Consider the following 67093-nt stretch of genomic DNA (forward strand, 5'->3'; position numbering starts at 1 on the left):
GCTGTGGCTGTGGTGTAGGCTGGCAGCGGAAGCTCCAATTAGACCCCTAGCCTGGGAACTTCCATATGCCAGGTGGGGGCCCTAAAAAGCAAAACAAACAAACCAACAAACAAAAAACCCTGTGATTTAAACAAGAAGTAAGGTGTCCTCTTTCTCACATGGTAAGCTGTGTCTCAGCTGCCCCACAAAGCTAGGAGGGACCCAGGCTCTGTGCCCCCTGCCCAGCCCTTCCTCCTTAGTGTCCCGGCTTTGTCTTCAGGCTGGTTGCTTCTGGTGGTTCGATGACTGTCACATCACCACGCATCACATCAAGTAGGAAAGGGGCCAGCCATTTCTGCCCCTTTTATCAGGAAGCAAAAGCTGAAGCCCCTCAGCCGACATCAACAGACACCCCATCAGCCAAGCTGTTTTCACCCGGCCACTCCATCTGCAAGGGAGCCTGGGAAACAATCATTTTGCTTTTCCAGCCTCTGGAGTAGAAGGTGGCAAAGCTGTTAGACCGCAAGTGAACACGAGAGATTTTCTCTCTTTTGCGGGCTGCACCTGTGGCATAGGGAGGTTCCCAGGCTAGGGGTCGAATTGGAGCTGCAGCTGCCGGCCGACACTACAGCCACAGCCACCTTGGATCCAAGCTGCATCTGCAGTGACCTACAGTGCAGCTCACGGCAACCGGATCCTTAACCCACGGAGCGAGGCCAGAGATTGAACCCACGTCCTCATGGATGCTAGTTGGGTTCATAACCCATGGAGCCACACCAGGAACTCCCAACCCTCCCCGTTTCAAGCTCACCAGGCCCCAGTCCCATGCCTCAGAGAATGGGGGGACACTGACCTGGTGCCCTCATTTGTGTTAAGGTGTCGTTGCCTGGGGGACAGAGCTGGTCTCTCCCGTGGGCACTTGGCCTTCAGCGTCTCAGCCTGGTGGAGTCACCATGGAGATGTCAGGCTGGTGGGACATGTTTGGGACGAAACCTGCTTACCCATCAGCTGTCACACAAACACATCCCCCAAATTCTGACCCTGGTCAAGGCCCCTCCTCAGCACCCTGCCTTCTCTCCCCACCCATCTGTCCCTGGCTGGTGTCCTCGGCCCCCAGCTGGAACATGGATGGAGCCTGAGCGTGGGGACAGATGCTGGACCGTCTCCGTTGGGGCAGACGGGGCCCCTCGGTCCTCCCCAGTCTGGGTAACCTGACCCTGGCATTGTGTCCATCCTGGAACAGCTGACGGCTCTGTGGTCAGACAGCTGGTGGGGCCAGGCTGGCTGGGGTGGGAGTGTGGGCTGTTACATGAGACCCAGAGCCTGCATCTCTCTAGCCCAGGCCGGGGGAGCTGCAGTCCCACTGCTGTCACTGCCGAAAGCTGCGGCGCCATGCACGGGGGCCAGAGGCTGCTACTCCTCCTGCCACTGCTGGCTGTCTGCCTGGGTGTGGACCCTGGGGGGTGCAGGGCCTGGAGTGTCCAGGAGCCGGGGTGCAAGGCCTCAGGGGACGGAGGGTCTGGAGGGTTACTGGAGCCCGATTGCCACCCCCAGCTCCCTGCTTCTCCAAGTCACACCCTCCTGCGGCCTCCCTCTCCTTCGGCCCCAGAGCCCCTGCACCCCCCACTCACCGCGGACGGTTGCAGGGGCCCAGGGCCGGAACCAGGAGGAGCGGCTGCTCGGGGACCTGATGCACAACTACAACCCCCACCTGAGGCCCGCCGAGCACGACTCGGATGTCGTCAACGTCAGCCTGAAGCTCACCCTGACCAACCTCATCTCCCTGGTGAGCACGCGATGCAGGACAGGGGCCGGGTGGGGGGTGGCACCTCCTGCCCCTGGGACCTGCTGGGGGGAGAGGGGGCTGGCCCCAGCAGCCAGGAGCAGGGAGCGCCCACAGGGGAGAGCCCGGGAGCTGGAAAACTCCCGAGGGGGCCGCCCAAAAGCTGGGGTCTCGTCGGGACTAACCTCTGGGGAGGCTAAGGGATGGGGTTTAGCCCTCCGTTCTGCACCCCCAGAATGAGCGAGAGGAGGCCCTCACCACCAACGTCTGGATAGAAATGGTGAGACGCCACCCTGCCGCCCTCTTTCCCTCTATCAGCCCCCACCCTGGGGTCCCGAGGCCCTTGGAGCTGCTGTTTCCCTCCAGCCTCGTCCACCCCTCCCCTCCCTCACCCCACCCAACCCCAGGCTCCCGTTCCTGGGGGTGGGATGGTGCAGCAGGGGCCTGGCCACCCCCTTCCCCTGCAGCAGTGGTGTGACTACCGCCTGCGCTGGGACCCAAGCGACTACGAAGGCCTGTGGATCCTGAGGGTACCGTCTGCCATGGTGTGGCGGCCTGACGTCGTGCTGGAGAACAAGTGAGGACGGCGTGCAGGCAGGGTGGGGGGACAAAGGACACAAGGGCAGAGCCCAGCAGGACAAGGGGGCTCTGGGAAAAAGAGACAGGTGAACAGAGGGTGCAGCCTGGGGACCCCACGGGGACAGGTGATGAGGGTAGGGCCCAGGGCCAGCAGACCTGATTCCAGACCTGGCTCCAGCACCTCCCACCTGGGCCACCCGGGTGGGTGGCTCTTCCTCTACCATGGGGACAAGGACAGCTCCTACAGAAGTTGTGTCAGGAGTCAACAGGACAGGCTCGCTAGGGCTGCCAATGGCCTGGCAGCTTAGCTGGTGTGTCGCTCACTGTTAGGACATGAAGAGAGTAGGGGAACGCAGTAGTGATTAGGAGGTGGGGCCGAGGGACCCTAGTGGGGTGGGTGTGGCAGGGAGGTTCCTGTGGGGCCAGGAGGGGACTGGGCAGGGGCGGGGGAGGGCTGCTGCCCCCAGGCTCCATCCACTTGGGGCGGAGGGCTGGTCTGGGCACAGGTCTTGGCCAGGCAGGGATCATCAGGTATGAGCCCCCCGCCTCGTGGCCTGGTCTGTACGCAGCGTGGACGGCGTGTTCGAGGTGGCCCTCTACTGCAACGTGCTCGTGTCCCCCGATGGCTGCGTCTACTGGCTGCCGCCCGCCATCTTCCGCTCCTCCTGCCCCGTCTCTGTCACCTACTTCCCCTTCGACTGGCAGAACTGCTCCCTCATCTTCCAGTGAGGCCACTGACGGGGGTGGGGATTTGGGGAGCCGCTCCAAGAGGGGCCCTGGAGGGGGAGGGGACATGGGGCTTCCAGCCAGGGGCATGACTCCACTTCCCTGGGGCCTCTGTGCCTGACTCGGGCCCAGACACCCCAAGACACCCATGTCCCTGCCTGCTAAGGCCCAGGCTCCTCGCTCACCCTCCTTCACTGCCTTAGTTTCCCTGCCTGTGCCCCAAAGAGGGACTATGAGGGCGGGGGTGGGCGGGCAAGAAGGCCCACACACGTCCATGACACGCATGCTCACACAGGCTGCACCCTCCAGCCCCGCGGAGGAGGGGGGCGCTGCCTCAGTGTCTTCATCCACTAATGAGTTCCTGTGGTGCAGAGGAAACAAACCCTAGTAACCATGAGGTTGCAGGTTCGATCCCTGGCCTTGCTCGTGGGTTAAGGATCTGGTGTTGCCGTGAGCTGTGCTGTAGGTCAATGATGCGGCTGGGGATTTCGTGTTGCTGTGGATGTGGTGTAGGCCAGTGGCTATAGCTCCGATATGACCCCTAGCCTGGAAACCTCCGTATGCCACAGGTGTGACCCTTAAAAAAAAAAGGGAGAAAGAGGGACTGTGTGAGGGTTTCCCCATATTTTACAGGGACGGTCTTTTTCACAAGGACACCTGGCAGGGAGACCCTCCTGGGCAAACCAGAGAGGTGCAGGGTCTCACCAAGGTCCCTGGTCCCTGTTCTCCCCCAGAAACAGCGGGATCCTGGAACATTTGGCCACCAGGGGGCGCACTGGGCAGCAGCCTCCTGGCCCTTCAACTCCAAGAGCCCAACTCCCTGCCCTGTCACATCCCGCCAGGATTTTCTGACCTCAGAAATTCTTGGCTGCGCTTTTGGAGGCAAAACGGCCCACATTTGCCCTCAGGTGACCATCTGTGTGACACCGTGGGTGGGTCTACACCCGCTCAAATTTATCCTCTTTCCCTCCCCGTCTCCCAGGTCCCAGACCTACAGCACCAACGAGATCAATTTGCAGCTGAGCCAAGAGGACGGTCAGACCATCGAGTGGATCTTCATTGACCCCGAGGCTTTCACAGGTACCCTCCACCCAAGGCCCCTGCTGGAGCCGGCTGTGGGGCAGGGCCAGACCTGGCTCATGCCACCCTCCCATGAAACCCAAGGTGAAAACCACACCCAACCATAAAATACATCTATTCAAAGGCCCAGCAAAGTTCTGATTTCCCCCAGGATAATTCGCCCAGTTTCGGCAGGAGGGAGATCAGGCATCCACCCGCCCCTGTTTCCACCCTTGGCTCCCCTGGGCACACGCTGGCTGCCCCGTGGCTGGGTCGCACGGACTTGGGTTTCTGTCTGCCTGTCCGCACCCCCTGTGCCCACTCAGCCTGCTGCCCACAGAAAATGGGGAGTGGGCCATCCGGCACCGGCCGGCCAAGATGCTGCTGGACGAGGCGGCGCCGGCCGAGGAGGCAGGCCACCAGAAGGTCGTCTTCTACCTGCTCATCCAGCGCAAGCCCCTCTTCTACGTCATCAACATCATCGCGCCCTGTGTCCTCATCTCCTCCGTGGCTGTCCTCATCTACTTCCTTCCCGCCAAGGGTACCCAGCGCCTGTGGGAGGGGAGCCATGGTCCTGGCCAGCGGCCCAGGGGGGAGCTGGGAGGGCAGAATGGCACCGGACCTGGGACCGGGGACATGGACTCCTTGTGGGGAGGGGGGTGCCTCACGGTGGGGAGGTGGCGATCTGCTCTGAGGGCCTCTTGGTCATGGGCAGCGGGTGGCCAGAAGTGTACTGTTGCCATCAACGTGCTCCTGGCCCAGACCGTCTTCCTCTTCCTTGTGGCCAAGAAGGTGCCCGAGACCTCGCAGGCAGTGCCACTCATCAGCAAGTAAGGCTGGTCCTGGAGCCTGTGCCCACCTCCTCCCCTCCCCTCCCCTCTCAGGAAGGCAGGGCACCGCCCTTCTGCCACCCCTCCCATCCCCCTCCATGCCAGCCCCTCACCCCAAGGGATGGGGGCATCAGCCGCTCGGGTGCGGGTGGTGCCTGGGGATGGAGTGCTCCCTGAAGGGCGAGCCCCGCCTCCTGCCCCCTCCACCCCGGCAGGTACCTGACCTTCCTCCTGGTCGTGACCATCCTCATTGTCGTGAATGCTGTGGTCGTGCTCAACGTATCTCTGCGCTCCCCCCACACACACTCCATGGCCGGAGGGGTCCGCAAGGCAAGCTGCCCAACCCCCACGCCCGCACCCTCCTGCCCAGTCCACTCGCCTCCCCCTGCACGCCTGTGCCCTGCGTGTTCCTCCCCTACCGCACTCAGCAGCAAACCTGCCCCTCGTGCGTCTTGAAGCACGTGCCCAAATGGATGAATAACAATGAGTGCTTGGGGGTTAAGAACCCGACTGGTGTCCCTGAGGATGCAGGTTCCATCCCTGGCGTCACTCGGCAGTTAAGACTCCAGCATTGCCACAAGATGCAGCTTGGATCCTGTGTTGCTGTGGCTGTGGTGTAGGCCGGCAGCTGCAGCTCCAATTCGACACCTAGCCTGGGAACTTCCATATGCTGCAGGTGGAGTCCTAAACAAAAACATTTTTTAAATTAAAAAAAAAAGAATAATGCTTACTATGGGGCAGGTATATTACATGTACTAACTTTTTTTTGAGGGCCGAGCCTGAGGCACATGGAAGTTCCCAGACTAGGAGCTGCAGCTGCCGGCTTACGCCACAGCCACAGCAACGCTAGATCCAAGCCGCGTCTTTGACCTACACCACAGCCCACATCGACACAGGATCCTTAAGCCACTGAGCGAGGGCGGGGATTGAGTTCATATCCTCATGGATACTAGTCAGATTCTTAACCCACTAAGCCACAAAGGGAACTCCAATATACTAACTTATTTAATGTCCATAAAATCCCTCCAAAGAGGGTAGTAGTATCACCTACAGTTTACACAGGAGGAAACTGAGGCACAGAGAGGTGAGATAGCTTACCCAAGGTCGTACGCCCAGACAGTGGCGGAGGCAGGATTCTGCCCAGCAGTTTGCCTCCAGTGCTGGTGTGATCTGTGGCCCATCGGGTAGCAGTCAGCTGAGACCCTTGTCACAAATGCAGATTTCCGGGCCCACCCTGGCATCTGGCATCCTGGGCCAGAATAGCAGGGGTAGAGCCCAGGAACCTGTGTTTGTGACAAGTGCCTTGGTGATTCTGCTGTGCACAAAAGTCTGGGCCCTGGGCTCAGTGTCTGGCACAGAACAGGCAAGTGACCCACCTTGCCTGACATGCTGCCTCTGGCCCCCCAGCTCACGAGCCCTCTGTGCCCTTCTGCTCTGAAGCCCAGCCCAGCTGCCAAACGCCCAGGTCTGCTGGCTGCAAAGCTACATCACCCCCAGCATCTCCCCTCCAGGTGTTCCTGCGGCTCCTGCCCCAGCTGTTGCGGATGCACGTCCGCCCACTGGCCCCAGCGGCTGTGCAGGACCCCCGGCCCCGGCTATGGAATGGCTCCTCCTCAGGATGGTCCATCCCAGCTTGGGAGGAGGTGGCCCTGTGCCTGCCCCGCAGTGAGCTCCTCTTCCGGCAGCACCAGCGCAATGGGCTGGTGAGGGCAGCGCTGGAGAAGCTAGGTGAGGCGGGGGTGGGACCCTGGGACTCCAGACGGGAAGGGCCGTCTGTTGGCTAAGGTGCCAGGCACAGCAGATGAGTGCTGGGCAGGTGTCCTGGTTGGGGAGAGAGGGGCTGGGGTCCCTAAGGAGAGGCCACTTTCTCAGACTGTTTTCCTTCATTCTTCTCCCCAATCCTCCCGCCTCCAACAGAGAAGGGCCGGGAGTCCGGGCAGAGCCAGGAGCTGTGTGGCAGCCTGAAGCAGGCCGCCCCCGCCATCCAGGCCTGCGTGGAAGCCTGCAACCTCATTGCCCGCGCCCGGCACCAGCAGAGTCACTTTGACAGTGTAAGGCAGTCTGGGCTGGGTCGGGGGCTGAGTACCTGGTGAGGGACTTGGACCTGAGATGGGGGCAGGATGAGGGGACTGGCTGTGGTAGGGCATTGAGATGGGAAAGGTAGAACTGGGACTGGGACCAGAGGACCCCTGGGAAGAAGCCAGGTTGAGGCCTGGAAGTAGGTGAGAAGGACTCAAGGAAATGAATGGAGGCTGGATGGCCAAGGGTGGCACAAGGCTCCAGCTTGGTGTCACCACTGGTCATCTCACACCCTGCCTCTCACCCTCAGGGGAACGAGGAGTGGTTCCTGGTGGGCCGAGTGCTGGACCGTGTCTGCTTCCTTGTCATGCTCTCGCTCTTTGTCTGTGGCACTGCTGGCATCTTCCTCATGGCCCACTACAACCGGGTGCCCGCCCTGCCATTCCCCGGAGACCCCCGCCCCTACCTGCCCTCCCCTGACTGAGCCAACCAATTGCTGTTAGCCACGCAGTGTCTTGTCAGCTGTGTTCTGCTGCTGAGGTTATGAGGAGGCTCTCTGGGGAGCCCCCTTCACAGTCATATGAGCCAACAGGCCCTGAGAAAAGCTGGGGAAATAAAGCGGCAGAGCTGGAGCCCTGGAGTGGTTGGGGATGGGATGTGGGCAAAATGTGCTCGTGGGATCGGCATCCACGTGGCACTGGCTTGCTGGTCCTGTGATTCCCCTCACTTCGGCAAAGTGTCAACAACTCCCATCATTTCTGAAGCCCTAAGGACTCTGTTTTTTCCTATCCTGACTAGGCAAGGTCCTATCCTTCCAGGTCTGGCCCTCTTTTCCCTTCTATGAGTTCCCTGTAGGCTCCTGAAGGAGGGAAGTCAAGAGAGAAGTGAAGAGTAGCAGCCAATGCTCTCGTGAAAGAAAGGCAGCTGTCCACTCCAGCTGGCATCTGCCTGCTTTCTGGGTGCTGTGAGCACCCAGTACTCACCTGTACCAGTGGTCTTTCCATTCGGATGCATTTTTGGGGTCACTGATCACCAAACATTTTGTGAGTTCTAGCATCTTTTTCCATGGTTAAAGTAAGAGCTCCTCATAGCATCATGGAAAAGCAAGAGTCACTATTCCCCCGTGTTTGGCCTGGGCAAACTGGGACCCAGAGTGAGGGGCTTCCCAGACCAGTGGTGGCTAAATAAGGTTTGGAGTCCAGAATTCCCAACTCTGACCCAATCGTCAACACTCCGAGAAAGTTCGATGGCCTAGAAAACAGACACTTCCTTCTTCTCTTCTCACAGGCCAGGGCATGTATTTGCACTGGTCCCAAAGGAGGGGTCGAGCTAGGCAGGGAGGCAGGAAGGCAGGGAGGCGACCCTGACCAGTCTCCCTTTGCCCCTCTCAGGAAACATGGCCAGCTGGTCTTTCTGAGGGAGAAGACTCTGCTTTGAGAGTATAGCTGGGGCCTGAGTTCTGGTGGTGACGACTTGGGCAAGTCATTTGTGTTCCCTCAGCCTATTTCTTCATCTATAAATACGGGCACAGGTGTCAGTTCCTCTCTACCCTCATCACAAGATCAAAGGTGCAGTGAAAGTGACTAAAAAGTGTTAAAGTGTCACATAAAGACCTGATAATGGAGAGGGGAGAGGACCCCGGAAATAACCCCCTCCCCCACGTGGAGGGTTGCTGGCTTTGGGAATCAGTCACCACAAACTCATCTCATTTACTCCAGTGTGTGTGTGTGCGCGCCCGCTGTGCATCTGAAGCAGGGGCTTAGATCTGGCAGGCAACTGGAGGATGGTGGACCATCCCTGGTTCCTGTATGCCTCTTACTAGCTTAGTCACCTGGTATTGGTCCCTCAATCTCTGACTGCTTCAGAAAGCGGAGATTAGCTCTGTAGCTCCTGGCAGAAATAAGCAACGATTAACAACAGCTATCGCTTATGAGGGGCACCTGTCTACCGCCTACCACTGACGGTCCCGTTCAATCCACACGCCAACCTGAAGAGGCGGATACTTTCAGTACAGGATCGCCAGTACCGTGCAGCCGCCCTGGGGGTGGAGTCGGGATCTGTACCAAAGCCATGGGTCCAGAGCCTGCGCCGCCGCCGACTCGGCGCTGTATTTCTCCGAACCTGCCCGGAGAAGGGCTCAGGACGCGCTCCCCTGGGCAGGGCGGGCGGCGGCAACCCAACAGAAACACAGCTCAGGCCCGCAGGCCGCCGGGTCCCCCAAACCCAGCGCCGCGGCGCAGCGGCCGGGGGCCGGCGTCCTGGGATACGCGCTCCCACCTGGCCGGCGCAAAGACGTTCCGCCGCGTCCCGCGCAACCGGAAGTGGCCGGACCCGAGGCGGAGGGACCTGGCGGAGCGGAAGTCACTCCGTGAGGCAGTGGCGACGGCGGCGGCGAGAGGATGAACAACAAGTTCGACGCGTGAGTGCCGCGTGGCCGACCCCCGGGGCCCCTTCCCCCAACCGCTCCCCGCGCCCGCCCCCGCCGGGACCGCGGCAGGCGCAAACTGCGGCACCGGCTCCCCTCCCTCGCTGGGGCTGCGGGCTGGCCCGGCCTGCGCGGCCGGCGGGGAAAGGGGGTTTGGGGACGTGGGATGCCGGGGTGTCGGGGGGTCCCAGGGTCATACGGACCGAGGACGACGTGCGGGGCGGGGGGGGGGAGGAGGTGGCCGTGCCGCCCGGAAGGGGATTTTTGGACGCCCAGCGCGGCGGGTGCAGGTTGCCCGCGGCGTGGAGGGGCGGAGACCTCGGTGGTTTGGGTGTTTCCGCAGCCTGTCTCCCTTGGCTCTGAATCCAGCTTTCCGCACACACTCACGGTGGCCTAGCGAGGTCCCGTCTCCTGTCTGTGTTCTCACTTGCAAAGTGGGCACGGTAACAGAGCCCATGTGGGAGAGTTGCAAAGATGCGGTGAGGTAATGTGGCTGCCGCGCTCAGCGCAGTGGCTGCTCAGTTACGGAATTCTCCTCGTCTTGCTGAGACTCCTTCCTGCTTCCTTTCTCCTCCCCCTCCTTTCCCCGTCTTCCAACACACTCCAAACAAGGGCGCCTCAGTTTCTTGCCCAGCGAGTTCACTTGTTTTTACCCTTCCTTTGCAGCTCTGTGCATATCTCATACGATTTCTAGTTCCAGCATCAAATAATTTGGAGGCGCAGGAAGGAAATGCAGTTATTTTTGCATATTTTCCTCCAGCGATTGTTATCACGGGATAGATTATGTTCTTAGCTGTCTTTTAATCGGCTAGTAACTCTATCTTCTCTTCCCAAGACCTAGATTTCCAGTCCCAGACCCACCAGTCACCAGTTATTTGACGGCAGAAAAGTTACCCGGTTTCTGAGCCACTGTTACCCAAACCACATTAGTGGTTAGTGCCCTGTTGCCACACTGAATGTGATATGGATCAGATCACATCCAGCCGTGCTTAAGGTACTTTGTAAACTGACAGGGAGATATAAATGTAAACTGAAATTACTCTTAGTTGAGGTTGCCACTCACTGTTGCTGATGGGAAATTTTGAGTTTTTCCAGTACAGTGAGTGCTGGTGGATAATTCAGAGGTCCTGGATTCCAGCCCTCCTGGTAACTCTTCAGGCATGTTTCTTGGTTGCTGAGCGGACTCTTGCTGAAACAACATTCCTTTTTGATTTTTTTGGTTTTGGGGTTTATTTAAACAAACAAATGCTTGCTTGCTTGCTTGCTTGTTTAGGGCCATACCCCAGGCATAATGGAAGTTCCCAGGCTAGGGGTCAAATTGGAGCTGTAGCTGCCGGCCTCCACCACAGCCACAGCAATGTGGGACCCGAGCCATGTCCATGAGCTACATCACAGTTCACGGCAATGCCAGATTCTTAACTCACTGAGCAAGGCCAGGGATCGAACCTGTGTCCTCATGGATGCTAGTCAAATTCATTTCGGCTGAGCCACAACAGGCACTCCCCCACACTCTTTTTTGGATGGGACTTGAACCCAGCCAGAACTCAGAATGGGACTTGCATCCACAATCCCCAGCTTAGCGGGGGACTCAAACCCACTTTTATTGTCTTTTTAGGGCCACACCCATGGCATATGGAGGTTCCCAGGCTAGGGTTCAAATTGGAACTGTAGCTGCTGGCCTACACCACAGCCACAGCAACACCAGATCCGAGCCATGTCTGTGACCTACACCACAGTTCACAGGAAGGCCAGATCCATAACCCACTGAGTGAGGCCAGGAATTGAACCTGCATCCTCATGGATGCTAGTCAGATTCATTTCTGACGAGCAACAACAGGAACTCCTCAAACCCACTTTTAATTGAAACCACTCACCTGGTGTCAGGACATACTGAAGCTCAGGTCAAGAGGCAAAATGATAGACAAGGGTGATTTATTACCACCGGATGCTTGTGAGAGAGAAGCGGGCAGGCCAGGGAGTGCAGTCCCAAAGGAAAGAGGGCTCTGTTTTTATAATCAAAAGAAAAAGTGGGTCCTCATTTTTGGATAGATGTCAAGGATCACATCATTAAATCCTCCTCTGGCCCTCTGTGGTCTAACCAGAACTGTTCCCACCGTGGCTCAGCAGGTTACCAACCCAACTAGTATCCATGAGGATGCGGGTTGGATCCCTGGCCCTGCTCAGCAGGTTAAGGATCTGGTGTTGCTGTGAGCTGTGGTGTAGGTCACAGACGTAGCTCAGATCCCGAGTTGCTGTGGCTGTGACCTGCAGCTGCAGCTCCAATTTGATGCCTGGCCTGGGAACGTCCATATTCCACAGATGGGTCCCTAAAAAGCAAAAAAAAAAGAAGAAAAATGGCAATAACGGCTTCCACATGCGTTGCTACTTTTCGTATATTATTTCTGTGTCTGCTAACAACCCTCTAAAGCAGATTTTGTTAACCTCCTTTATAGATAAGGAAAACGAGACTCTCTGAGATTAAATAACTTGCCTGCAACAAGAAGGGCCATATGGTGGGATTCAAACTCAGGTTTGTTTAATGTTGGTTCAAGTACCTCTTGACGAAAACTAACTTTGATCGTTTTTAATTAGTTTTAGTTATTAGCTATTTGTATGCTGAGCCAGATTTTTAAAATATCTGTTTTCTAGCTCTGCAGGAAGCAAAACTGTCTTCCATTTAATTAGCACCTGAGAACAACACCCCTGCCCTTAGTTTTGTTTTTGTTGTTTTTGGTTTTTATGCGAAAGAGTGCAGTTTTTAGGCTACTGCCTTGTATTTGGCCTCTGCACCCTTCACCACATGGCTCCTAAGGATGTGTTCCAGTTTGCCAGAATCCTGATCCAGTGCCTGGATTGAGTACTGTAGTCTAATCCGGTGGGTTTAGATTAAAGATGAGCTCTAGGCTCCCTTTTTGTGAGACTTTCCAGCTTCGTAACCTAAATGCCCCCCCACCCCCAGTCCTGAGCTCCCACTGGCCTTGATCCTGTTCATATGCAGAACCCCAAGAAGCCTTCACTGTACTTCAGTCCCTAAGGTATTGAGCTGGGTTTTTAAATTTAGATGCCATATTTGATTTCGTACCTGTTCTTTCTCCATTAGCTTTGGCTCATCTTTTTCTTCCTTTTTAAACATTTTTTTGGCCTTGTTTGTCGCATGTGGGAGTTCCTGGGCCAGGCATTGAACCCCAGCCACAGTAGTGACAATGCTGAATCCTTAACCACTAGGCCACCGAGGAACTCCAAGCTTTGGCTCATTCTTAACTGTTGTCTGAACAACTTGTTTGATGCGCATCCTCTTCTGCCTTGTGCTGCTTTGATTTTAGAAGTCCATTCGGAGTTCCCATCGTGGCGCAGAGGTTAATGAATCCGACTAGGAACCATGAGGTTGCGGGTTCGGCCCCTGCCCTTGCTCAGTGGGTTAAGGATCTGGCGTTGCCGTGAGCTGTGGTGTGGGTTGCAGACGCGGCTCGGATCCCGAGTTGCTGTGGCTCTGGCGTAGGCCTGTGGCTACAGCTCCGATTCGACCCCTAGCCTGGGAACCTCCATATGCCGCGGGAGCGGCCCAAGAAATAGCAAAAAGACTAAATAAATAAATAAATAAATAATTAAAAAAAAAGAAGTCTATTCACTAAACATGTGTGATTTCTCCCACTGCCTGATGCTGGACGTGTAAAGATGGATTAGACCACGTTCCTACCTGCAGTGAATTGTCTAGTCAGAGTACGGGGGTATACCTGGTGAGCTCATTAGGTGCCACTCAGTCTGGACAGCCTTAGATACTAATTGCTGCCTGAGGCTGTGGAGCACTGATTTTTCCCTGTGGATTTTATCATTGCTCTCATCCAGCCTCAAGCTGGGAGGAATGGCCTCCGGAAGATAGGATGCAAATGACTTGCCCTAAGTATAGACTCGGTGTAGAGTGGTTGCTTAGCTCCCCTCTCAAGAAATAGCAGCATAAGATGAAGATCCATTGGGGTTTGCATTTACTATCTTAGGAATCGTAGGAGGGAGTTGGGAGATGGGGTCTAGAGAATCACAATAGCATTCTTTCTTGTCTGGCAAAATTGTTTTTCTTTCTTTTTTTTTCTGTTAATGGTGGTTTATCTCAAAAGCAATAAAAAGAAAGGAAGACACATGCTTTCCTTGTGACTGACAGAAGGCGAGATGCTAGGTGATGTGCCCTCCTCAGCCGGGGTGAAGAGGAGCGGACCCCAGCGGATATGGTGGGGGGTTGGGAGCTGAGAAGAGAGAAGTGGTTTGAGCCCCTGGGGTCCACCCTAAAGAAGAGAATTAGCTGTTTGGGGCCTAAGCAGTAGAAAAACTCATGAGATGTTTGCAATCAGGGGACCAAAAAAACTGGCCATGAGCATCGCTGGGACAAGTACAGGCATTTATGTGGGGATGCTCTGAAGAGGGGCTCCCAACTCAGAGAGATGGGGAAATATTTTCAGGACAGGGTGGCTTTTAGTCTGCGTCTTAGAGGACAGGTTAAGTGGGCAAGAGGAGCTGTCTGAGGAGAGACAGGTGACAGCATAGCAGGGTGAGGTCGGGACTGCAGGTGGTCAATAATCACTGGAGGTGTTCTCTGGTCTCTGATACACACCGTGTGCTTCTGAAGGTTGGGGACCTGCTTGCTGGACAGGCTCCTTCCGAGAAGGAGACCTGCCCAGCTCAAGTTTCATAAAGGGGAAGGGGTGTCGTGAGCACCATTAGGTAGGCCTCCCAGGAGGCAGGGAGGCTGCTCTCGGCCCTGGAGATGGCAGCATCACAAGCAGAACCCTCCTCCTTCCTCCCCACTCTGCCCATCTGCTCCCTGCCCTTCACCCCTACCGGCTTTCTCTGCCTTTGCGTGTTGTCTTTATTTTCTCAGGGCTTTTCTTATATGAGACTTAGATGAGTGCCTCAGCTCCTGAATCGGTGTGATCTTTCATGTCCTGGATGAACAATTGAGGGAGGAATCGACTCATAATTTTGAGCAAGACCCTGAGCCATTGGTTATTGGCCAGGCTGGGCTACCCTTTGGCCAGGAGCCCTTCATAGGCATGTCTTGGCCTGGGTAAGGATGGCAGTGGTCTCGGTGCGTGACCTCCAGAGTGTGTCCTACACCAAGGGCAGTGAAGTGGGCAGAGCAGACGTCCCAGCAGGCGCCCAGCTCATCCATTTGGACATTGGAGCACTTTTTTATGCAGTAGGCACTTGGGATTCGTGGGCAGACAGACAAAGGGCCGGGTACTTTGCACCAGACGCTTCTGCATCCCCGTGTGGCGATGCAGGCAAACCTGCTTTCACTGCCCTTCACAGATACTGCATTTTTTTTCAAAAATTGAAGGTTTATAGAAATCCCATGTTATTGGATGATCATTAGCATTTTTTATCGATAAAGGATTTTTTTAATTAAAATACGTCCTTTTTTTTTTTTTTTTTTTTTTTTTTTTTTTTTTGTCTTTTTGCCTCTTTTTGTCTGTTGTTGTTGTTGTTGCTGTTGTTGCTATTTCTTGGGCCGCTCCCGCGGCATATGGGGGTTCCCAGGCTAGGGGCTGAATCGGAGCTGTAGCCACCGGCCTACGCCAGAGCCACAGCAACGCGGGATCCGAGCCGCGTCTGCGACCTACACCACAGCTCACGGCAACGCCGGATCGTTAACCCACTGAGCAAGGGCAGGGACCGAACCCGCGACCTCATGGTTCCTAGTCGGATTCGTTAACCACTGCGCCACGACGGGAACTCCAAAATACGTCCTTTTTTTTAAAACATATTGTTTTATTGCGCTCTTATTAGACTGCAGTGTAGTGTAAACATACTGTGTGTACTGGGAAACCAAAAAAAATGCGACTTGATTTATTGTGATAATTTGCTTTATTGCAGTGACATGGAACCAAATCCACAATATCTCCGAGATATTCCCATATCTCAATTATAGTTTGACCGTTTCTAGCACATTTTCTTAGAATTGCCAAATTCGATTTGACTGGGTAGGGTCAAAATGGTGATTTCAGAGAAGATCCATGTAAGTTAATGATCCAGCTCTAAACTAAACAGCATTCATACTATCCTTGTGAATTCACCTTCCATTTATCTTTTGGTCTAAATCCAGTGAACTTGAGGTTCACTGAACGCCTTAGTATTTTGTTTTCGGGGGCGGCACGTTATGCTCAGAGACTGAGATTTTCTTTGCCAATAATTTAACACAGATTCACTGTGAGAATTACACAGTAGTTTCACAAGCCAAGTGTGCAGATGTGTACTATTAAACCGGTAAATAGCATAACATACTCCACACCAGCGATAGATTACTCATACTGTCATTTTAGCAAGAGGAGATGAATAAAGCCCAGATTTTGTTGAGGCAACCTTTGTGTGCATTGGTAATTGAATGAGACAGCTTGCCAACCAAGAGCTCAAGTCCAGCTGCCGGCTCCGAAATAAGTCCCTTGGTTGCTAGAGCACGAGCCTAGGAACCTAGAGCCCTGAGGTGATGGGCGGGCTGATCTCTGTGCGGCTGCCCAGACTGCTAAGGGAGTCACCTTTTCCTCAGCAGGAGTTAATGTCCCTTCTCTTCCCGAGCCTGCTGCAGGGTTTAACACCACTCCCTGCCAACCAGGGTAGCCTTGGCCACTGTGGGAGCAAGGCCTCAAGATCTTGAGAGAGCAGCATCCACAGAGAGTAGCTTTGCCCTGACGGGAAAGGTCCCCTCATCATAGTTCCTTAGGTCCTTCTTTATCTGTTTTTATTGATAAGCCCCAGCAGGGCCACTCAGCAAGTGAGCTACTAGCGCTTATCAACAACAGCAGATGAGATGACATTCTAACACACTTAATTCTTATGTCAAAGCAACTTCTGCAAAGAGTTTTTGTTCTTTGTCGTAAACAAGTGGATTAAAATATTTTCATTTCAGTTGCAAGCAGCTTTGAAATCATAGAAAACCGGCACACAGCACTGAGGATACTTTCTCTGCTCCTAAAACATGGCACCTAAAGTACATCTGACTACTTCGCGGGAGAGAAGACCTTCCTTCTTTCATTTCTTTTGCTTTTCATTCAGCATCTTCTTGTCCTATGTGCCGAAGATACCAGGATTAATAAGACACTGCCCTAAGAGCCCCTTCCATCTAGTAGGAAAAACAGATGTGGGAGGAATGGTGCCTTAGGCTGAGGGGTAGTGTTTGCACATAGCACAGATGTAGGACGGTAGGTCGCTTTGGAGGTAGGGGAAGGGAAAGAGGATGCCAGTTGGCAGGAGTCAGCTTCCGGAGGATCTTACATTCCATTGAACTTTACCCTGTATGGTGGGCATCAAAGGGAAAGGTACACTTGAGAGTTTTAAGCGTGGAAGTTAAATAATTAGATTTGCTTTGTTGTTGTCTTTTTAGGGCCACACCCACAGTACATGGAAGTTCCTGGGCTGGGGTCGAATTGGAGCTGTAGCTGCTGGCCTTCCGCCATAGCTGCAGCCACAGCAGTGCCGGTTCCAAGCTGTGTCTGTGACCTACCCTGAAGCCTACAGTAACACTGGATCCTTTACCCACTGAGCAGGACCAGGGATCAAACTCAAGTCCTCATGGATACTAGTCAGATTGGTTACTGCTGAACCACAGTGGGAACTCCTAGATTTGCATTTAGGTCAGGCTGGTGGTGGTGTAATTGAGATGCCGGGAGAAGAGGGCCTAAATTAAAGCAGTAGCAGTGGGGAAGAGTGGGAAAGACGGTTAGAAGAAGTGATGAAGAAAGGTATGTTTTTAAACTTTATTTGAAATGCCAAAGCACGTGTTTAGCCAGAAATTCTTATTGACTCTTTATTTTTGGCAAAGAAAAGCAGCCCCTTATGCTTACCTCTTGCTTCTTCATGCCACCTTTTAGAAAACTAGCATATGGTGTTTCCTTGAGTTCACAAGGTAGCTGATGGACATTTCATTTTTGTTTAATCCTCCTGCTTGCCTTTCTCTTGCTTTCTTCTCGTCTCTTGTGCCCTCCTTTCCTGTATCTTGAGTAACTTTGGGTTGGTTACATGGAAGTTCATTTGACCTGCTGGCTTTGTTAGATAAGCGAGAATCAGCTCAGTCATGGGATAACGTCGTTGTGCCTTCCCATTCAGATTGAAAGACGATGACAGTGGGGACCATGATCAGAATGAAGAAAACAGCACACAGAAAGATGGTGAGAAGGAAAAAACAGAACGAGACAAGAGTCAGAGCAGCAGCAAGAGGAAGGTGAGTTTTGTGCTGTACTGATATAGTTGCCTTTGGACTTGAGACTTAGTTACCTTATGAAATCTGTTTGTCTGGAAGAGGCCAGATTAACTTGATGGCACACCCTGTTTTGTAATATCTGATTTTGTTCTTAAAAAAAATTGTTCAGGAATTCCTGTTGTGGCTCAGCAGTAACATGCCTGACTAGTATCCATGAGGACTTGGGTTTGATCCCTGACCTCGATCAGTGGGTTAAGGATCCAGTGTTGCCACAAGCTGTGGTGTAGGTTGCAGATGTGGCTCCAGTATGGCGTTGCTGTGGCTGTGGTGGAGGCTGGCAGCTACAGCTCCAATTTGACCCCCAGCCTGGAAACCTCCATATACCGCAGGTGCAGTCCTAAAAAGCAAGGGGGAAAAGTTGTTGACTCACTGGAGCTCATTTTGGGACTTAGAACTTTTCAGGATCTTGGGTTGCTGCCTTGCTTTCCAACATTCTCCCAGCCTGAGGTAGGGAGATTCCCCCTAGAGTGAACAAGGATGTTAGTTGCTTCATAAGCTGCTGCTTGGTATTTCAAATCCTGCAGATCACTTAGAATTTTTGACCTTTTAGTCAGTAATAGTCTGAGCTGAAAGGGACTTGGAAAAGAGAAACTTTAGAGAATGAGAGGTCGATGGGTTTCTTTCTCAAAATATGAAAGCAATGATTAATTCATCCATCCCACAACATTGAGTACCTCCCAAATGTAAGTGTTTTAGATGCTAAGAGGACACAAAGGTGAATCAAGGAGATTTTTTATTTTTATTTTTTAATTTTATTTTATGTTTGCTTTTTAGGGCAGAACCTGTAGCATGTGAAAGTTCTCAGGCTAGTGGTAGAGTCTGAGCTACAGCTGCCGGCCTACACCACAGCCACAGCAACACGAGATCTGAGCCACATCTGCAGCCTGCACCATAGCTCATGGCAACACTGGATCCTTAACCCTCTGAGCTAGGCCAGGGGTCAAACACTCACCCTCGTGGATCCTAGTTGGGTTCGTTAACTGCTGAGCCACGAAGTGAACTCCCTCAAGGAGCTTACCTTTAATGGTGCCAGTAACACTAGTGGCTGTCACTTCCTTCGTGCTTACTATGTGCCAGGCACCGTGCTAAGCACTTTACATCTGTTAACTTGACCCTCAGCAGCCCCGTGAGGTGGTGGTTATTGTCCCCATTTTGCAGGTAAGCAGTTGAGGCACCAACTGGTTAAGCAGCTTGCCAAAGGTCACTAGCCGCTGAGTGAGAGAGTGTCCTGGAGGAGGTAGTACTTGGCTGGGAGTATGGTGAGATAAGATACAGACAGAAATACCTGTGATAGGAGGTAGAAAGTTAGGAAAGCTTAGCAACACAGAGAAAATGTTACAGAAATTTAGTGTCGGTTAACCACTAATTTAGCACGTAAGCCACATCTTGAGCACATTGAAGGTAATTGAGAGTGTATCCTTTTTAATCGTGGAGGTGGTAAGGGGTGACACTGTAAAGTGTTTTCCCGGTCTCAGAGCATGTGAAAAATGCCTGGATTAACACACCTTTTTGATTCACAGGCTGTTGTCCCTGGGCCAGCAGAGCACCCCCTGCAGTATAACTACACTTTCTGGTACTCCAGGAGAACCCCCGGTCGTCCCACTAGCTCACAGAGCTACGAACAGAATATCAAACAGATTGGCACCTTTGCCTCTGTGAGTACTTGGGGGTTTCATGTAGTGACCGTGGTAGTCCATTCATGCCTGTATTTACATGGTTGTGTTTATTTACGCTCCTGGTTTCCTTCGTTGGTTGACCTGAGTCTCTGAAGTCCCATAGATACACTCTTAAGATTTCTTATTACACATGCGTAGGTAACACATGTCAGTATCATTAAATATGTGAAGTGATCAGAAGGGGGCCAAAAGTAAATAGAAGTAGAATTTATTGCGTCCTTCCTACGCACAAAGCATCATGGGTGATAGCAAATGTTATAGCATGTGGTATCTGTTCTCATGAAACCCAACAGTAAGTTAAGAGTAAAATTAGGAAGTTTTTGTGTTTAATAACCTCCCATTAGAGTTTTGGATAGGTTGGTAGTTATGCATACAGTGGCATCTTCTTTCTGTGTTCAGAGAGAGAACAAAGCGTGTAAATGTTTTTTGTGGGGACAGTCAGCACCGAGAACCCACGCTCTGTCTTGTCCCCCTCACGGGTGGCTTGGTCTGGGTACCCTGAGCTGCTCTCCGCAGCGAAAGCCAGTCTCGCTCAGTGAAGATGGTTATGCGCTTCATAGGTGCTGTGTGGTCCATCTCTGGGCAGAATCAAATGCAAGATTGGTTATTTTTCTTGAAACAATTGAGGTATTTGCCCGTTTAAAATGCGGACGCTGGGAGAGGAAACCGTAAATTTTACAGTAGATTAGTAAAGAGGAAGGACACAGTAGCAGCTACTTCGTGTAACTTCTTTCATTCCTACCATAGCCCTATGCGGTCAGTGGTAGTATCCGTATTCTTCCAAGGAGGAAAATGAGACTTGGGTTAATTATCTGAAGGCTCAAGTCAGTTATAAGTAACTTGATTGAGTGGAGGGAACAGTATTGAAAGTCACAGGCTGTAAAAACCACCTTCCAGAGTTCCCGTCGCGGCACAGTGGTTAACGAATCCGACTAGGAACCATGAGGTTGCGGGTTCGGTCCCTGGCCTTGTTCAGTGGGTTAAGGATCCGGCGTTGCCGTGAGCTGTGGTGTAGGTTGCAGACGCAGCTCGGATCCCGAGTTGCTGTGGCTGTGGTGTAGGCTGGCAGCTACAGCTCCAATTCGACCCCTAGCCTGGGAACCTCCATATGTCTCGGAAGCGGCCCTAGAAAAGGCAAAAAGACAAAACAACAACAACAAAAAAAAAAACCCAAAGCCCATATTCTTTCAGTCGTCCATATACCAAGATGCATGCCAGGAGGCTCCAGTTTTTTTAAATGTTTAATTACTAGACAAACAAGATTTATTTATCCATTTATTATTAATCAGATATATATAGCTGGCTATCAGATAATCTGATTACTCTGCGAAATTGATACAATTTCGGCCAAAATATACCTGTGTGCTCTCTTTAGCACTGGTAAATTTAGGCTTTTTTGAATGATTAAAAATAGCTTGTGCACTAGTACATATTTGGTTCAAGAAATGCTGGTTGAATGAATCCAAGGCACTAGTAAGTGTTTAAAATGAATTAAAACCTTGACCATAGGGAGATAAGTCACGCCCGGGAATTTGTAATGCGGGGACTCAGTGGGCCAGGCTATAAGGAAGGCATGGTTAGAGTGCTTTTGGAGTTTGGAGGAAAGGAACGCATTTCAACCTGGAAAAGGAAAGCCTCTCTGAGAGGAGTTAGGTCTAAGATTGAATTTAAAGAATTTGGACAGGTGACAAGAAGAGGAGGGAATTCTTGGTGAACAATAGAATTAAACCTTTAAAAATATGCATGTAGACCTGGAGTTCCTGTCGTGGCTTAGTAGTTAATGAATCCGACTGGCATCCATGAGGTTTCAGTTTCGATCCCTGGCCTTGCTCTGTGGTTAAGGATCTGGCGTTGCGGTGAGCTGTGGTGTCGGTCGCAGATGCAGCTCGGATCTGATGTTGCTGTGGCTGTGGTGTAGGCCGGCAGCTACAGCTCCGATTGGACGCCTAGCCTGGGAACCTCCATACACCGTGGGTGCAGCCCTAAGAAGAAAGAATACATGTGTGTGTATGTGTGTATATCCATCCATGTAGTTCTAACATTCCTGACTCCACAGAAACTTCGATTGATTGCTAGACGTTACAGGTAAAAGGCAGCCGTGATGTTATGAACTGGTTAAGCACCCAGAGGATCGAAGAAGAAACTGAATTGGGTGGATAAGCAGTGAGAGCCTCTGTACAGCACAGGGAATTATATCTAGTCATTTGTGATGGAACATGATGGAGGATAATGAGAGAAAAAGAAAATATATATGTATAACTGGGTCCCTTTGCTGTACAGCAGAAATTAATAGAACATTGCAAATCAACTATAATAGAAAAAATAAAAATCTTTTTTAAAAAACTGAATTGGGGACTAAGTTTTCATTCAGGATTTAATTGAGTTATTTTGGGGTAATTTTAACTATCTCTAGCCTCTTTCTTTCCCTCTTAAGAAAAGCATTTATGAGTTTACCCAGCTTGTGCAAGGAGGGGTTTTGTTTTCCTTCCTTTGGGCATGAATGTTGGACAGTTATCATCAGCATCACCTTGGGTTAATGCTTCTTTATACCCATCGAGGTCCTGTAATTCAAGGTGTTAGGAACTGCCTCAATATTAAATTCCTCGCAGAGGAATAACTGCGCTAGGAAACCAGCGATGCCAAGGCAGTATTTCTCACTGGTCCTCCATCCTAGTGTTTGACAACATTTAAAAGCTCTTGAAATTAAGGTGACCAAGAAGGCCCTGTCTTGAAATGCAAAGAGCACCGGGCCTGGGATTGCAAGTCTCATCCATTCTGGTGCTTGACTTTGTGGGCCAGGGCAAGTTCTGACATCGTTTTCTCAATTATAAAATGAAAAAGGTCCTTGAGATGATTTCTGAGGTCTTGTGCACCTCATAACCTGTGTCTAAACATTTATTTTTTGGTCTCAATTGGGAGTTTCAAAGATGAACATCGCCTGAAGAAAAGGAAAAATGATCCAAGTTTAATGACACTTCTCAAGCTGCCTATTGTTTCATCTCTTAGGGTTTGGATGTGGGATTCTGGCTGTAAGATGGTATCGGGTGGCTCTCAGATGGGTGGAGAGTAAACTGTTCCTAAAGCAGTGCTCCTATGGGAGTTTGGGGATGGTTGGGGTTCTTTGTCCCACCCCCGCCCCCGTCCAGACTCGCAAGGAGCCACAGCGTCTGGCTGGCACACCTCGGTTCTTTGCGCTGTATGTGGTAGGACGTGCGCGCATGCGCTCTCACCTGCCCAAGTCACGGAGTGTGGTTAAGCACAGCAGTGGTGGAGGTAAAGTGTGCAGTGAAGTCCCACACGCGGCCTTCATTCTTGCCTTCGTCGTCGCCTGAGACGTTTCCTGTACTCCTGTTCCCCAGAGGAACGGAAGGCACAGCCGTTTCACACGGTGTACGGTCTGTCCCCCCTCAGATGCTCTCCAGATCTGGGAGGAGGACCCGAGTGGCTCTCTGCTCGGTGCCCGTTTTCAGCTGCACATCATGGAGTCTTGCTTCATGTTTATTTCGAGCCTCCTCGGCAGTGTGTTGGCAAACACCAACTGTGTCTTCAGACTGTTCCACAGTTTCTCTTTCCTCCTAAATGCACGCTTCACCAGCCAGTGCTCGCGGGTGTTCTCTGTGACTTGCCGAGGAGTAGCCAGGTCATCTCTCCTGTCCCGTCGCTGTGAGGGAAACAGGAGGAGCAGGACGAGTATAACTGAGCAGGCCCTTGATAGAGAAATGCGTCTAATTTCCTAACAGGCCTGTGAAGGGGGAGCAAAGAGAATTTTTCTAGTGAAGAGGGGGGACCTGAACCCTAAGTGAAAAAGGCTAAGTCCTGCTTGGTTTCAGCCTGTCCGGGCCTTATTAGCAGGGCACCATGGTTTGGAGTGGTGTCTGTGGCTGGTTCTGTGGCTTAATGCTAAGGAGCTAAACAGATAAAATGTATTTCATTGTAGCCAATGCTATCTTTGCTGTGTAGTTTGATTAATCAAACTTGCAATTGTAAAGAAGTCGTGGGCAGGTAATGTGCACAGTGTGACTGGTTGACGAACACAGTTAATACTGGCGGGGGGGGGGGGGGCCTTGGGTTTTTTTGTAGGGTTGGTTTGTTTGTTTTTTTCGTTTGTTTTTTGCTTTTTAGGACCGCTCCTGTGGCCTGTGGAAGTTCCCAGGCTAGGGGTCTAATTGGAGCTGCAACTGCCAGCCTACACCACAGCCATGCCAGATCCAGGCCACATCTGCCACCTGCACCACAGCTCACAGCAACGCCATTCTTTAACCCACCGAATGAGGCCAGGGATCGAACCCACAGCCTCATAGATACTAGTCGGATTCATTTCCCCTGAGCCACAATTGGAACTTCTGTCGCCCCCCCCCCCTTTTTTTTGAAGTGATTTGGTTCTTTAACAAAAATACATTCAGGCTGAGGTTCTGTGGCCCTTAATTTACCTCAAGACGAAATAGTTTTTATTGTGTCAAACAAGGTCCTCTTACAGCGAGCGATGACTCTCCTGCGGCCTCTGCAGGAGGCACATGTGGACCTTCACCAACTACGGCTCCTCTCTGAGGCTGGCATTTCTCACCTAAAGAGTTTACTGTTGTATCAGCAATACTGCGTTATTCTTTTATGTACGTCTGCCTTTATCTAATACACCTCCCTTCTCACATGAGCCCCTGAATGAAATCTATCCTACAGAAAGTAGAGCCTCTAGCAGTGTCTTCCGTGTTTATGCTCTTCTCTTAAATATGCCTCAACATTCAAGGAAGAAACATCTTTTTTACTCTGCTGTCTTCTCTGCAGGTGGAGCAGTTCTGGAGGTTTTATAGCCACATGGTACGTCCCGGGGACCTGACAGGCCACAGTGACTTCCATCTCTTCAAAGAAGGAATTAAACCCATGTGGGAGGTGAGGACTGAAAGCCTCAGACTGCCTTTCTCAGCGGGTTTTGTGGTGGTGGTGATGATGTTTGGGGTTTTTTGTTTTTTCCCTTTTTTCAGTCATGTCAAGGTTAAACGTATTTTAAAGGAGTTCCCATTATGGCGCAGCGGAAACGAATCCAACTAGGAACCATGAGGTTGCAGGTTCGATCCCTGGCCTCACTCAGTGGGTTAGGGATCTGGTGTTGCCCTGAGCTGTGGTGTGGGTCGCCGACACAGTTTGGATCCCCCGTGGCTGTGGCTGTGGTGTAGGCAGGCAACTGTAGCTCTGATTTGACCCCCTAGCCTGGAAACCTCCGTATGCTGCGGGTATGGTCCCAAAGAGAAAAGAAAAGGGAAAAAAAAAAAAGGTATTTTAAAGTCTTCTAAAAGCTATATCACTATTTGGTATATCTTGGAACCAGGACCTCTAGGAAATGGCACTGATGCCCTTGTTTGTCTGTGTGGATGGTTTTCAAAGACTGTTTTAGTACTAAAATGGTATTATTAACGACATTAAAGGGCTTTTTTAAAAAAATCACTCTCTTCACATAGAACTGGGTGTGTGCGTATCATCATAGTATACAAACGATTAAAGTGAGGAAAAAGTGAGCCTACAGGCAGTAACTGGAGACCCAGAGCTGAACTCTGTGACCCGTTTGCTCATCCGTCGTCTCTATTCCGGTGGCAGAGCCTTTTTGTAGAAGACAGACGTGGTCACCCCCCCCAGTTGCAGCTCTTCCGAGCTCTCCGTAGCACACCTGGTCACGCACCTCGTTTACCTGTCAGGACCCCTTGCCCGTCTTCTCTAAATCCTCCCTCCGGGGTGGCAGCTCCCTGTCTCACAGGCAGAGTTGGCACGAAGTCGTGTCTCAAGTGCCTGCAGGGGGCTTCGCCGGCACTGCCCGGCTAATTCCCGTGCGCCTCAAGACCCAGCTCCAGAGGTTTCTTCCTCCCGGCTGTTAGCGACTGTCTCGTTCATCTTGAACCCGCTGTGCGTGTCTGTCTCGCAGCGGTGCTTGTCACACTGTGCTGCTGTCATTCATTCTCTCGTCTGGCTCCCTCACTGGACTGGGTCCGGGTAGAGACTGTGGCTTCATGTCTGTGTGTTTGGGACATGGTGACACTTGATAAACTTTTAGCAAATGAAGTGAGGAATGATCTGTGTTTAAAATCTGGCATCATTTCATTTTGATGTGGTTCTGAAAAAAGATTATTTTTAAAGAGTCTGTTTGACCATTATTTTGTTAACGGTTTGGACTTTTTTTTTTTTTTTTTCCCATTTCTTCTCTCCATGCTCCTACCACCGCTTTTCCTGTAGAGTTGAGTAATTGGAAAGTGCTAAGACTTCTTAGTGACCAAAGCATCCTTGGCCAAAAAAAAAAAAAAAAAAGGCTGTGAAACCATATTTTCTTTTTTTTTTTTTTAATTTTTATTTTTTGGCCGTACTTATGGTTCCTGGGCCTGGAATTGAGTCCGAGCCACAGCTACAACCTACACAGCAGCTGTAGCAACCCGAGCCACTGCAGTTGGCTTCTTTTTTTTTTTTTTTTGTCTTTTCTTGGGCTGCTCCCGCGGCATATGGAGGTTCCCAGGCTAGGGGTCCAATCGGAGCTGTAGCCACCGGCCTACATCAGAGCCACAGCAACACAAGATCCGAGCATCGTCTGCAACCTACACGACAGCTCACAGCAACGCCGGATCGTTAACCCACTGAGCAAGGGCAGGGACCGAACCCGCAACCTCATGGTTCCTAGTCGGATTCGCCAACCACTGCGCCACGACGGGAATTCTGTGAAACCATGTTTTACCTCTGATGCTTTCTTTTTACAGGACGATGCAAATAAAAACGGTGGCAAGTGGATCATTCGGCTGCGGAAGGGCTTGGCGTCCCGTTGCTGGGAGAACCTCATCCTGGCCATGCTGGGGGAACAGTTCATGGTTGGGGAGGAGATCTGTGGGGCCGTGGTCTCGGTCCGGTTTCAGGTAAGCCGCCCCTCGGGCCGGGCTGCTCTCGGGTGTTGCCGTTGCCGTTCTCACGGCCCCGCTTGGTTTGGTGACGCCTCTGTTGCTGCCCCTCTAGGAGGACATTATTTCCATTTGGAACAAGACTGCCAGCGACCAGGCCACCACAGCCCGCATCCGGGACACCCTGCGGCGCGTGCTTAACCTACCTCCCAACACCATTATGGAGTACAAAACCCATACCGACAGCATCAAGTACGTGTCGTGCGGGCTCGGGGGGGCCTTTCCCTAAGTTTAGCAGAAGTAGGTCCTCAGTTGGGCCCAGAGGAACGGGGTCGTGCGGGAAAACTGACTTAAGGAGGCGGGACAGACCAGTCTTCCCCTCTAGTACTTCTGGCCACCCTAGCAGTTCTTGGCTGGCGAGGTTCCCTGCCCACCTACACTGCGGGAGCCCCTCTGCAGCTCCCCGTTGCTCTGCCTGGGCTGGCTTTATTCACACAGGCTGGCGTGCCTCTCATTCACTAACCACTGTCTTAAAGTGAAAGCGCTCTTCTTTTCCTTGCTGATTTTCAGGGTAATTCCACTGAACACTACATCCTCCCCTGTCTGCCCCTCAGCCCGCTTTTGCATGCCTTTGTGACCTGTCAGCCTCAGTCGTTACCTTTGTCCTGGGAAATTGACTTCTCAGCAGAAATGCTGGCTCCATTTCCTTGCGTCTAGAGCTGGGATGGTAGAGGAAGCCGAACAGCGTGCTTGTGAGAGCAGAACCTAAGGGGAGCCCGCATGCTGAGGGGGAGCAGGCGCTGCGGTCCACCTGCGACTCGGGGACGTGGAGCTGGACGTCCACAAACAGGAGTCACTGGCCTTCAGTGACCGAATGTCATAGACAAATTCGGGTTATCATGAAGACGCTGGGGGCAGTGAGGGTTAGGGTTTTCTCACAGCTGGAGGGAGAGCTGGCCAGCTAAGAGTCAGGAGCGGGAGGTTAGTTCTCTCCTTTGTGTGCCTTTGGCAAGTCTCTGCCCCTCTGCTTCAGTTCCCCACCTGTGAGGTGGGAGAGGGTCATGCTTGGCCGGACAGGGTTTTTGTGAGGCTGATGTAGTCTTGGTAATTGGAGGTCCTCGAGGGTGCGCTCAGGAGCCTCGCATTCCCGTTGCTCTCATCGTCATCCTTAGCAACGAGCTCATCGTCATGCCGGCTTATTAACCGCATTCCTAGTCAGGAGCCCAGCGATGGTGTTCGGCAGGCAGACCATTTGGGAAGTGTTCCCCTTGCATTTACAGCTAAGGTCGGGGGTGGAGCTGGCTTAAACCAGCTAAGTGCCAGTTTTTAACTGGCAGTGCCTCCACTGGAGGTGCTTCGTATCCCATGGCTGTGTGCGGCTCGTTGAGCCACCTGCAGTGAGTAGCCAGCCCTGGCCCTGGTGGCCTTGGCAGTCCTGGGTCCACATCGTTTTTCGCAAGGCAGATTTTTCCTATTCTTTGTTCTGGAGTACAAGCAGCTTCTGCCCTCCAGCCATATTCAGTCCAGGCTGGAGAGATGCACACCTGCTTTTTCTAGGACTCTTATGTTCAGGGTTCCCAAACGCCCCTCCCACCCCGTCCACCCAGATAGCAGAGGGAAAGGGGTATTTTTCCACTCTCCCCTCTCCACTGTTCTCCCTCTCTGATGCCCTGAAGCCATTCTTCCTGACTTTTCTGGAAATGAGCACAAGTCCTTACAGAGTCTAGGAGAACCTGTGGGCCTTTGCCTTAGTCTGCTGCTCGCTGCTATCTGCAGAGGTCTGCCTAGTCCTCCAGCCCTGCAGCTCCAGGGACCAGAAAACCCTCCTTGATACCCAGATGCTCCTTTTCCCTCGCGTCTCCCTCTCTTTCTCTCCCAATGTGCCAATCTTTTGCACTTCCACACTAGAATGCCAGGCAGGCTGGGCCCCCAAAGGCTCCTTTTTCAAAACCTCTGGAAGCCGCGGTTGAACGTGCCATGACCCTCTCCCTCTCTGGATGGCACCGTCCTTGAAGCTGGCATCATCGGAGTCTCTTGTTCTGTTGGCGTGCTACCTGGAAGAGCCTTCTGTCCCGGACAAGAGGAATGAAGAGCAATTTATGTTTTAAGAACAGGCTGACATGCAGCAGCTACAACCACAGCTGAGATCACTTAATAAATGGTGCTAAACTAGCTTGTCTCATGCTCTTGCTCTTTCTGGTGCATCAAAGAAGTGGCCTTTCAGCCTGACTGTCACCATGTTACCAATGGCACAGACTGCTCCGTGGAGGGCCATCGGGGATGCAGCCTCATGTCCATAAGCCCGTTGTTTAAACGCCACATGGTATTTGGTTCCAGCTCTGCTGAAGTCTGACATAATGAGGTGACATCTAGCTCTCAAAATGAGACCCCATTTTTTGGTACTTGACTTACAGTTCCTGTCTAGTCATGGTGATGACCAGAACAGTGATTTCTGATTCAGAATTCAGCTTGAAAGTCTGTTAGGTTGGAAAGGGAGATCCTTGGCCTTTGCTTCGCTGACTTTGTTTTTATTCAGAGAGCGCTCTTGCTTGGAGGTAAAGCCCTGCTTCCGTCTGTGTGTGGCTGTACGTATATAGCTTCCTTGCTTTGTGTTAACGCGGTTTCCGCACTGTGCCAAAGCTGCCCAAGCCACAGGCTCTTCGCCAGCCTTCTCCCCTCCGCTCTCCCCTTAGAGCCAGATCATCTTCCTCTTTGAGCGTGCCCTGCTTGCAAGGTCTCAGGGTCCTGGCCCTTCCCCCTCCTCCCAGGTCCTAGGGTTGTTGTGCATTAGGAGACCCGGGGTGGGAAGTGTCTGTCCTGCCTGAGTTCGCCCTCAGGACATCTGACCAGAGCACGCACAGCCCCTCGAGTGCTCTGTGGCCTGGCTCTACTTGCCTGCGGGCCCCTAGCCCGCGTGCGGAGCTTCAGCAAGCCTCGTGTTGTTGACATTTTCTTAGGAGCCACCGCCTGAACCCCAAGCGAACTGTTTTCGCAGCCGCTAGGCCAGGTTGCCTGGTCGCATCTGCGAAGGTCACTCTGGGTGTCACGTGGCGTCTTCCAGAGTGGCTGTGCTGTTCCATTTTGGCAGCGACACCCTGAGCTTGGACCATCCTGACTGGCCATTGGTCTCCACTTGGCCTGGGACCCCACAGAACACCCATCGGACTAGCACCCTGAGCTCAGCATCCTGGGGGTATTTGTGTCGCTGCTGCTTTTTTTATTATGTACCTCACCCAAATGGGTTGGAGTACCCAGAAGGTGGGGGGGTTGTTGGTGTCTGGAAATGCCTGTTCTCTGTGTTTTCAGCATTTGCCAAAGAATCGCCTTCTCTGACCCTTTCCTTCCACTGTGGTGTTACGTGTGTTGACTTTGACTTCAGCCAACACAGCTGGTCCAGGGGCTGAGCTTGATGGCACCTTCCAGAGTTAGCAGTTGGTCAGAAGGCACCAGACTGACCTGGAGACACTCTGGTCCTTGCCGCATCTGAGCAGAAGCCGGGACTGTTCTCCTTTGTGCTCCTCCTTGCGGCTCTCCCGCAGGTGTGGCTTTGAGCCGAGGAACAGCATCTGCTGAGACTTGGAAACTCAAGGGAAGTGAAGAAAGAGCCGACAGTTGTTCTGTCTGGAGATTAGGGCCCCTGGAAGTGGCGAGGGGAATTTTTAGCAGTGGCTTTGGTATCTCAGTCAGTGAACCGCCACCTGCTGGGTTTCAGTCCAGTGTCCTTTTTCACCTGTCTGGGTTTCCAGCCTTCCCCTCGTCGCACCGCTTGTGGCCTTTCCCTGCCACGCTCCTCGGTGAGCTGAGAGGCTAACACTGCGCGTGGGGCCTGATGAGCTGCTTTGCTGCAGAGACGCCACCTGCTGCCTCGTACCCAGCAGTTCTTGCCAGCAGTCAGCTCCTTAAGGGTGCGCGGGTCCCCTTGCGCAAGGGGAGCTTGTTAATCCAGGTGTCAGCTCCGGGCGTGGCTCCTCCTCCTGAGCTCGGTTGTAGTTGTGGCCTCAGAGATGTGGGTCCCGCAGGCACCAAGTGGCTCACTGTGTCCTCTGCTTCGAGGACCATCTCCTCCCACAGCCAGACCTGCAACCCCGAATCTTGGGACCCCAGGATAAAACGTGGGGCTCAGAGCCGTAGAATGCAGCAGTTGACTTTTGAGAGGAAACTCCTCTTTGGAATCATCTGTTGAGCCCCTTAGTTCATCTGGCCTGGAATGGGAGAGGGAAGACAGGGCTGCCACGGGCCACGGTGTTGGGAGGACTGCAGAGAGAGCTGAGGGTAGGTGACTTCCCTTCATTCATTCATTCTAGAGGAGAAAGGGGCCCACTCGTGGCGACTTCGCCCTGTTAACTGTCATTGTATTTAAACATTGAACTTCGTCTTCTCCGAGGCTGAATCACAGCCGGGAGGCCCCGGGTCAAACCAGCACAACTGCTGGCCTGGCTTCGAGTTTATGCTGATCCCCCCCACCACCCCCACCCCCGGCCGACGTTCAAGGCGGAGCCCGGACTAGCAGGAGGCCAGAGTTCGCCCGGGTGTATGAGGGCCAGACGAGTGCAAGGCTGGGCGCCAGGCTTTGGGACAGGGTGGGCACGAGTACAGAGTTACAGACATGAGACCTCTGCTCTCAGAATGTGCTTTCTGGTAAGTGGGCTGGTAAAAAAGTGGTCTTTAGAGAGCTCGGTGTTACTCTGTCATTTGAATCTGTTTAGAATTCCCTGTAGGCTGTATTAACCTCAGGGTGATTTAAAGCATTTCTTTTTAAAGAAACCCTGTTTACATGACAGTTTGAATATTCAACTTGTTCTTTGCCTTTGAGACAAGTTTCAATACTTAACCTGCTCGGGATGCCAGAGGAAAATAGCCAGAAGGCCCCTAGTCTTGGGCGGTTGATGTGCCTTTTAGTCAAGCACTGACCTCTGAGAACAGGCGATTGTACCAGTGACTGTGGATCCATGCGAGCTACTCTCTGCCCAGATTCTTCATGTTGACGTTTTACGCATGAAGAGGATACTGCCGAGGAAACAGGAGGGCAGTTGAACACTAGAGTGGATTAGAGGAGACCTCTGACGTGCATATGTCTGCAGGTTCTTGACACAGAGAACGTCCCTGTTTGGACTAGTGCAGGCTTTGCAGTAGATGGAAGGATTAAGGAGGTGAAGCTTCAACACAGCCATGTAATTTCTTGTTGACACCTCCATTGTTCAAGTAGGATTTAAATGCCACTGTTAGAACCAGAGGGGGGACCCGCGTCGTGGCCCAGGCATCCGCTTTTGCTTTCCTCTTACCTTCATTTGGAGTCAAGAGTGAAGTGGCCTTCTGACACCACTGACGGATTCTCAAAGTTCTCCACGCTACCGTCTTTCCAGAAAGAGCTGTGAAGCAGGTGTCTTTCTGTGGAAACCGAGTTTGTGGCGAAGATAGCACCCCTGTGGGGTGCTCTTACGTTTTCCTTCAGCTCACTTAGCATGTGTGTATTGGGGATGCTCTGAAGAAGCTATTAACTGCAAATCAGCCTCTTGTTCTGAGAGATAGCGCCCTTCACTTATAAATGCTGCTGTTCAGAAGAGGGATAGATGAACGCCAGTGGTGTGCCTCTTGCCTGGAAGAATGAATTTGTTGTGCCAGGTCTCTGATCTCTTGCTATTTAAAAAAAGAAAGGAAGAATGAAAAGCTCTCTGTAGAAGACTTGGTGAATGAAGTATATTTTAGTGGCTATCATTTTAAACCTGTAGTGAGTTAATTTAACATGTTAAACCCAGTATGTTGTCACCATGGGTATTTTGCCATTTTAAAGCCAAAATGGAATAGTTGGTAATCAAAAATTTTAGATTTAGAAGCACGAAATTACCCATTTTACATACAAGTCCCAGGAAAGTTACCTGACACTTTGTCCCTGGTGGAGCTGAAAGGTGGCTAGAGCAAAAAGGTAGGACATCAGCTCCTCTGAGAAAACACGAGGTGGGTCCGGGCTTCTGGGTACACAGGGAATCTAGCAGGCTGCTGTTTTCTTGGCCAGGAGTCACCGCCGGCCTGCTTTTTTGTGGCGCATCGACTCCAAAAGCCCCCCCCCCCAGTCACATTCTTATCCCTTCCTAACTCCAGTTTCTAAATTAATACACATTAAAGTTGTGAGGAGCATTGGTCCCTGGAAATTTCAAACCGCTGTGACCCATACAACTTAAGTTTTAAGATAATAGTCACTTGGGTATTATCGGAAATGGAACCTGATATGAATTTGGAGTCTGAGTTCCGAAGAGTCAGAAGGGAAAGCGGATAAAGTGGTATGATTTCCTCACGGCGTCTTTGGACATTGTAATGCTGTCGGGTACCTGCCTTTACCCTCCGGGTGAAGCCTGAAGAGGAGAGAAGGTTTCTACCGCCTGTCCTCACGTCCCCAAGGCAGAAAGCAGAAGGCACTGCTGCCCTTCGCCTCGGTGAATTGGAGGTGTCTCCCTTGGTGGGTGAGCTCAGCTCTGACCTTGTGGCCTGGTTGAGGGGATAGATAGACTTGCAAGTCCTCGAAGGATGGTGAGGGCCAGACTTTGCCAGAGGAAGTGCCAACTGCCCTTGGAAGGTGCCAGCCACCCGCTAAGCTGAAAGGACAGTCTAGGTGGGAAACGTCACTGCCGTGCATCCAGGTATCGGTGGGCTCCACTTGACCTTGAGGGTATCTGAAGTGGGATGTGGGGTTATCTTGTCTGTTCGCTCTGTGTTAAAACGCCTTTGATCTGAATGTGCTATTGTGTTTTTTGTCTCTGGTTTGCCAGGGCCTGGGAGGAGTTTCATGGCCTGGTGAACAGCAGCGGCCGCTGATCGGACGCTCCCCCTCTGTCTCTCCCACTCAGGGTAGGGCCTTGTCTATCTTCTTTGTAACGTTGTGACATCCCCCCCACCCACCCCCACCCCTGCCCCCGCCCGAGGCCCCGGGTCCCCAGGGGATGCCCTCTCCCGGCCACCCCCAGCCCTGCCTCTGCCCGCAGCGAGCCTGCCCCAGCCGCTCCTCTTTGAGCCCCAAACCACCGAATTACCGTCCTGCCTGGGTCACGTGTCTCCCGGTGAACCCCTGGGCAGCTTGCTAAGCCTCACTGTACCTGCTTTTCTGATTCGGAAAACGAGGTGCCACGGACTAGCATGTCTCGGGCTCTAGACGCCGGTATCTCCTGGTGATGCGTGTGCCACAGATCCTTTCTCCTTTGCCCAGACGTGGTCCTTTTTAAGCCATCGGGCAGTGTCCTGTGAGGAACGGGGCAGTTCCTCAGGCCCCGGGATGGCTTAGGTGAGAGGCACGTCCTGTTCGCTGACGCTCTTTGTCAGCTGTGAGGAAGCAGTGGTGCAACTTCAGTGTCGCAGAGGTCACAGTGAACTGGGGTCCGTGTCAGGGCTGTGATGGAGACATTCCCAGGTTGTATTGTGACCGCAGCGTCCCATGTAGGCTGGCAGAGAGAGGCCCTGGGATGTTGAAGGCTGAGTCAGCCGAAGCATTCACTTGAAGAACAGTTGTATTTCAGTTAAGAGAGTTCCAATCCATGTCTCCGTCTCGCAGAAGAAACTGGGTTAATGTATCCCGCGAGGAATTGGCGGAAGGTCAGGGTCTGCGTGTGCCTGACCCGAGAGCACGTTCCTGGACGTGACCCCGGCCCCGCACCCCCGCCCCATCCCTGAGACATGGAGAGTGTCTAAGATTGGAACAGAACGTGCCAGCTGTAGTAGGAAGGAAGCGAGGCCTCTTCTAGAAGAGACCTCGATGGGCTAAAAGGGCGCGGATGGCGGTATGAGGGCCGGAAGCAGGCATCCAGGTCTGAGTTAGAAACCGTCCTGGATTCCTGCACACGCGTGTCACACATGGCTCTTTTTTAAATAACTTAATGGATTATAAATTCAGTTTTTAGATGCTAACACTAGACTTTCCAAATTGCAGTTTAAAGAGTTTTTCTATAAAATATAGTCAATCTAGAATTCTGAGACGGCTGCTGGTATATACAAGGAGGACTATAACATGCATATAAATAAGTTCCATTTCCAGAGGCCTGGTGCTGTAATGGATTTGTATTTAATTCTAAGATTCCTTTTTTGGGGGGCTTTTAATATCCCTAAAATTGAGGTGCTTACAGCGGATGTGCTGAGAAAGGTTTTTGTCGTAGTTTGATTGGCGGTGTGTACCTCTTAAAGTGTATAAAAATGGTGGTACCTTTACAAGTCAACAGCATCTTAGGGTCCGTGAAAAAAAGAGAAAGCTTTAAAATGGAATTGGAGTAGTCAGAATGGAGGAAAACTGAAACTTCTTCCCTCTCCCCCAGCTCACACGAAATTACCCCAGGAAAAATATCTTTGAATTACTTTGAAAAGTCATATTTGCCGTGTGCATAATTGGCATATAAATATGCCATATTTGCATAATTGCCATTTTGTGGTCTCTTTGTTCTTTTTGTCCCCCCGCCTGCCCCCCTGGTATCTTTTTTCTCTGGCAGGTTGAAGGGAGCACTCTTAGGTTGGGTGTTCTCCTCGAAGCACAGACTTGGGAGAATGAGAGTATTACGAGTCTAAACAAAACACCCCGCAGCTCCATTGTCCTCCCAGACTTTCTGTTTCACCGCCGTTTAACCTTGAAGGCCGTGGCGGCGTGTGTTTAGGAAGATGCGCACACCCAGCTCGGGGTGGTTTGAGCTGCTGTTTTAGAGGCCCTAACACGTCAGCCTTCTCTTCCTCCCTTTTCCTCTTTCCAAGTAGATCACGATCTGTGAAGAAACAAAAAGCGCTCTTTAAATATTATTCCTTGAGTCACAAATACTGCCCCTCAGTTTGATATCTTGGCCATTTCATGTAGCTGCTAATATTTTGGGACCGGCTCATTTGACCTTCAGGACCTTTACGAGTCAAACTGCCGTCTTAACCCTGGGGTCAGCGGAAGTCCCGGCTCGCAGCTGGGGAGGATGCTGGGTCATTGCTCGTCCAGGCTGCTCAGAGCCGTGATCTCTCCTGATGGAGAATGAAGTCGATGTGGCCACTCGGGGGGGAGATTAGGGATGGAAATTTGCAGTTGTATTTACTCTGCAGGGAGGGAGGGAGGGGGACGGGAGAGCTGGCGTGGGCCGGGCAGCTCCACAGCCAGAGACGTTTCCCTGAAGGCCGTGTGTGCTGCGGCCTTCGGGCTGATTGGTCAGTGTGCCCTCGGCCCCCTTGGAGCAGAGACTCGGGCGGGTCTCCTCCTCGGTGGCTCCCAGCTTTCCCTGGGCCCAGAATATCACTTTGGTGCCCCTGCTGGGCACCAGCAGAGGGCCAGGTTGTTGCCGAAGTGGGCGGCAGCATTCTTCTGAGGACCTGACCGCCTGGCTCCTCTGTTGTCCGCCCTCGGGGGCCAGCCGCTACCTTAGCTCCTTCTTTCCAGAGTTTGTACTTGTCCCCTTGACTGGAAGTACCGGGAGGTGTACTTTTGAGGGAGCAGATTGGAGAGCTGTTTCAGAGTATTGGGGCAGCACTTTTCCCCCAAGATGCCTGGGCATGTGAACTTGGAGTTGGGAGGAGGACTTGGGTGTCTCTGAGGCGTCGTCATCAGAGCAGAGGTGGCGTTTTGGGTCTTTGGTTCCCACGCCCTGTGTCCCGGCATGTGAACGTCCTCTGGAGTAAATGAGGGGTTACTGAGGGTGACGAACCCCTTTAATCATTGGTCGGGGCTCAGTCTCAGTTGCTTATTTTATGTAAGCCACAGGTGAGGGTGTAAATGTTATCACTTCCTTCTCCAAGAGCTGTTGTGTCATTGAAAAAAAACAAAACCGGAAAGCCTTCCAGTAGTCCACACACTGCTAGGTGCCTGGACGGGCTGACTTTCAGGAGCTCAGTCTGGATTTCCTAAATCTTAGTTTGGGTTTAACAGCAGAAGCAAGAGTTTCCTGGTGGCTCAGCGGGTTAAGGATCCAGTGTTGTCGCTGCTGTGGCGCGGGTCACTGCTGTGGCGCGGGTTCAGTCCCTGATCCTGGAACCTCTTCATGCTGTGGGTGCCGCCAAAAAAAGTAAAACTCTTTTAAAACCAAAAACCCGAAGTCGCTCGTGGCCTCTGCCCCTTATTCTCCCCATCCTCCCCTCTCTGTGCGCTGCAGCCTGGGCTGAGGGGCAGAACTGAGGATTAGCCCCCAGCTGCTTTGAGGTGGTCACATTCCTCAGACTGAACGTGGCACCAGGCTCTTCTCAACCCACTGTTTTTTAAGAACGGCCGAGCCAGAGTCGCCAGCTGCCACCAGCCTGCTCCAGCCTGTCACTGTCGGGAGCCTGTGGCCCCCTTTCTCGCTCTTTGTTTTTCTGTATATCAAACTCTGGGAAAACTCAGCTGGATTCTCCTGCCTCGGTTACCCTGTTCCTCCTCCTTCCTGTTTTATGAACTTGAGAATGATTGTGGCTTCTTAGGTTTTTCTGACGGCGAAGAGATCTATGACACTAGAATATAAAACGGCCACCTGTTGGAGGTGTTCCAGTGCTCGCCTCAGGTGCCCCAGAGGGGACTGTTTCCGGCCCAGCCCCAGCACAGTGCAGGAGTCCTTCCAGAAGATAAGATGACCTGCGTACAGTGAGGGTTTAGCCTGGAAATTCTCTTCGTCACATCACGAACCAGCTGAGAGGGCCGAGTTCAGAGACTTGCCTGCCGCCTTCCTCCCCCCAGACAGATCCTTCTCCTGGAGTCAGAAGAGCCTCGGCTCCTGCCTTCTGGTCACCGTACTTCTCCTGCCGATTAACTTCTGTGATCCAGTTGATCTGTGGGGGTCAAGAAGGCATCAAAGAGGAGGAAAGGAAACAGCAAGCCCTTCCTTCCTCATCACGTCTGTGTAGTTAGAGGTGTCCTCTGTCGTGCGACTCGGGATTACAGCGCATCGTCCCCAAGGGGACTCAGCTAGCACATCTCGGCCTGCTTTTCTGTCTTAGGATCAGATGCATTCTCATGTCCTTGCTGGCTACTTGGGGCACCTCAGTGGGGTCTGTCCTTTTGAAAGACCCTTTAAAAAGGTGATTCCCCAGTTCTCTTTGTGTTCAGTCTTCCACTCTTTAGATGGAAAACACAGAAATTCTCAGTAGCCCTTGATCATGGAGCTGCATGGTCGTGCATGTCAGTTCTAAAAAAATTAGTAGTGAGGCAACTGTGGTTTCTTCCCAGCCAGCGCTCACCCGCACCAGCTCCAGTTTCCCCTCTTAGGACTTGTTTGCAGTCAGTCTCCGCATAGTGAGGGCTGGAAGTCACTGTCAGCCTGCCACCCTCACAGAGGAGAATCTGATAGCCAACAGCAGGAGGAACCTGCTCTTTGGCTGGGCCAAGCATATTCTTTTGTCAGTATTAACTTACTCTGGACCACTGGCCAGATACCAAATGGTAGCAATTTTCAGACAGGGCAGTTAAAGCCAAAGCTTCTGTGGGAGTTGCCTGGTGTCTCAGCAGGTTAAAGATCTTGCATTGTCATTGCTATGGCTCAGGTCACTGCTATGACGCAGCTTTGATTCAGCCCAGGAACTTCTGCATGCCCATGAGCATGCACCCACCCCCCAAAAAATCTTTTAGGATGTTCCATTAAAATTAAGTTGAAGTGATGATTCCAAAATCAGGTTAATGAGAATTTGTTTCGAAATTTCAGACAAATTTGGGAGTTCCCGTCACGGCTCAGTGGTTAAGGAATCCGCCTAAGAAGCATGAGGTTTCCTGTTCGATCCCTTGCCTCCATCAGCAGGTTAAGGATCCGGCGTTGCCGTGAGCTGTGTTGTAGGTCAAAGACTCGGCTCGGATCTGGCGTTGCTGGGGCTCTGGCATAGGCCAGTGGCTACAGCTCCCATTAGACCCTGAGCCTGGGAACCTCCATATGCCGCGGGTGCGGCCTTAGAGAAAGGCAAAAAAAAAAAAAAAAAAAAAAAAGAATTTCAGACAAATTTAAGTCTGAAGCACTGGGCCAGAGCAATAGATGCAGCAACCTTTAAAAGTCTCTTCCAGCCCTTAAATTAAAATGGTGGTGTGAACTGCCAAGGCATTGTCGGGTTTCTAATCTGAAACAGGGAGGCTACTAGTGAGTAGCTAAACCTGTCTGCATCCAGTAGGAGGCCACTAAGGAGACACATCTGAAGATCTGTTACACACATGCACACACATGTACCTCTTCCAAGAGTTACAGCTAAGTTTTTAAAGTGAAGGGTACCCAGATTTCACCTCTCAAAATCTCCTTTTGTAAGCAGCTGTAAGTTTGAACCAAGGGGTTGTTGGTTAGTTGGTTTTTTTGGAATGTGTAATACAATCTGTGTGTGGTTCAATTTTTAAAAAATGTGTGTGTGCATGTGAGAGAAAGAGGTTTCCTCTTGCTCTTTCTCCATCTGTCCAACTTCCACCGCGTCCCCTTGCCCTGCCGCCACCCCTCCCCAGGTAACGACTGTTACTGGTTTCTTGTGTAGGTAGTCTTACAGCATTTTATTATGCGTGACCTTATTCGAGGCATGTACGAGCTATGACCTTATTTCTCCCAACCCCACTTACACAGAAGATGGCGAGCTGTGAACACACACTCTTCTGCACCTTAACACAGCAATTTTTCTTGGAGAGCTTTCTCTATTAGTAGAAAGTGGTTTTTCTTTCTTCCTCTTCTTCTTTTTTTTTTTTTTGAAAGCTGCACAATGTCCCATTCATATTTAGTTTAGTCCCCTAAATATTAATATTTATTGCCTTATGGATTTTTAGTCCCCTGCTCACGTGCATTTGGGTTGCTCCCGATTGTTTGATGTTGCAATCAGTTGAAGTGTGTGGAAGGACTCGGGGGGCAGGTTGCTGTGTCGGCATCAGGAGAGCAAAGGAGGAAGGTGCTGGGGTGTGAGGGGGGGCCCGGGGGTGTTGAGGCCAGGTCTTCCCCTGTGTATGCATGCTGCCTAGAGAGGATCTGTGTATTGAATGCTCTGTTTTCTCCCATTTTTTCTTTCAGGGACAATTCAAGCTTTCGAAATACAAAGATCGCGTTGTGAAAGTACACCAGCTGGCAGTAACCCTTTTCTGTGTGTGTGTGTCTGTCCAAAGCGGACGGGAGGTCTCCAGCTGCTCCTTCTGTCTGCTCACTGAAGGGACGTCCCTGAGCCACGTGCTCCCCTTTTGCACTCACTCCTGGAGGACGGGTTCCGCTAGACACCCTCCAGCATCGCTGACTTTATAAAGCGGAGAAAACGGAAAACGTGACTTTATAATAGACAAACTTTTTTTAAGAGGGTTCCGTGGGGGGCGGGTCAGCCTTTCATTTTGCTGTGTGCTGTCCAGGTGCCTCTCGGGCATTCTGCCGTGCTCTCCTCTGCTGTACGAAGGGCATCGTGACCACGTGTACAAGCCAGAGCCGTGGGCTGAGAGTGACCAGTATTATGAATGTCTGTGCCTCCAGGAAGAGCTTCGTGTTGGAGAGTCCCGGAATAGCTATAAATGCTCTCTTCTAGATCTGCCGTTCAGTTATTGGGACATTTTGTTTATTTCACCCCCTCTTCCCCCGAGCCCACCACTTTCTGAAATTGTGTCACCGACGGTGTATAGGCTCCTGCCTTATGCCCTCCAGCTCTCCCTCTGGTGGGACACTTTTGAGGCACTGCTGCACTTAGAATTTTAGTCCAGTGGGCCACACTGGTTTCACGGAGGTGGCTTAGAAGGCATGATTAAGCCAGAGTGGAATCCAGTTTGATGAGGAGCTAAGTTATAACAGAGGTTCCAAGTGCAGGGTTTGGAGCTGAGGGTAGTTTCTGAAACCATTTTCCCAATGAGCAGGGCCTGTGTGTCCAGCCTGTTGGTGCACGTTCTTGCACGCCCCTCCCTGGGGAAGGGAGGCAAAGCTGGTGGTCGTCAGGTGTTAACACTCAGGACGGGGAGTTCTGTGATCCTGAAGCTGGGCCATGTGAGGGACAAGGGACCACGCTGGATGGCTGGCTGCGCCCGGCTGCGCCTGGCTGCAGTGGTGGGAGAACCTGCTTCCAGCCCTCGTCACATGGTGTGCGTGTCAGCAGCTGTGTGCTGCTCGGGGAGGCCAGGACAGCAACCTGGCAGGCCCTCAAAGTGACAGGCACACGTCAGAGAAGCTGGGTGACCAGACTCCGGAGGGACTGATGTCAGAGAGGTCAGCGAGCACCCAGGTTGCAACAGGTACTGGGGACCAGTCCCACTGCAGCCTCCAAGGAGCACTGTCTTACTTGGCTCTTGTGAGCAGAGACCACAGTACCTTAAATTAAGGCCTCTCCTAAAACCTGTCCTTGCAGACCAGCGGGCCTGAGCCACCTGGTCTCGAGAAATCGTGTGAGAGGAGCAGGCATTTCCTTACTGTATTTATACTCCTCTCTTCCTACTTTCCAACTACTGAGCACCCCCTGGCTACCCCTGTCTTGGGGTGCTTTTTCCTAAAAGAACAGGGGAGCACAGGAGCCAAAGGGAGGTGCCTCCGTTACAGGTGAAGTTGGATCGGATAAGAAGATCTAGCAGTCATTTCAGTTCTAGGAATATGAAGAATAAATTCTACGGCCCAGACAGTTGTGAAGGGCTCAGACAGATATATGAGTGACATTGGCAAAAATGGGGAACAAAGGCTGCCTCCTGAGCGTAGACCCCAGGGAGGGCTTCACTTTGGCCTAAACTCAACATTTGCCACGAAGATTCCAAAGAGAGCAGCCATTTGGATTAGCCCTCCTGGAACGTGTACCGGACAATTATTAGTGTGTGTGTGGGTGAGTGGGTGCGTGTGTGTGACGTGTTCCCAAGTGACCGTTACGTCAGGCCGACTGCTTAGGTATCTTGTCTGTATTTGTGTTTTTCCTTTTTTTGGGTCTCATTTGGTGGAATTTTTTAGTCTCCTGTATTTTCTAAAGGCGCTTGTGTTTCCCCGCCTTCCTCTTTGTCTTCGCAGTGTTTGAACATTATTTTTTCCCATCAAAAATATACCAGCTAGAACAAGGGTTATTTCTGCTAAGCAGCCTCTTCCCCCCGAGAGCTCTCCAGACACTCGGCCTAACAACTGCCCCTTGGAGACTGAAGAGGCAGTTTCCCCAAACCACCCACTTTCCACACAGGCTTGCGAGGCCTTTTCAGTTCTTCTTGACTCCGTGGGCCTCCGCAGCGCTGAGACAGGACGTGGTTGCCGTTGTGGTGTCCCCAGTTCTAGAGGCAAAGGGGAGAAGGTGCACCAGGGCCAACCTAGCCAACGTGTTAGGTCGCTGCTGGGAGATGGGGTGTCACTGTCACTGCATAGGCGGGCTGTCCCCAGGACCCCTCAGAAAGCGGCCCCCCCTCCTCTCCAGTGCTCTTCTCATTTATCCTAAGATTCGTGTGTGCGTGTGCGTGTGTGTTCCCTGTGACGTTGGCAGTGACGGTAATTTTCCACCCAGAGAGAAGCTTGTGGTCCACGATGCTCCAGGAATGAATTTCCAAGTATTGGCCATTGGAGGAGCAGAGGCTGTGACAAGATGGTTTAGTGTTGCACTTTCAGAGCAATTGTCTACTGCAGTAATAAATGGAAAGTACCTGCAAGAACCTGGTCCTGGACTCTTTAATACAGTGGAAATGGGACACTGGTGGCCTGTGGCTGCTAATTCTGCTCTTCAGTAGGTGCTCTCTATTTTATTTATTTTATCTTTATTTATTTATTTTTTGTCTTTTGTCTTTTTAGGGCCCCACCCACGGCACATGGAGGTTCTCAGGCTAGGGGTCGAATGGGAGTGGTAGCTGCCGGCCTGCACCACAGCCACAGCAACGCCAGATCCAAGCTGCTCTGCAACCTACACCACAGCTCACGGCAACGCCAGATCCTTAACCCAGTGAGCGAGGCCAGGGATCGAACCTGCAACCTCATGGTTCCTAGTCGGATTTGTTTCCACTGCACCACGACAGGAACTCCTCTTTTATTTTTTTTAATTTAATTTCATTTTAGGCTGTGGCATACAGCTGCTTGACGTGGGATCCCAGTTCCCAGACCAGGGATTGAACCCAGGCCACAGCAGTGAAAGCAACAAGTCCTAATCCCTAGACCACAAAGGAACTCCCTTCTTTCTTTCCCCCATGGGTCTTCATTTTAAATGCACTCTAGAACAAAATATGTAGTAGCATAGTCTAGACACTTCCGGTAACATGGACATGTAAGTATCATAAAATATTCTCTTAATTGATAGTAATCATTGCTAAAACTCAATCTACACTTTGTTTTATTTGGCCACCCTACAGAACTTGGAGTTCCTGGGCCAGGGATCAGATCCAAGGCACAGGTTCAATCTAAGCCTCAGCTGCAGCCATGCCGGATCCTTAACCCACCTGCTGGGCCAGGGGTCGAACCTGCGTCCCAGCACAGCCATGATCCCGCCAATCCCATGGTGCCACAGTGGGAACTCCTCAATGTACATTTTAAATATCAAAATATAGTTCATTTTAATTTAATTTAATTTTATTTATTTATTTATTTTGTCTTTTTGCTATTTCTTGGGCTGCTCCCGTGGCATATGGAGGTTCCCAGGCTAGGGGTCGAATCGGAGCTATAGCCACCGGCCTACACCAGAGCCACAGCAACGCGGGATCCGAGCTGCGTCTGCAACCTACACCACAGCTCACGGCAACACCAGATCGTTAACCCACTGAGCAAGGGCAGGGACCGAAGCTGCAACCTCATGGTTCCTAGTTGGATTCGTTAACCACTGCGCCACGACGGGAACTCCAGTTCATTTTAATTTTAAATTTGGGATGTAAGGAAGTTCAAATATTTAGATTTGAAAATAAGAATTCACTCCAGGCCTTAGCTTCAAATGTTTTCTCTAGCCCAAAGATGGTCACGTGCAGACTTCCAGTGACCTTGCCCATATGCCCTGCCCCGGAGGACGTGCTCACGGCCTCCGTTCCTGTTTATGAAAGATTTAAAACATAGTCCGGAGACTACTTCGATAGATAGAAATTTCCTTTCTATGTCCATCAGTCATGGGTCAAGTGGGGACAGACACCAGGCAAGTTATTTTAGCACTATGATAGAATTGTTGACGTATTTGCTAAAATAGACCTAAAAGAGACACTGAAAAACGGAAAGGCAGTAGCAGCTCCAGGGGGAGGCGCCACTGAGGAGGGTGCTGGTGTCTGAGGGCGAAACAGCTCCTGAGCTTGTTGGGAATGGCCCCTGGACTCAGCTTTGTCAGTGGGGACATTGGTTGCAAAGGCGAGGCTGGGATGGGTGCTGATAGGGCAGGAAGGCGCACGTCCGCTTTCCTTCCCCTACTGCTGAAGCTCTGTTGGAGAATCCAATGGTTTGCCAGCTGGCAAACCTGTGCAGGCTTCTGTGGCTGGTATCCCAGGAACAGAGTTGGAAACGGTGCATGAGAAGCTGAGAGAGGAGTTCCAGTCATGGCTCAGTGGTTCGAGAATCTGACTAGGAACCATAAGGTTGCAGGTCCGATCCCTGCCCTGGCTCAGTGGGTTAAAGATCCGGTGTTGCGGTGAGCTGTGGTGCAGGTCACAGATGCAGCTTGGATGGCGTTGCTGCGGCTGTGGTGTAGGCCAGCGACTACTGCTCTGATTGGACCCCTAGCCTGGGAATCTCCATATGCGGCGGGTGCTGCCATAAAGAGACAAAAAAAAAAAAAAAAAGCTGAGAGATAAGAGCCTCATCATCGTACAGTCCTCCCCTTTAGCCACTCAGCATCTGTACACACCCTTCTATGTGTACTTGAACTTCAGCAGAATTACAAAAGCAACTCTGTTTCTGCCCGAGATGCAGCTAATTGTAACATGTTCTCAGCCTCTCCCCCAAATGCCAAATGCAAAGCTCAGCAGCCAGCATGGGTTTCTGGACTGTGCTGATTCCTCTAATTCAGACATAGACTCATCTGAGCAGATAGATAACAAAAATAAAGGGTAAAAATTTCCCCCAAACTTGCTTGAAATAATGAGGAAAGAGGAAAATTGTGTGTCTACACATAACAATCAAGAATAGATAGAGGAGTTCCTGTTGTAGCACAGTGGGAACGAATCCGACTAGGAACCATGAGGTTGCGGGTTCGATCCCTGGCCTTGCTCAGTGGGTTAAGGATCCAGCGTTGCTGTGAGCTGTGGTGTAGGTCACACATGGAGCTCGGATCCTGTGTTGCTGTGGCTGTGGTGTAGGCCGAGAGCTGTAGCTCTGGTTTGACTCCTAGCCTGGGAACCTCCATATGCCGTGGGTACAGCCCTTAAAAACAAACAAACAAACAAAAAACTTCTGTATTTGAGTTTTGTTTCCTAGGAATTAATGCATTTTTGCTGTCGATGGTAGTTTTCCAGATGATCCGAAGGGTGCTGGCAACTGGCAACCAGAGTATTTGATCAAGGACCCTAAGGCCTGCAGGGAGGAGGTGAATCATGGCAGAGCCACAGGGAGGCTGGAGGCACCAGTGAGTCCACATAACAGGTGGGGTGGGGTCAAGGAAGGAAAGGACTGCAGGCACGTGATTCCAGAAAGAGGGGGTTCCAGACGGGGCCAAGGGAGGAGCAGGGAGGTCCAGGGAGCACGAGGGCGGGAACATACATGGCCCTAACGTCAGAGGAAGAGCAAAGCTGGGACGGAAGCTTGCTAACACCACCTCTTACCTGGGCAGGTGTCAGCCTCCCTGGTGCACGATGCTCACCAGTGTCGCGGCTCAGGCATCAGGGACTCCACCAAACCACAGTTCTAACTTAAATCCCTGTTGGTTTCCTTTACACTGAAGTGGGAGAGCATGAATTAAGACTGAGAGTATTGAGAGGGCCTGTTGGTTCCTCTCATCTTAGGTCTAAAGATTTTCCAAACTTTCCCTAAAGCCTCAGCTCTCACAGTGCTAACAGCCCGGGAGCAGGGCCGGACCTGATTCTCTAGTTCTCGACACACAGCCTCAGGGCGGATGCAGGCATGAGCTTGGGCTCAAAAATTGTCATTCTGGGGAGTTCCCTTTGTGGCTCAGCGGTTAACGAACCCGACTAGGATCCATGAGGATGTGGTTTCAATCCCTGGCCTCACTCAGTGGGCTAAAGATCTGGTGAGCAGTGGTGTAGGTCGCAGACGCGGCTCGGATCCTGCATTGCTGTGGCTGTGGGATAGGCTGGCAGTTGTAGCTCTGATTGGACCCCTAGCCTGGGAACCTCCATGGGCCACAGGTGCAGCCCAAAACAGAAAACAAACAAAAAGACACAGGAGCCTAATGAAACAGCTCCCAATGGCCAAAGCTGTAAAAATTTGAGCAACAAAAAAGAGTAGTAGTGTATTGTAACCCAAAGTATAAAATAAACATCCGCGGAGTTCCCGTCATGGCTCAGTGGTTAACAAATCCAACTAGGAACCATGAGGTTGTGGCTTCGATCCCTGGCCTTGCTCAGTGGGTTAAGGATCCGGCGTTGCCATGAGCTGTGGTGTAGGTCGCAGACGTGGCTCGGATCCCGCGTTGCTGTGGCTCTGGCGTGGGCTGGTGGCTATAGCTCCGATTCGACCCCTAGCCTGGGAACCTCCATATGCCATGGGTGCGGCCCTAGAAAAGGCAAAAAAAGACAAAAGGACAAAAAAAAAAGAAGAAGAAGAAAATGGCCCTTTGCTTCTGTGGTCTTCCTCCCAAAGACCCAGAACCCCCGTTTAAGCCTAAGAAAAAAAATCAGACAAATTCTGTCACAGAGGTATTCTACACTACACCCCACAAGGACGCCTCAAAATTGCCAAGGCCATCAAGAACGAGAAGAATCTAGGAATTCCCTTTGTGGCTCTGTGGGTTAAGAACCCAACATAGTGTCCATGAGGATGGGGGTTCAATCCCTGGCATCGTTCAGCAGGTTAAGGATCTGGCATTGCCACAAACTGTGGCATAGTTCACAGACGTGGCTCAAGTCTGGTGTTGCCATGGTTGTGGTGGAAGCTGGCAGCTGCAGTTCTGACTTGACCCCTGGCCTGGGAAGCTCCATATGCCACAGGTTCAGCTGTAAAAAGAAAACAAGAAGGAGAAGAAAGAGGAGGAGGAGAGGAAAATTGTGGTGCAGACAAGAGCCCAGGAAATCCCAAACCGCCCCCTGCCCCCCAGCACTATCCCAGGCAGGAAACAGGGGTGAGCTGACAGCTATGGTCAGGAAATCGTAACTGGACTTTCTGGAAGAGGAGAGGCCTCGGCTAACAGCATACAGGGCTGATCCATGCAGGTGGAGGGTCTGAGGGAGATGGGGATGGATGCGGAAGAGCAGAGGCCCTGAAATCCTTTTAGTCTGGAGAGAGGAACAGTGACAGGTGAATGGCTTTGCTGTCTCAATGACTGACTGGAAAAGTGGCCTTGTGCCATGGACCCAGGACTTAGAGGGAGACAGCCTTGCAGTTTAAGAAACTGATCATTTGAGCTGTCTAAAAATGGAGTGACTGGCTCGGCACTGCAGGTGAACAAGCAGAAGCAGGCAAGCCACCCCCTGGGGCATTTACAGCGGAGATCTCGGAGGCAGACCCCAGGGTAGAGCAGATCGCCTTAAGGCCATAGGCATCCCTGGATCTGAGAATCTCAGAGCTGAGTGGGAGCTACTCTGCCACCTCCCACAGCTACCCCCGGTTCGGGGGGCGCAGTGCCATCAGGCTCTCCAGCTGTCGTCAGTTGGTGAATTACACCCTAGCACCAGCAACAACAGGCAGCCTGCCAGTTTGGCCACGGAGGTGCTAAATGTCCAGGCTCTGAGCCCCCGGCCTCCTGGGAAATTCTTGTAGCACATTCATAAAGTGAGGGCTTGGTGGGGAGCTTTTCCAGACGGCAGCTGCCAGGAAGGGGGAGATGAGGGGTTTGAAACCCACCATGAGCTAGGCAGGAAATTCCTCAGGACACAGGTCAACATGAAGCAACATAAGGTCTAACCACTGCTGCACCTGTCATGCCTCTGCCTCCTCTCCCAGAACCCGGAGGCCCAGGGCCCCAGCTAAGTACGTCCTGCCGGTGGCTTTCCTTTTGCAGGCCCCGCTCCAGTCCAGGCGACCCAATGCCTCTGCCCTGGAAAGCCTGGCTGTGCCCCACCCTCTCCAGCCCACAGCGCCGTCCCGCGGTGCCTCTCTGCACACACCTTTTCGTTCTGCCTCATCTCCCTCAAATGTACTTCACCCCCCTTTCTTCTGGGTTTTCTTTTTTAGGCTGCCCCGTGGCATATGGAGCCCCCTGGCCAGAGATCAGATCCAGCGAGAGTGGCCACCTCTACCGCAGCTGTGGCAGGTTGGGATCCTTTAACACACTGTGCCAGGCAGGGGATCGAACTTGTGTCCTGGTGCTGCAGAGATGCCACCAAAAATCCCATTGCGCCACAGCAGGAACTCCTGTCCCCCTTCCTAAGGGAAGAGTTTTGTTTGTTTTAAAAAGTGCCTATTAGATAAACAGACTGGTACATCTGCGTAATGAGATGTGACTCAGTGATAAAAAGGAAAGAAATATCAAGCTATGAAAAGGCACGAAGGAAATTTAAATGCATATTATTAAGTGAAAGAAGCCAATTTAAAAAGGCTGCATACTGTGGTTTCCAACTGCATGACATTCTGGAAAATGAGTTTCTGTTGTGGCTCAATGGGTTAAGAACCTGACTAGTATCCATGAGGATGCAGATTTGATCCCTGTTCTTGTTCAATGGGTTAAGGGTCTGTGGTGTAGGTCACAGCTGCGGCTTGGAGCTGATCCCTGACTCCAGGAACTCCATATGCCCTGGGGTGGCAAAAAAAAAAAAGAAAGAAAGATCCAGAAAAGCGACAATTGGCCAAATTGCATTTTTTGTCTTGTAAATGGCTCTGTTTATTAACAATGTAAATGAAGAGCTTTCTGTCAATGGTTATTCTGCAGTGCTGTGGGCTTTTTTTTTTTCCCCAGCTGCAAGTTCCAGGGCCAGGGATTGAATCTGAGCCAGAGCTACAGTCTATGCCACAGCTATAGCAACGCTGGATCCTTAACCCACTATGCCACAGCAGGAGGTCCTTTCATTATATTTTATTTTACGTTTTGCTTTTTAGGGCCGCACCCATGGCATATGGAGGTTCCCCGGCTAGGGGTCAAATCGGAGCTATAGCTCCCGGCCTACACCACAGCCACAGCAACATCAGATCCAAGCCATGTCTGGGACCTACCCCATAGCTTGTGGCAATGCCAGATCCCTAACCCACTGAGCGAGGCTGGGGATCGAACCCACAACCTCATGATTCCTAGTTGGATTCGTTTCTGCTGTGCCATGATGAGAACTCCTATTTTTTGGGTTTTTTGTTTGTTTGTTTGTTTTCTTTTTTGCTTTTTGCAAATGGAAGTTCCCAGGCTAGGGGTCGAACCAGAGCTACAGCTACCAGCCTATGTATGCCACAGCCACGGCAACTCTGGGTCCCTGACACACTGAGTGAGGCCAGGGGTTGAACCTGCATCTTCATGGATACTAGTCAGATTTGTTTCCACTGCGCCACAATGGAAACTCCTGGACACTCCTATTTTTTAAATGAGAGTTGCAATGTACATTTCAGGTTCTCTCTTGTGTTTTTGTTTGTTCGTGTTTTTTGTCACATGGGCATTATGTGGAGGTTCCTGGGCAAGGGATTGAACTTACATCACACAGCAGCAACCAGAGCCCCACCGGTGAGAACACAGGAGCCTCAACCTGCTAGGCTAGCAGAGAACTCCCCTTTCATTATATTTTAAGCTGAAGCTGCAGTAGAGGGCATGGGAATCATTTTTGTACATTTCTCCTTTAACACCGCCTCTTGGAGTTCCTGATAAATTTCATGAATAGGCTAATTTTGAACCATGTTTGCATTCCTGGAACAAACCCCCTTGGTTGTGAAGTTTCATTACTGAAGCACAAGGTAGGATTTGCTTTAGCAACATCTAAATGCCTTTCATCCTCGGCTAGGACTTGCTGCCAGGGTTCCCCTCTCCTCGTCAGCATTTATTCATCTTCCTCTTCGAGGGTTGCTCTTTTTCCTGCTAAAAACAACCTAACTTCCCTAAACCCCACCCTTCCTTTTGTTTCTTCCCTTCCCGGCATCCGAAATGAATGCTCTGGGCCAGCAGGCACCATGCACTGCCCACTCTGTCCTGGGCCCCGTGACCCAGCCCCCTGCTTTCTGCATGCTCCCTGGCCAGGGGCATACTCGTCTCACTTCTGGCTGACCCTCTGGGGTCCCTGTTCCCTGCCCTGACATGTCCATCTCCTCCCAGGGCCATGAGTCACGTCCCTTTTCTGCTCCTCTTTCTTGTGTCTTCTCCCGCCACCGGCAGGATCTCAGGTTGCTGACACCTGAGATGTCCCGGCTCTTGTATCCTGTCCCCACTTTGCCACTAGACAGACTTCACCATCACTCCGAATTCTATAGATCTGAAGTTCATCCTCTTCCTTCCTCTCCATCTTCCTACATCCCACAGTTCCTCAAGACAGAGAAAACCCCTCTCAGCCTGCATAACTCGGACTCAGAAACCCTGGACACGCCGGTTTTCCTGGACACGCTCCTCCCAGCCGCCCTTCCCCCTCGGTACCCAGACATTCTCTTACCAGCTCTGACAACATAATCTCATTCTGTCCTTCTGAGCTCTGACAACCAGATAACTGTGATCCCATTTTACAGATAGGGAAGCTGAGGCTCCAGGAAATCCATGCGTTACCAGATGGGGCATCTATGCATTGCAGAGCCTAGGAAGAGGCAGGGAGGTCCTCAGCAGACGCCTCCCTCCAAAGCGTGTCCCAGCTCCGTGCAGGTCTCACTGTCTCGCTTTTGTCTCTTGCCCCATTTTCGTCCACAGTTGGTGATGAAATCAGACAGCCAAACACTAAGCCAAAGCCCCCAATCTTGGTGGCACGTTAAAGAATCAGGGCCAAGGGAATTTCTGTCGTGGCTCAGCGAAAATGAATCCGACTAGGAACCATGAGGTTGTGGGATTGATCCCTGGTCTTGCTCAGTGGGTTAAGGCTTTAGCGTTGCTGTGAGCTCTGGTGTAGGTCGTAGATGCGGCTTGGATCTGGCATAGGCCAGCTCTGTGGCTCTGGCATAGGCTGGCAGCTACAGTTCTGATGAGACCTCTAGCCTGGGAACCTCCATATCCTGTAGGCGCAGCCCTAAAAAAGAAAAAAAGAATTAGGGACCAGAGTGGCACAGTGGATTAAGAATCTGACTGAAGTGGCTTGGGTCACTTCCGAGCACAGGTTTGATCCCCTGCCTGGATTCTGCATTGCTGCAGCTGTGGCATAGGTTGCAGCTGCAGCTCGGATTCAATCCCCAGCCAGAGAACTTCCATACGCGAAGGGTACCGCCGTTAAAAAAAAAAAAAAAAAAAAAAGAGTTCCCGTTGTGGCTCAGTGGAAATGAATCCGACTAGCATCCATGAGGACGAGGTTCAATCTCTGGCCTCGCTCAGTGGGTTAAGGATCCTGAGTTGCCCTGAGGTATGGTGTAGGTTGTAGATACGGCTTGAATTCCGAATTGCTGTAAGCCAGCAGCTGTAGCTCCTATTCAACCCCTAACCTGGGAACTTCCATATGCCGAGGTGTAGCCCTAAAAAGAAGAAAAAAAAAAAAAATTAGGGACCAAGTCCTCAAGACTGTGACCCCAAAGTCCCCCACCATCCTTCACTGTAAGGACACCGTGTTTTTGTCCATGACTATCTAGGAGAACATCAATACGGAAGTGTGATCGCTGGGAGGGCGATGCAGGGTAGGGTCAGGCCACCTTTGCTGCTTGCCGGCTGTGTGCTCTCAGGCAAGTCACTAGACGACTCTGAGCCTGGTTCCTCTCTGGGAATGTAACGATTTCCTACGCCTCAGCATCAAGTGAACTCAAGTCCCGAAGAGCCAGCGCCGTGCCCGGGACATGTTAGGGATCGATGAACCGCTGGGGTTACTATCAAATGTTGGTGCCAGGGGGAGATCTTTGCTTTGAGGCCCCGCGAATCTCCGGGGCAGAAAGTAATGGGCCTGACAGCGCCATCTGGCGGTCACTTTTCTCTTTGCTGCATTTCAGCCTGTGCTTCAGAGGAACCGACGCTTCAGGACCAGAGACCCTAGGGACCCTTTATCCAGGGTGCTGACTCTGGAGGTGGCTGAGGGACGACAGGCAGGGCTTGGACTACTTGAGTGTCACCTGGGGTGTCCGGCCTCTCATGTCCTCGTCCCATCTTCCCTCTAGACACAGATTTCACTGTCACCCCCAATTCAGCAGGCTTAAGGGGGGCGCCCCCCTTCCGCTTTGCTGGGATGGCTTGCTCCCTCCTCTGCAGCTCCTCTGCAACCGAGGAGACATCAGCTGACTCGCTGCGTGATCATTTCTTTCGCCTTCCAACAATTCTTCAAGTAGCAAACCCCCCAGATGACCTTACTGTGGCTATTACAATCTAGTGTATGGCCCGGTGGTGATAGGAGTGGAAATGGGAGAGCATCACTGTTTTGGCAGCTGCCATAGAAGAACTAATTCCAGCAGGAAACATGAAAGCCGTGCTAAAGTGGGTGGGTGAGAGGAGTTCCGGTTGCGGCACAATGGAAACGAACCCAACTAGCATCCATGAGGATGTGGGTTCCATCCCTGGCCTCACTCGGTGGTTAAGGATCAACAAGGCAGCAGCCATAAGGAAACATCAGGCATCACCCACTAGGCTGCAAGGAAGAGAACACAGGGCATGTGACATACGTTGGTTACTTGGGTCTGAGCACCGTTTGGTCAAATCCAAATTGAGGCCATTCTACAAAGGGACTCGTCTATCTAAAGGGACGAGCCCATCTTCTTTGGAAAAAAGTGTATGGAGTTCCCATCGTGGTGCAGCGGAAATGAATAGTTTCCGACTAGGAACGATGAGGTTTCAGGTTCAATCCCTGACCTCGTTCATTGGGTCAAGTATCCGGTGTTGCCCTGAGCTGTGGTGTAGTTCACAGGCATGGCTTGGATCTGATGTGGCTGTGGCTGTGGCTGTGGCTGTGGCGTAGGCCAGCAGCTGTAGCTCCGATTGGACCTCTAGCTTGGGAACCTCTATATGCCGAGAGTGCACCCCCCCAAAAAAAGCCCCCCCCCCCAAAAAAGTAAAGTTCTGGGCAATAGTATCCATGAGGTTGCAGGTTTGATCCCTGGTCTTGCTCAGTGGGCTAAGGATTCAGTGTTGCCATGAGTTGTGGTGCTGTGGCGTGGGTCACAAACGTGGCTCAGATCCGGCGTTGCTGTGGCTGTGGTGTAGGCCATCAGCTCAGCTCCTATTCGACCCCTAGCCTGGGAACCTCCATGTACCATGGGTGGGGACCTAAAAAGAAAAAAAAAAAAGTAAAGTCCTGAAAGTCAAAGAAAGACCGAGGGGCTGACTTGGAAAGTGACAGCAGAGGCAAGACAGCCGACTGCCACATGTGATCCTGAGCTGGACCCTTTGTCCTAAATGATGCTCCCGGGACAACTGGTTACATGTGCATAGAGTCTCCAACTGGAGCATATACAGGAGTTCTTGGTCTTCTTGTTGCAACTTTTCTGTAACTTCAAAGCTGTTTTGCATTAAAATGTTAAAACTAGAAGAGAGTTCTGTTGTGGCACCGTGGGTTAAGGATCTGGCATTGTCACTGCAGGTGGCTGCTGTGGTGGGTTCAGTCTCTGGCCCTGGAACTTCTCCATGCTGTGAACACAGCCAAATCAATCAATCAATAAAACAACTAGAGGACAGAGCTGCCAGCTCCACTGAAGGATCGAATCTTCTGCCTCCTGCCCTGAGAGCCCAGATCGGCCTCTCACACACTCCTGTCAGAAACCACTAGGCAACTGGACAAAATGCTTCTGTTAACAGGGACGAAGCTGGATCCGTGACCCGTTGTGCCACAGGGAACGCGAGAATTTGACATGAGAATAAAAGGCAAGGGGGAGGTCCCATCGAGTCTCAGCGGTAACGAACTGGACTTTTATCCATGAGGATGCGGGTTGGATCCCTGGCCTCGCTCAGTGGGTTAAGGATCCAGCATTGCCGTGAGCTGTGGTGTAGGCTGCAGACATGACTCAGATCCGGAGTTGCTGCGGCTGTGGCGTAGGCTGGCAGTTGCAGCTCTGACTCAACCCCTAGCCTGGGAACTTTCCTATGCTGCAGGTGTGGCCCTAGAAAGCAAAATAAATAAATAAAATAAAAATAAAAGGTAAAACATTACCTTTAGTCTGGGGGGTGGGGAAGAAATCAGATAGCAAACTAATCCAGAAGTCACCATTTTTGAATTTCAGAGAATGTTTCAAATTCGTGTTCCATTTTTAAATTTGTATCAACAGTCCTGGAAGAATCTTGGAAATGGGATTTTAACCCTCTTGGTAAACTGTTTCTGCTGTGCTCAGCCTGTCACCAGACAAGTGGCTGCAGGGGTCTTAGGGCCGGGCTGGATTGGGGCTCAATCTTTACACACCAGGTCCTGCTGCCTGACATTCTGTTTGATCCCAAACATCCATTTCAGAAGCAATGCCACTTTTGGTGGGAAGCCCTCCCCGACCTTCCAGTCCCTGGAATATGCCACTATGGGGTTGGTGTGAATTTATGGGAATGTTTTACTAACATCTGTCTCCTCCGTTAATGCCCCTGGAACTGGAGTCAAGCATGTTCTTGGATCTCAGAAGCACAATGTCTGCACAGGGTGTCATGACAAACATTTACTGAATGAATGAAACATTCATGAATTTTTTTTTTTTTTGGTCCTTTTTCATATGGAAGTTCCCAGGCTAGAGGTCCAATTGGAGCTGCAGCTTCTGGCTTAGGACAAAGCCACAGCAACTGGATCTGAGCTGCTTCTGAGACCTGCATCTCAGCTCATGGCAATGCTGGATCCTTAACCCAATGAGTGAGGCCAGGGATCGAACCCACGTCCTCATGGATAATAGTAGGTTCCGTTTCCACTGAGCCACAATGGGAACTCCTGATGATTTTTTCTTTTCTTTCTTTTTTTTTTTTTGTCTTTTCTATGGCCACTCCCTCGGCATATGGAGGTTCCCAGGCTAGGGGTAGAATTGGAGCTGTAGCCACCGGCCTATGCCAGAGCCACAGCAACGCGGGATCCGAGCCACGTCTGCAGCCTACACCACAGCTCACGGCAACGCCGGATCCTCGATCTACTGAGCAAGGTCAGGGATCGAACCCGCAACCTCATGGTTCCTAGTCAGATTCGTTAACCACTGCGCCACCACGGGGACTCCTTCTTTTCTTTCTTTCTTTTCCTTTTTAGGGCCACATGTGGCATATGGAACTTCCCAGGCTCGGGGATGAATCAGAGTTACTGGCTTACGTCACAGCCACAGCCATAACAATGCCAGATTCCAGCAGCATCTCTGACCTAAACCACCTGTGCTGCAACTTGTGGCAACACCGGATCCTTAACCCATTGAGAAAGGCCAGGGATCAAACCTGCAACCTCATGGTTCCTAGTCAGATTCATTAACCACTGAGCCATGATGGGAACTCCAGGTTAGCATTTTTTAGTAATATATATATATATATTTTTTGCCACACCTGAGGCATGTGGAAGTTCCCTGGGGCCAGGGATTGAAGCCACATCACAGCAATAACCAGAGCCAAAGCAGCGACAGTGCCAGATCCTTAACTCAATGAGCCACTAGGGAACTCCTCATTTTCTTTTTTCTCTTTCCGCTTTACTGAGGTATAATTGACATTAAAAATTGTCAGACATTTAAAGTGTACATTGTGGTAATTTGATATATGTGGTGAAAGCATTCCCCAACTAGTTAATTAATACATCCATCACCTCACATAATTATCTTTTTTTCTTTTCTTTCTTTTTTAAAGTCTACTCCCTTAGCAAATTTCAATGAACCTGCCAGATTTGCTTGAGTGGGACACGGTAATTCCTCACTTGCGCCACTAGGTGGCACTTCCAGCTATAAATCGCCTGCCTGGTGGGAGATTTGAAATCCTCTGCACTTTTTTGAAATTTATTTTTATTATAGTTGATTTACAATGTTCTATCAATTTCTGCTGTACTTCTGATCTTTTACACCCAGACCAAGTTTGTCTTGTAGAAGAGAGAATTGGGGGAGTTCCCATCGTGGCTCAGCAGTAAGGAATCTGACGGGTATCCATGAGGACTCAGGTTCGATCCCTGACCTCACTCAGTGGGTTAAGTATCCGGCGTTGGTGAGCTGTAGTGTAGGTCACAGACTCAACTTGGATCCTGCATTGCTGTGGTGTAGGCTGGCAGCTCAGATTCAACCCTTTGCTGGGAACTTCCATATGCCGCCGGTATGGCCCTAAAAAAAAAAAGAGGAGAGAGAGAGAATTGGTAACTGGGAGCTTGTAAAGATCTCGCAGCCTCCTGCAACCCTGGGATGTGGCTGGGTGGAGAAATCTCGCCATCTGACTCATCTGGAACCTAAGTGAGAGACCCACAGTGAGGTCTCGGCTCCAAGGGGCGGGGCGATGCAGAGACAGGCAGGGCTGGAGACATCCTTGAGCAAGTTCTGCCCCCCCCCCCCACGGACCCTCATTTTTACAGTCAGGGTGCACAGGATCCGCCTCCATGGGGACACCCCAGAACATCTTATTTCTAATGTAAAGACTCCCGGGCTCCATCTCCAGAGATCCTGACTCTGGTGAGGCTGAGGGTACTTCCCAGGTTACTGGGAAGATTAAATAAGACAAAACCTGCCTGTAGGACTTTGGGGGAAGTCGTGAGGCCGTATATGCAAAGCTTCTGGTACCGTGTGCATCACACAGTGAGCTTTGGTTGAATGAGAGCTTTTATTATTTTTAACGCTAACAGCAGCCCGGGTGCCTGGGACTGTGTCTGTATGTAGTAGAGGCCCCGTAAATACTGTCAAATGAATCAACAACTTCCTAGGCAGATCCGGGAGGCGGAGGCTGCGACTCCATCTGTAGGGATGAGGGAATAGTAGGCTCACCTGCGGCACGAGGACCACCCCTCTCCCTCTGGGTCTCTGGGGAGCCCCTGATCCCACAAGCATCCTGGGAGGTCCCCTCCCCGTGGCATCTTTGGAGGGGGCTGTCCACCCCTGCCCCCGTGTCGCATGTACTGCCTTTCTGGTCAGATCTTCCATAGCTGAGGGCTCCAGTTGCCTGGGAAATGAGGAAAACTTGACAAGGCCCAGCCCAGCAGCAGGCACCCTGTGGCAGTGGTTGGACTGCAAGTGGCAGAGAACTCAGGGTGACTGATGGGCCAGCTGTGCTCCCAGCGACTCAGGGGCTGGTTGGAGCCACTTCCGAGTCTGAATCACCCTCCCTTGGGCAGAGCGGATCTGTTTGTCCTTCCAAACTTCAGAGATTCCAAGAACTAAATCTGGAACCCCTGAGGCAAGAACTGTCCCAGGGATGGGCTGCCAACAGGAAGCCTCTGCTGGCATCAGGGCAGGTAGGAGGCCCACGTCCCCAAGGGGTTCCCACCCACCCACCAACCAACCCACCAACCAACCAGCCTGGTGACTCAGGGAGCACATTGCCATGTAGTTCCTAGAGACCTCCAGCAGGGGGCAGGCTGTCTGTGAAATCTGGGGCCACCCTCTCCCGCCCGCGGGGTGTGGGCTTCTTCAGGCCGGCTCCCAGGAGTTCAAAAGAGAAGACCCCTGGCCTGGGAACATTCCATATTCCACAGGAGTGGCCCTAAAAGGGAAAAAAAAAAGTGGTTTTATGGATGGAAATAATTCGAATGTTATTTTTTCTGAAGGCGTCTTACACGCATGAGCCCTGCCGTCACTAGGCCTTAAATAGGTGATATTCCCCAGTGTCTGAATCAGACGACCCTAGGTCAACACAGCCAAGCCTGTAGTATGCATATGGCTCAGACATTTGTGGATCAAACCATAGCTTCATGCTTATTGTCCTGGAACAAGTCCCAGTGGAAAATCTTCAAGAAATGATCCACATGAATATTAATAGGTTCATTAAGAAGCTAATTATCTGTAACCTTTCACATTAAAGGTTAGGAGTTAAATCTTCCCTTAATGATATGCCACAGTTAGATACAGCTACATGATTTATTACTAGTTCGTCAATAACTCTAGTCCTATTTATTATATTTCAACTAAACCTTTCAAAATATGTTTACTCCTGGAGTTCCCATCGGGGCTCAGCAGGTTATGAACCCGACAAGTATCCATGAAGATGCTGGTTCAACCCCTGGCCTCGATCAGTGGGTTAAGGGTCTGGTGTTCTGTGGCTGTGGTGTAGCCTGGCAGCTGTGGCTCTGATTTGACCCCTAGCCTGGGAACTTCCGAAGGCCATAGGTGCAGCCCTCAAAAGACAAAAAAAAAAAAAAAAAAAAAAAAAAGAACTTTAACAAATATCCAAAATATAAAGACAAAAACCCCAGCAAATAAAGCTTTTTAAACCCTTCAAACAGACAACCAAACAAACAAAAACAAAAGAGGCAGACCTGAGCACTAATGCTTATATCACTCATTCTACTTATCAGATCAATAAACTCGCAGGTTCATTTACAGCCACTACCTAACTTTCAATAAACCCAGGCATATGGCAATTCCTCTTAACCCACTGCACCTGGCCAGGGATTGAACCTTCAGCTATAGCTCAGATTTGGACCCTGGCCAGGGAACTTACATATGTCTGGGGTGAAAACCCCCCCCCAAAAAAAGTTTTGCTTTTCAAGGATGTGTGATTGCCTTAAAAGAGTTTAATATCACTCTCACCCATACTGCATAGGATGGGAGAATCCAGCAAAATTAGTAACTTGTCCCTAATGCTTGATTTTTAATAGGCCAATTTTCAGCCATTGATTTGGGAGGATTTCTGGTTGTTTGATGCTGATCATAAATAAGGCAAAACATCTGGTCTCAGAGTTCTTGTGGCGCGGCGGTAACGAATCCAACCAGGAACCATGAGGACACGGGTTCGATCCCTAGCCTCACTTAATGGGTTAAGGATCTGGTGTTGCCGTGAGCTGTGGTGTAGGTTGCAGACGCGGCTCGGATCCCGCGTTGCTGTGGCTCTGGCATAGGCCAGTGGCTACAGCTCCAATTCGACCCCTAGCCTGGGAACCTCTATATGCCGCGGGAGTGGCCCAAAGAAATAGCAAAAAGACGAAAAAAAAATAAATTAATTAAAAAAAAAATCTGAGTCCTGCTGGATCAAACTGGTGTAGGCAAGTTTGTTCATACCCATTGCCCAATTTTACATCAGGTTTTATTTTTTTGTCTCTTTAGGGCTGCACCCTGGGCATATGGAGATTCCCAGGCTAGGGGTGGAATGAGAGCTGCAACTGCCAGCCTACACCACAGCCACAGCAGCCCCAGATCTGAGTCAAATCTGTGACCTACACTGCAGCCTTTGGCAACATGGGATCCTTAAACCACTGAATGAGGCCAGGGATCGAATCCGCATCCTCATGGATACTGGTCGGCTTGGTAACCTACTGAGCCACAGCGGGAAATCCTGTACACTGTTTTTTTTAAAATATATGCTATTGCACACTCAATAGACTACAGTGTAGCATAAATATAACTTTTTTTTTGTCTTTTTTTTTTGTTTTTTTTTTGTTGTTGTTGTTGTTGCTGTTGCTATTTCTAGGGCCGCTCCCGTGGCATATGGAGGTTCCCAGGCTAGGGGTTGAATCGGAGCTGGAGCCACCGGCCTATGCCAGAGCCACAGCAACGCGGGATCCGAGCCACGTCTGCAACCTACACCACAGCTCACGGCAACGCCGGATCCTTAACCCACTGAGCAAGGCCAGGGACCGAACCCGCAACCTCATGGTTCCTAGTCGGATTCATTAACCCCTGCGCCACGACGGGAACTCCAAATATAACTTTTATATGCACTGGGAAATTAAAAAATTCATGTAAATCACTTTATTGCAATGGTCTGGAACCAAAATTGCAGTATCTCTGAGGATACATGTATCTTCTTCTTTTTTTTTTTTTTTTTTGTCTTTTTTCCATTTTTCTAGGGCCGCTTCCCATGGCATATGGAGGTTTCCAGACTAGGAGTCTGATCGGAGCTATAGCTGCCAGCCTACACCACAGCCACAGCAACGCGGGATCCGAGCCGCATCTGCAACCTACACCACGGGTCAAGGCAACACCAGATCCTTAACCCACTGAGCAAGGCCAGGGATCGAACCTGCAACCTCATGGTTCCTAATCGGATTTGTTAACCACTGCGCCACGATGGATGCCTGTATCTTGTTGTATATATGATTAAACAAAAGTTCTGAGAAATGAAGTAACTTACTCAAAGTCGCAGAGCCACTGGGTGAGAGAGCCACCGCTGCTCTCCTCCTCCCCCTTCTGCCCTCATGACTGAGGGCTCCAGGTCTGGTGTCTAAAGAGAAGAGCCAGAGTTCCCGACGAGGCTCAGTGGAAATGAATCTGACCAGCATCCATGAGGACACAGGTTCAACCCCTGGCCTCGATCAGTGGGTTAAGGATCCAGCATTGCCATGAGCTGTAGTGTAGGTCGCTGGCTTGGCTCGGATCGGATCTGGCATTGCTGTGGCTGTGGTGTATGCCTGAAGCTACAGCTCCAATTCGACCCTTAGCCTGGGAACCTCCATATGCCACAGGTGTGGCCCTAAAAATAAATAAATAAATAAATAAATAAATAAATAAGCAAGCGAGCCGAATAGTTTATTATTATTGGGGCCCAAAAGGCTCTCTTATCCTGTGTTGCATGTAAAGACTGTCCAAGAACGTGACGGATCAAATGAGAGGTCACATCCCAAACGCTTGAAGAAATGCTCTTATCAGCAGGTGCCTGGCAACCAAGCAAACCTTTGAACCTCAGAGCTGTCCCCTCTGCAGGCGAGAGCAGCACCCCCGACTCCCACGAGCTTCCTGCAGCCACTGCCAGGCCCGGACGGGAACAAGAAGGGCACCTGGGAGCTGGGACCAGTGGCGCCCTTTGGTCTTTATTTTAGGATGTTATTCTCAGGTCTGGCGTCCTTGGCGCCCTGGATCAGATTTGGGTGGATCCGAGTTCCTTGGTAGGGATAAGCCTAGTGGCAGGGGCGGGGTAGCGGTTCAAACCAGAGGAAGTGGCAGCCAATGGTGAGGCCAGGCAGGCATTTCTTAGCAGCAGAAGTTCGTTCCCAACTGAGTGTCAGAGCAAGGGAGCAGGGACCCCTCTGATTTGCTTAGTGCTGAGTTATTCAAGTTGGTAGCCACCAACCACGAGGGACCATCCAGAGCTTGAAATGTGATGGTCTGAATTCAGATGAGCTGTGTGAAACATACCTCAAAGCCTTGGTAGGAAATAAATAATGTAAAATATCTCAGTAATATTTTTTATATTGATTACATGTCAAGATGCTAATATTTAGCATACGCTGTGTTGAAAAAATGTATTACAAAAAAGAAATTCACCTGTTTTATTTTTACTCTTAAAAATGTGGCTACTAGCAAACTTAAAATACCAAATACAGGCGTTCCCACTGTGGTTCAGCAGGTTGAGAATCTGACTTGTATCCACGAAGATGCAAGTTCTACCTATGGCCTCGCTCCGTGGGTTAAATATCCGCTGTTGCCTCAAGGTGCAGTGTAGGTTGAAGATGCGGCTTGAACCTGGCCTTGCTTTGGCTGTGGCTGCAGCTCCGATTCAACCCTTAGCTGGGACCTTCCATATGCGGTGGGTGCGTAAATAAATAAATAAAATAAAATCCCAAATACACATTTTAAAATAAAAGTGTTCATGGAGTTCCCTGGTGGCCTAGTGGTTAAGGATCTGATGTTGTCACTGCTGTGATGTGGGCGCGGCCAAAAATAAATAAATACAAACAGAATAAAAGGGTGCTTTCTATTTCTGTTGGCCAGCACTGCTTTAGACCCGTTCCTCCTGCCTGGGTGAGTGAATGGAGGACAGATGGCAGAGAGCAAGTCGGCTTAAGAGGGTGGCATTGTCCCCTGTGCCCTTCCAGCAGAGATGGGCTCTGGCTTGATTCAAAGAAGGAAGGAAGAGGAGTTCCTGCGGTGGCGCAGTGGTTAACGAATCCGACTAGGAACCATGAGGTTGCGGGTTCGGTCCCTGCCCTTGCTCAGTGGGTTAAGGATCCAGCGTTGCTGTGAGCTGTGGTGTAGGCCGGTGGCTACAGCTCCGATTAAACTCCTATCCTGGGAACTTCCATACGCTGCAGGAGCGGCCCTAGAAAAGGCAAAAAAAAAAAAAAGACAAAAAACCAAAAACAAACAAAAAATAAAAAACAAGGAAGGAAGAGAACAGAACCACCCCCGGAGGCAGGGGGTGGAAACAAGGCTTAACCTTCTGAGCAGAGGGAGGGAGGACCTCCCCTGATGGAGCGACGGAGAGGAGGGCGCAGGGGACAATGCCTGACAGTCGGATCTTCCGACCGTCACACCCCAGGTCCCTAGGGCCATGGGAGGGTCTGGCTTGAGGGGGTGGGGGGCACCCCCCACCGCCCAACCCTGGTGAGAATTAGGAAAGGGAATTATTTTCGCTTTGAGCACCATCCCCTGCAGCCCGGGGCTCTGTTTCTTTCCTTTTTTTTTTTTGCTTTTTCCGGCCACGCCCGCAATATATGGAGGTTCCCAGGCTAGGGATCTAATCAGAGCTGTGGCTGCCAGCCTACGCCACAGCCACGGCAATGCTAGATCTGAGCTGCGGTCTGTGATCTACACCACAGCTCATGGCAATGCTGGATCCTTAACCCACCGAGCAAGGTCAGGGATCAAACCTGTGTCCTCGTGGATGCTAGTCAGATCCGTTTCCACTGCACCACAATGGGAGCTCCCCAGGTCTCTGTTTCTGAGCAGCCTGGGAGCTGAGGCCACCCAGGGAACCTGGGTCTGCTCATGGTCTGCCTGGAGGGATCCCTGGCAAGTCTCCAAGGTCAGAGACAAGGAAGCCTGGTGCCCAAGGGACCAGAGGATCAGGCCTTGCCCTGGGCATCAGAGCCTCTGGTCCACCTTGGGGCCTGGATCTGAGGTTTAAAAGGCTCCACAGCTTTTCTGCCTGATTCTCTGCCAGGAATGTCCCTGCAGCTCAGCGGGGCCAGGTGTGGTTCGGGATTCTTTGTCTACTACCTGGGAGGAAACACTTTAGGTAGTGCCTGTGGGCTTTCCATGGGGAAGATGCAGCCAGCCTGGGGAAAGACAAGTGAGCCACTTTAAAGGTTTCCCAAAAGACACAAAGACCTGGAGTTTCTGCTGTGGGGCAGTGGGTTAAACTCTGGTCTCTGCAGAGGCGCAGGTTTAATCCCCAGCCCAGTGCAGTGGGTTAAAAGAGCCCAGCAGGGAGTTCCCGTTGTGGCTCAGCAGAAACGAATGTGACTAGCATTCACTGAGGATGCAGGTTCGACCCCTGGCCTCACTGGGTGGGTTAAGGATTCTGCATTGCCATGAACTGTGGTGTAGGTCACAGACGCAGCTTAGAGTTGCTGTGGCTGTGGCATAGGCTGGCAGCCACAGCTCCGATTCGACCCCTGGCCTGGGAACGTCCATATGCCACAGGTGCAGCCCTGAAAAGACAAACAAGGATCCGGCAGTGTTGCCACAGCTCTGGTGTCGGTTGAAGCTGCAGTTTGGATTCAATCCCCCGCCCCAGAACGTCCATATGCCGTGGGTGTGGCCACAAAAAACCAACCAACCAACAAACAAAACAAAAACCATAAACAAAGACCTGAACCTTGCCCTTAAGGAGCCAGCCCTGGGGGAAGCAGTCCTTGAGGGCTTCTGGAAACAGCTGTAGCGGGGTCAGAGGACAGGAAATGGAAGCCACCTGCAAAGGAGGGCGTCCTCCAGCCTCTGCGATCTGAGCACTTTCTTTGCTCACTGTTTAGCCACTTCACTTTCTACTGGTCATTATTTATTCGCTGATTTTATTTATTTATCCATCTCTCAAATGCTTCACTTTTTATATTTATTTTAGGCAAGAAATAGATTTATTAAGACAGGACACTTGTGAGAGATGCAAGCGGACAGGCACGGAAGCTCTGCTCAAATGCTTTATTTTATCTTAATTCATTCGTTAATTAATTATTTTATTTTTAGGGCCGCACCTGTGGCACATGGAAGTTCCCAGGCAAGGGGTCCAATCGGAGCTGTTGCTGTCGACTTACGCCACAGCCACAGCAACGCCAGGTCCGAGCCACGTCTGCGACCTACACCACAGCTCATGGCAACACTGGATCCTTAACCCACCCACCGAGCAAGGCCAGGGATCGAACCCGCAATCTCATGGTTCCTAGTAGGATTCATTTCCGCTGCGCCACGACAGGAACTCCTCAAATGCTTTATTTTGTTAAAACTTTTTAAATTGAGGAGTTCCCATTGTGGCTCAGTGGGTTACGAACCTGACTCGTATCCACAAGGATGTAGGTCCGATCCCTGGCCTCGCTCAATGGGTTAAGTATCTGCCATTGCCACAAGCTTTGGTGTAGGTCGTAGAGGCAGCATGGATCTGGCATTGCTGTGGCTGTGGTGTAGGCTGGCAGCTACAGCTCTGTTTCTACCCTTGGCCTGGGAACCTCCATATGCAGCAGGTGCAGCCTTAAAAAAAAAAAAAAGAAAAAAAAATGGAATAAATAACAGCTTTATTCATTTATCTTTGGTGCTTTTTTTTTTTTTTTAAAGGGCCGCACCATGGCATATGGAGGTTCCCAGGCTTGGGGTCTAATCGGAGCCACAGCAACGCCGGATCTGAGTCGTGTCTGCAACCTACACCACAGCTCATGGCAATGCCAGATCCTTAACCCACTGAGCGAGGCCAGGGATTGAGTCCGCAACCTCATGGTTCCTACTGGATTTGTTCCTGCTGCGCCACGACAGGAACTCCTGACAGCTTTATTGAGATATCAGTCACATACCATAAAAATTCATCTCCTTGAAGCAAACAATTCAATGGTTTTTGGTATATTCATGGAGTTGTACAACCATCATCACTATCTAATTTTATTTTATTTTACTTTATTTTATTTTGTGTTTTTAGGGCCAAACCCAAGGTTTATGGAAGTTCCCAGTCAGTCTACGAGTTGAATCAGGGCTGCAGCTGCCAGCCTATGCAGCCTATGCTTGTGGCAACACCAGATCCTTCACCCACTGAGCAAGGCCAGGGATCGAACCCATGTCCTCATGGATACTAATCGAGTTCATTGCTGCTGAGCCACAACGGAACTCCACTATCTAATTTTAGACTTTTTTTTTTTGTCTACACCTGAGACATGCAGACACTCCTGGGCCAGAGTCCCAACCTGTGCCACTGCAGTAACCAGAGCCACAGCAGTGATGCAAGGTTCTTAACCCACTGAGCCACAAGGGAACTCCCACAGTTTAGAATAAATTTTTATGAGGGATGGCATGAAGAGACTTAGAAAAAGAACCTGAAGAGTTCCCACTGTGGTGCAGTGGGTTAAGTATCTGACTGCAGCATCTCAGGTCGCTGTAGAAACATAGGTTTGACCCCTGGCCTGGTGCAGTGGATAAAGGATTGGTCGTTGTGGCTCAGATTCCCCTGGCCTGGGAACATCCTTATGCCATGGGTGTGGGGATAAGAAAGAAAGAAGGAAGGAAGGAAGGAAAGAAAAGAAAGAAAGAAAGAAAGAAAGAAAGAAAGAAAGAAAGAAAGAAAGAAAGAAAGAAAGAAAGAAAGAAAAAGGAAAGGAAGAGCACCTGACACTAACAGTTTCTTAAATTTTTTTTTTCCTTTTTCTTTTTAGGGCCGCAGCAGCAGCATATGGAGGTTCCCAGGCTAGGGGTCTAATTGGAGATGGAGCCGCCAGTCTACACCACAGCCACAGCCACAGAGAATCCAAGCTGCGTCTGCAACATACGCCACAGCTCACGGCAATGCTGGAAACTTAACCCACGGATCGAGGTCAGGGGTCGAACCTGCAACCTCATGGTTCCTAGTCAGATTCGTTACTGCTGCGCCACAACGGGAACGCCAACAGTTACTTAAATTTTAAAGGACAAAACTTTTTCCGCTAAAACAAATCAAAGCCCTGAGATTTTGAGTCATTAAAGAAGCTGATCACACGAAGATAAGCAGGGCTGAATACCTCCATAGATGGAAGCATCCCAGGTTTCTGCTCTCTGGGAAAGGCTTTTCCCTTTCTGGGCTTCATCTCCTTCTGACTTCTTTGTGGCTTTCTGGTCCCCAGTTCCTGGAGGCCCCGGAAACCTGTCCTAAGCCATCTTGATTGAAGGATGCACCTGTTTGTCTGGATACCACACAACCACAACCGACTCAATCCTGCAGGGATTTTCAGAGCGAGGACTGGCAAACCATTTTCCAAAGATGGCTCCAACAGTACATATCCCATCTCAAACTCTATTTTCGGTTTTCTAGTTTCACTCACGGCCTGCAGAAGCTCCAGGGCCAGGGACCAAACCTGCACCGCATCAGTGACAACATCAGACCCTTAACCCTCTGCGGCACCAGGGAACCTCCTCACGTGCTAGTCCTTTTTTTGCTGTTGTTGCTTTTTAGGGCCGCTCCTGCAGCATATGGAGGTTCCCAGGCTAGGGGTTGAATTGGAGCTGTAGCTGCTGGCCAATGCCACAGCCATAGCAACGCCAGATCCGAGCCCCATCTGTGACCTACACTGCAGCTCCTGGCAACGCTGGATCCTTAACCCACTGAGTGAGGCCAGGGATCGAACCTGCGTCCTCATGGATGCTAGTCAGATTCGTTTCCACTGAGCCACGACGGGAACTCCTGACTCTCCCTCTTTGCAAGCCCACCCTGGGAACCCAGTAACCACGTCATGAGGAAGCACAGGCCATATTGAGAGGCTTCTTGCCAACAGCTCCAAGGAAGGGCCCAGCCTCAGCCAGCGTCAATCCCATACCCGGGAGAAAAGAAGCCTTCAGACGATGCCTGCCCCCCGCCTCCAAGCTGCCCCTGCTTTACACCGAGTGGGTCAGGCAGAGAGTTGCCCATGAAGTTCTGCCCAAACTGCAGATTCGGGAGCAAAGCCAGTTTGCTGTTCGGGCCACAGATTTGGGGACGGTTTGTTACACAGCAGTAAAGAACCGAAAAAGACCTCTTGGGGGTAAAACACATTTGCTTTTCCCGATGAGATGCAGAAGCTCCTGCAGCCGCCCCAGAGAATATCGTGAAAAAACACTCTCACGAGGTGACACAGGCAAAATACTTGCAACTGCTCTACTGCTAAAGTGTCTACCTTCTGGCACTTCTGTCACTCGTGCTCTGATTTTAACAGTGTTCTAGAGTCATTGTAGAAAATTCAGAAAAGTGAGAATTTAAATTGTAGGAATGGGAGTTCCCATCGTGGTTCAACAATAATGAATCCAAAGAGTATCCATGAGGACATGGGTTTGATCCTTGGCCTTGCTCACTGGGTTAAGGATCTGGCATTGCTGGGGCTGTGGCGTAGGCTGGCAGCTGTAGCTCTGATTTGACCCCAGCCTGGGAACTTCCATATGCTGTGGGTGCCACCCTAAAAAGCAAAAAAAAAAAAAAAAAAAAAAAAGGAGGAGTGCCCATTGTGACTCCTTGGGTTAAGGACATGATGCAGTCTCCACAAGGATACGGGTTAGATCCCTGGCCTCAGTGTCGTTGCAAGCTTCAGGGTACTTCGAGGATGGGACTCAGATCTGGCACTGCAGTGGCTGCTTCCGCTCAGATTCAACCCCTAGCCTGGGAACTTCCATATGCCGCAGGTGTGGCCATGTTATTTGTTTGTTTGTTTGTTCGTTTAAAGTAGGCACTGCAGGAAGTTCCCTGGTGTCTTACTGGGTAGGACTTGACAGGGCCCGGTTTAATTCCTGGTCTGGGAGGTGAGATATCCAACGTCATGCTGCAGCGAAAAAAAAAAAAAAAAAAAAAAAAAAGGCAGCAATGCAAATGGTCTGACTCCTAACATTCACAACTGTTAATAATTTGGTCCCTTTCCCTGTAGTTTTTTTTTTTTTTCTATATATAGAAATGTATTTTGTAACACATGGGTCCTGTTTGCATAGTAATATTGATATTGGCTCATCATTCAGCCACTATGTTTTGATGGCTTTGTCGGGCACCCCACAGGACACTGGAAAAG

At 51.1% G+C, this 67093-nt stretch overlaps 2 protein-coding genes across 12 annotated transcripts; both read left to right on the forward strand.

The window, feature by feature from the left end:
• CHRNG (cholinergic receptor nicotinic gamma subunit) lies at positions 727–8994 on the forward strand. Of its 3 annotated transcripts, XM_003133731.3 has the most exons (12): positions 727–1426; positions 1626–1765; positions 1998–2042; positions 2230–2339; positions 2911–3066; positions 4050–4147; positions 4467–4667; positions 4842–4956; positions 5172–5286; positions 6468–6684; positions 6874–7007; positions 7286–8994. In XM_003133731.3, exons 1-12 carry the CDS (start codon positions 1372–1374, stop codon positions 7457–7459), a joined length of 1560 nt encoding a protein of 519 aa, XP_003133779.1. In that variant the 5' UTR covers positions 727–1371; the 3' UTR covers positions 7460–8994. The 3 variants fall into 3 exon arrangements, with proteins under 3 accessions (XP_003133779.1, XP_020930489.1, XP_020930490.1); XM_021074830.1 differs by lacking the exons at positions 6468–6684; positions 6874–7007; positions 7286–8994 and having other exon boundaries at positions 727–1765; positions 4467–4956; positions 5172–5538; XM_021074831.1 differs by lacking the exons at positions 6468–6684; positions 6874–7007; positions 7286–8994 and having other exon boundaries at positions 727–1765; positions 2233–2339; positions 4467–4956; positions 5172–5538.
• On the forward strand, positions 9113–41683 carry EIF4E2 (eukaryotic translation initiation factor 4E family member 2). 9 transcript variants are annotated; one of them, XR_001301674.2, is made up of 9 exons: positions 9272–9394; positions 17492–17606; positions 19166–19300; positions 24104–24208; positions 26053–26205; positions 26303–26439; positions 29494–32822; positions 32952–33030; positions 39120–41683. XR_001301674.2 is itself a non-coding variant. In XM_005672277.3 (8 exons), exons 1-7 carry the CDS (start codon positions 9375–9377, stop codon positions 32995–32997), a joined length of 711 nt encoding a protein of 236 aa, XP_005672334.1. In that variant the 5' UTR covers positions 9272–9374; the 3' UTR covers positions 32998–33030; positions 39120–41683.

Source organism: Sus scrofa, chromosome 15 (genome assembly GCF_000003025.6).
Source record: "Sus scrofa isolate TJ Tabasco breed Duroc chromosome 15, Sscrofa11.1, whole genome shotgun sequence".
Lineage (NCBI taxonomy): Eukaryota > Metazoa > Chordata > Mammalia > Artiodactyla > Suidae > Sus > Sus scrofa.

Coding starts and splice junctions, on each gene's coding strand:
- CHRNG (XM_021074830.1), top strand. CDS start 1,289: ATGAGACCCAGAGCCTGCATCTCTCTAGCCCAGGCCGGGGGAGCTGCA. Junction 3,067..4,049: donor AACTGCTCCCTCATCTTCCA/GTGAGGCCACTG, acceptor CCCGTCTCCCAG/GTCCCAGACCTACAGCACCA. Junction 4,148..4,466: donor TGACCCCGAGGCTTTCACAG/GTACCCTCCACC, acceptor TGCTGCCCACAG/AAAATGGGGAGTGGGCCATC.
- EIF4E2 (XM_021074503.1), top strand. CDS start 11,911: ATGGTGGGATTCAAACTCAG. Junction 19,301..24,103: donor AGATTGGCACCTTTGCCTCT/GTGAGTACTTGG, acceptor TCTTCTCTGCAG/GTGGAGCAGTTCTGGAGGTT. Junction 26,440..28,095: donor ACCCATACCGACAGCATCAA/GTACGTGTCGTG, acceptor CTTCCACACTAG/AATGCCAGGCAGGCTGGGCC.